This window comes from Pagrus pagrus (assembly GCF_965226575.1).
Source record: "Pagrus pagrus genome assembly, chromosome: 6".
NCBI lineage: Eukaryota > Metazoa > Chordata > Actinopteri > Spariformes > Sparidae > Pagrus > Pagrus pagrus.
In genome coordinates, this window is record NC_140190.1 from 31,690,624 (window position 1) to 31,762,712 (window position 72,089).

At 39.3% G+C, this 72,089-nt stretch overlaps 3 protein-coding genes across 5 annotated transcripts; 1 reads left to right on the forward strand and 2 right to left on the reverse strand.

Moving 5' to 3' along the window:
* Nucleotides 1-5,010: 5,010 nt before the first annotated feature.
* Nucleotides 5,011-10,804, forward strand: atpaf1 (ATP synthase mitochondrial F1 complex assembly factor 1; the record flags this gene model as incomplete). Of its 2 annotated transcripts, none has more annotated exons than XM_084355182.1 (9): nucleotides 5,011-5,225; nucleotides 6,480-6,588; nucleotides 6,877-6,939; nucleotides 7,280-7,342; nucleotides 7,431-7,481; nucleotides 8,013-8,060; nucleotides 8,303-8,398; nucleotides 8,503-8,610; nucleotides 10,240-10,804. In XM_084355182.1, the coding sequence occupies 9 exons, from the start codon at nucleotides 5,011-5,013 to the stop codon at nucleotides 10,420-10,422; spliced, it is 936 nt and encodes a 311-aa protein (XP_084211308.1). In that variant the 3' UTR covers nucleotides 10,423-10,804. The 2 variants fall into 2 exon arrangements, with proteins under 2 accessions (XP_084211308.1, XP_084211307.1); XM_084355181.1 differs by having other exon boundaries at nucleotides 5,020-5,290.
* Nucleotides 10,805-11,604: 800 nt separating this feature from the next.
* rhpn1 (rhophilin, Rho GTPase binding protein 1) lies at nucleotides 11,605-32,237 on the reverse strand. Of its 2 annotated transcripts, none has more exons than XM_084355177.1 (16): nucleotides 32,016-32,237; nucleotides 31,737-31,830; nucleotides 28,920-29,035; nucleotides 22,128-22,256; nucleotides 20,307-20,382; nucleotides 18,670-18,747; nucleotides 18,379-18,503; nucleotides 17,619-17,785; nucleotides 16,991-17,178; nucleotides 16,746-16,902; nucleotides 15,289-15,417; nucleotides 14,947-15,141; nucleotides 14,790-14,866; nucleotides 14,566-14,712; nucleotides 13,387-13,539; nucleotides 11,605-13,255 (listed from the first exon to the last, which is right to left on the reverse strand). In XM_084355177.1, the coding sequence occupies exons 1-16, from the start codon at nucleotides 32,033-32,035 to the stop codon at nucleotides 13,046-13,048; spliced, it is 2,061 nt and encodes a 686-aa protein (XP_084211303.1). In that variant the 5' UTR covers nucleotides 32,036-32,237; the 3' UTR covers nucleotides 11,605-13,045. The 2 variants fall into 2 exon arrangements, with proteins under 2 accessions (XP_084211303.1, XP_084211302.1); XM_084355176.1 differs by having other exon boundaries at nucleotides 11,605-13,258.
* Nucleotides 32,238-40,696: 8,459 nt separating this feature from the next.
* Nucleotides 40,697-60,689, reverse strand: LOC311259006 (desmoglein-2.1-like). The gene is made up of 14 exons (XM_084355792.1): nucleotides 60,581-60,689; nucleotides 56,689-56,784; nucleotides 54,127-54,285; nucleotides 53,777-53,918; nucleotides 53,109-53,269; nucleotides 51,311-51,445; nucleotides 50,954-51,139; nucleotides 49,636-50,087; nucleotides 49,389-49,531; nucleotides 47,757-47,978; nucleotides 46,360-46,602; nucleotides 45,357-45,487; nucleotides 44,852-45,169; nucleotides 40,697-43,180 (listed from the first exon to the last, which is right to left on the reverse strand). Exons 1-14 carry the CDS (start codon nucleotides 60,623-60,625, stop codon nucleotides 42,089-42,091), a joined length of 3,525 nt encoding a protein of 1,174 aa, XP_084211918.1. The 5' UTR covers nucleotides 60,626-60,689; the 3' UTR covers nucleotides 40,697-42,088.
* Nucleotides 60,690-72,089: the final 11,400 nt, after the last annotated feature.

A 72,089-nucleotide genomic window follows, 5' to 3' on the forward strand; every position in this document is an offset into this window, starting at 1 on the left:
ACTGAGGGGTTGAAGACTTTAAGATAAGGTTCTCTGGATTTGATAAAAAAGAAATAAAAGTCAATTACGTTTTTCAAATAATTGCTTAATCTTTCCATATATATAAAATGTCAAATAATATTGAAAACCACCAGGGTTGTTGCCAGGATTATAGAAATACTGAGTCCAATCCTGCCAAGCACAGTACAATGAATTTTTGACTCCACCAACCAAACTCTGTACAATTTGGGGGCATTTAAAAACAAACAAAAAATCCCATTTAACTATTCAAACATTTTTATGAACTTTATTGCTTTGCATCATGCTCTGAATGTCATTTCAAAGCCTTCTCTACCAGATGTTATTATGGTGGAGAACACAGTATAATCCCTTTTATTTTAATGCATTCAGTTTTAGCCACAAAATGTAAAATTGCAATATCTTTAGTCTAAAAAAGCATTAGAATCAGTCCTAAAGTGTATGATGTATCATTTAATCTCCCCAAATCCCAGACATATTACAGAGGACATGACCTCAGTGTCCTCAAAATTAGCTGCGACTCCCCATCACAGCTTCCCAGAGCTCGATTTGATGGTTAACATATTCAGTTTACAGTTAGTACGCAGAAAAATCTGCAAGTCCTCGCATTAGAGAAACGGGGACAAGAGGGTGTTTGGTATTTTCAGTTGATAAATGACTTTATAACAATTAATCTCTCATTAAAATTAATTTTATATCATAGCAGCTCTACCTGGCTGCAGTTTGTGATGATGTATCCACATTTTGAAATGTCTGCTCTGTCAACTTCTTATTTTTAAAAGATATTTGTACTTTTGCTTTGAAAAACTTTCTTACACATCTATTGTTCTGAGGCTAAAAAGGGATGCATTATGTGTGTGAGTGTGATTTTGTGAAATGCTTTTGGAGAAGCCGATTGAATAAAAAATGAAATGATAAAGCAGCTGTTCCATATTTATTACATGGTGGGCACTTAAAGGCTGAACACAGGAAATCTGTGCGTGTGTGTCGGCTGCTGCGTTACATGTCTGAGCACGAAGGAGCAGCAGTGAACCAAATGTTTGTGGTTTTTGCTTTTGCTTTATTTATTTATTCATTTATTTATTTGTTCTCTGGTGAGCGGGATTACCTCTGAATTATGGAACAGTCCCCTTTCTCTCCTTAAGTAAAAAATAACATCTGTCCGGCAAATGGAGAGCTTAGTGTTTCTCTATAATTAATGGTAAAAGCCTCCAGAGTCGCACATAAAATATACATCCTCCATGCAGGACCCCCATAACAAAGAGAGCAAGAGAATGCAGAGAGAGAGAGGAGAGAGGAGGAGGAGGAGGAGGAGGAGGAAGAGGAGGAAGAGGAGGGCAGCAGGTCAGTAAGAGAAGAGGTAGAAGAAACAAAAGCAGAGAGCAGATTAAAGAAAGCGGCCGGCGTCTGACAGCACAGAGGAGGGAGATGTGAGTTTAGAGTCGCAGCAGAATACAAGAAAATAATAGTGAATTTGTTCTGGTAAGAATCTCACATAATGGTTGTTTTTCTGATGTTTTTCTGATTTTATTATGATCAGTACAGATTTTATTATGATCAGTACATTTCTTGTAAAATCTCCTGTGTTGTATCCATTTTGAAAAGTCAAATTCTGACAGATCTGATCTTATAAAACAATTCTTTTATTCTTTAACCCACAGATAGGGTGAATTAGGCAAATGTGGCACACTACCTCAGCTCCGGTGGATGGAGGTCTTCCTCAAACAAATTAAAGTCAATAAAACTATTTATTGTTACTTTATTAAAACCACATGACTTCTCAAATGTCCAATCATAGGTCATCAAACTGGAGGCCCCCCATGTGAAGATGAAGGTCAGTGACGTGGTGTTTAGACGATCTTAATCATATGTAGCTTTACATTTGTCATGAATAAAACAATCCTTCTAGTTGTCAGGATGTGTTCATGATGTGTTTGTTATCATAAACATTGTGTGTGTGTGTGTATATATATATATATATACACACACACACACACATATATATATATATATATATATATATACATATATATATATACATGTATACTTAAGAGTCCTGAAAGCCAAAACAACCAGTTTGATCAGTCACATAGTGTCAATAACCCTGTAACACTAAAACACCCACTTTACAAATTATAAATGATATATTTACAGTTTGAAATAGAAACTGTGCTTCAACACGCATCATCAATTATTGTCAAAAAATATACATCCTGCTGTATTAAACTGTATTAAGAAGTATTAGTAATCTATTACATACCCATTCAATATTTTTGTCCGTTTTACTATTCATATTTGTTTATTATTTCCATAAAGATTTGCCTTGTATACATGTCGCCAAGTGCTTGCTCATGGGGGATGTTTGGTGTCTGTAAATTAAAGAGTATGGTCCAGACCTGCTTTAATTCAAAAAGTGTCATGAGCTAAAGTATGGTGTGATTTTGAAGCAATATAATATATTTAGATTATCATTTGATCACAGCCATTCTGTCATATTCTACCATTTTTTCAGTTTTACAGAGACTCACTGTGACCATCATGTGCTGCAACATCAACTCAGCCATGACCGCTTTAGGTGAGATATAACCTTTAATCCAAATGTAAGTAAAAGGGTTGCCAAAGCACCAGAAATCCAAACACAAGATTTGCAACTCACTGTCACTAACAACTAAATCTGATTATTGATGCTTTCTTATGTATGGATTAGTCCAATAATAAATAAATGGCACATTTTCAGCTACAACTAAAACTCTTCAAATATGGATGGAAAAAAACTCAAATTTATATTTGAAATATTTGGAAGTTCAGAAAAGATAAAACTACAACAAACCTTAGATAGGACAATGTGAAATAATCCTCTCGAGGAATCACACACAATTGCAAAACACATCACATTTTTAAGAACATAAACATTCCTGCTTCTGTGTGTATATCGTGTGATGGGCTTGTTGTATGGAACATCTCAGTTATCTAGACTTAAATATTCTTGTTCTAATCCATTTTTTAATTACTTTTAGAAAAAACAATTATCATGATTTATGATTCTGCAGTTTCACAAAAGCAAATTACATTTTTTTAAAAATGCAGTTGACACCCACACCAGAAAACTACACACACAAATCACACGACTGCTGTTTTAAAATGTATTTCTCATTCACATAAAGACATATGCATTAGTCAGCATCATCATCTGCTGGGTCCCAGATGTGCGTTGAACTGCTCCCATGCTGCTTTGTGTATTGATTAGTGTTTGGAAAAATGATTGGCTGTGGAAAGTAAACACAGAAGCACTCAGACGGTCATCAGGGAAACACATGCCATTAAATTTACAGCCAGCTGCAAACACACACACACACACACACACACACACACACACACACACACACACACACGGAAAGATGACAACATCAATGACTCTGGAGAGTTTGAGCTGATTGTTTACTTACTTTATCTCCTCATGTATTTGTTTGTAAATCTTAGCTGTGTCTGTGAGGCTGCAACGATTCTCCGTGTTCTGATAACAGTGAGGACTCATTAATGCATGTAAATATACCCAGGTGGTTCTCAATGAAGAGAGATAGTGACCTCCAGTGGTGTCAATGTGTCAGGACAACAACAACAGCTGTGGAGGATTTCAAATGTTCATTATTCACTAAGAGTTTTTGTATACATACAAAAATACTGTTGAAATCCCACAAAACTAACATGAAAAGGCAAGAGTATGCAGACAAGTGTTTTGTGTGCTTTTCTTGTAGGTCTAACTTTACTGTTTTTTTTTTTTTGTTCTAATGAAGGAGAATCCTGATCCTACAGCTGATAGTTATATCTTTTACAAAATTAATGAAGGCTCTCAGTCATCCAGGTCATGGTAATTCTACGTGCTGTTTGTTGAAGACGGTTCACCTCTCATCCAAGAGGCTTCTTCAGTTCTAACTAACTGGAGGGGAGTTCCAGGCTTTTAAACTCTGTGCTGGAGTGTCCTTACAGAGTCGTTAGGGACACGTGTGAGCTCTGAGTTTCAGAGTCGTTAGGGCCACTTGTGGGTCGTTGATCCAACCGGCCTTCATGTGGGTTGCTAGGGCTAGGTGAGCCAGGGTGTGAATGGCTGTTAAGCTGTCTGGGGAGAGAACTCAGTACTGCATTGTAGGTGGGTGGTAAGTAATGTCTGGGCCACCTCCTCTGTTCAAAGACGATCGTTCCAGTTTGACATAGATGGATTATTTTACTCCTCTTTCAAACCATCTGTCTTCTCTGGACAAGACGTTTACATTGTTGTCCTCAAAGGAATGATTTGTCTCCTTCAGATGTAAGTGGACAGCAGAGTCTTGACCTGAGGAGTTATAAACTACATTACTCTGTTTATGCCTGGTGTTTTGTCCTTAGGATGGACAAGTTTCTGCCTCAGCGTGTTGGTAGGTTTGAAGTGAACTGGGATATGATGTTTATCAAAGATCCTCCTGAGAAGAGTAAAAAAAATGATGTATTTGTATTTCAAATCCAAGCAAAAATTCACACAAACACATTGTAATCCTCACAAACCTTCAATGTATTATGTTACCATGACATTATAAGTCACGAAGACTAAAGTTATACTTATTATTAAGTAAGCCTATTTTTTTTTTATTGATCATAATAATTTGGGGATTCCAAACCATTTCTTTTCTTTTTTTTTCTTGTCTTTTCTTGTCTTTTCTAGCATAGTTGAGGCACAAGAAATAAAACGTTTCAAAACATTATAGAAATAATACAAATTAAAAATATAATATAAATATGTCATAAAATGTAAAACTTTTCGTCGTATTTTATGTTACTAATGTAATAGTACTTGCGTATTATACACATTTTTTATTATTATTCTATATATTTTTTTTATTGATCTTTAGCTTCTCCTTTGGTTTAACAAAATATTGAGCGTACTAACAAAATGCAATATCTACAATAATTTCTCTCGGAACCAATGTATGAAAGCTGCTCCCCGTCGGAACATTATAGATGCTGGACGGGAGCGATGGAAAGATGGCGGCGGCCATGGTACAAATGTCATGTTTGTACCGGGGGATGTTAGCGGTCAGGGCCACCGGCATCAGGACGTTTATCCCGGGGTTGGTACCGGCGCAGTTCCGAGCCTTCTCCGTGAGGAAGGAGCCGGAGCTGGAGGAGAACCCGTACTTCAGCAAGTACCAGGACAAGATCCAGAAGCTGCGCAGGTCAGCGGGCTAATGCGGCTAGCAGCAACAACGTTCTCCGCGATATCCGGATCCCTGTTAGAAAAGTCTGTTATTTAAAAAGTCACCTTCTCTTTGATCAGTTTAAATGCTATTCAGACTCTTCTTATCGAATCGAAATTCTGATTAATTAATGTTATATTCGGATTACATTCAGACCATCAAGCTGTTGATCCATGTCTGAAATCTTTAACATTTTCAGCTGGCTCACTCCTCAACTCATTAATTTATCGAACGTACTAGTTGAGTACGCTCATCATGAGCTGATGAGTCCAAAAAACATGAAGTTGATTCATACAAATGTAGTTTTATGCTGAACGTAGTAACGTGATTGAGTGTTGTGGCTGAAGGGGCTGTGTCTCTTCTGTTACACACCTGGGATTTAAAGAGGAGCGATAGAGAATTGTTTGCTGGTGTTTGAGCACAGCCGATACTACAATTTTGGGGCTGATGTCGATATTAGTAGGTAAAAAATGAAGACATATTGGCCGACATTCATAAAACTGTGGCTCAAATATGGTGATCAAAAACCTAATATGGTATGTTACAGGGGCTGGATATTTTACAGTTTATCTACTAACTTTAATGTATAAAATGACATTAGTGCGCTGAAACTAACACATTTCACTGGGAACTTAATAATTATAAATTACAACGATGATTCCTAAAGAAAGAAAGAAAACAGTTTCAGTGTTGACACACTGAACAACATGTAAACCGAGCAAACATTTCATTATAACTAAATCTTTGTTTTAGTATCTTGGCAAATCATTTTCAGCTGTTCAGTAGTAAAAAGTGTCACATGTTCCTTTTGTCTGAGCACAAAACAAAATCTTCACTTTTGCGATTTTTTTTTTCCCCTTAATAAAAAATGTCAGGCCACTTTTCTGTTGGATGAAGCTCAAACTTTGGACCTGAACCGTCAATAAAAGTGACACCTTTTTTTACACTGCTGTGAAAATGTGGAACAATATCACATGATGACTTTTATTCACAGTGTACTGAAAATAATGTAAGTAAGTAACTGTCAGGGAGGATGGAAATTACTCAATAAATGGTTAGCATAGACAACTATTATTTAATGAGGTGACACATGCAAAATACTGTGAATTAGTTACAGTGCAGGCTGAGGAATGTGGTAGGTGGAGGTGGACAGGGCAGGTTGAGGCACATTTGCCAGAACTATAAATTATTGCTTGCTTTGTTTGGTGTTTCACTGATTTGTCTTGTTTTCAGTGCCAAACCACAGGAGTTCAAGGCCCGGCTGGAGAAAAGGAATGAGTCCAAGAATGAAGTGCTCGGACACTCGAAGCAGGCGGAGTTCGTCAGGCTCATGGAGCAAGAGGTGGAGAATCACAACACCTTGAAAATATTCATTGAGAGACGGGAAATATTAAACCTGAAGTCAGAAAATGAAACACAGGCACACATCTTTAGTTTAAACTGGTGACGGTGTGCGTTGAAATGTCCTCAGTAATTTCACGAAGCAATACTCTCGTCAGCATGTGTTCAATATGGACATAATGGAGAATGATTAGACAATATTTTTCTCTAGTTTTAGTTCTTCCTTTGTCTGTGCTAGTTCCTGAGCAAATTGTATTAATGTGAACTTTTGTTGTTGGAATCTTTGCAGTTGGAGAAAAGGGACAAGATGGCTGCTGAAGACGGAGCGTCAGGAGGTTTCACAAAGAACAAGGTGAGATGAGAGTGGAGGGACAGTTTAATCTGCCTCATCCTGCATAATATTTATTTTACTTCACTCTAAAATGGGTCTGTTTCTGTGGTTATATGTAAAAATCCTCTTGATTTGAAGAAAAAAAATAATAATAATAATAATTGATGAAAACAAAGAGGAGCACCAAATGTTCACATCTGAAAATCTGCAATCAGAAAACTTTTGCATTTCATGACAGAAATGAAGACTAAACTGTTTTCTTTGTGGATTTCACAATGTGAAAGAAAAAGTTGATGATGATGATGATGATGATGATGATGATGTGTGCACCTGTAAGTGACTGTAACGTGTTGTCCTTCAGACGCTGGGCTCCATTCTCAACATGGAGATGATCCGGGTCAAGACGAGGGAGGAAATAGCAGAGGTGAGGGGGGTTCTGTGTTTGTCACCTGAACATTTGAGTCACATCGTCTCCTGTTGCAGTTAAACAACTTCTGTGTTCTCTTTCTCAGCTTTGGATGGGATATTATTCGACCAAGGACACAGTCAGCGCCGTCATCCCAGTGAGTTTAACACCAGGAAACAACATTTAAATTGATTTAAGTCATTTATGTCTCTTATTTTTTATTCCATGATTGAACTGAATTAACAAAATCAGGTTCGTGCCTCAAACAATTTTTCTGTGTGTCTGATTTTTAGCCTTGTTGCAGAACACAGTTATGTTTTCTGTTCCTCTGTGTTTATTTTTGTCTGTAAATCTTTTTATATGACATGACATCTGATATCTATAGTGGACGGTCACACTATGAGTTCTGGAACATGGGATTTATTTCTGTTGTTAATCCAGATCCAATGGCACACCCAGATATAATCTCTTTATCTTTTTGCTTCAAAATCCTGAACCCTGAGGTGTTGAAGCTTTCTTCTATCTGGAGTTTAAAATGAATCATGTCCATTTCCGCCTTGTTTTTGGTGTTGTACAAAGGACTGATGATGATAAACAGACAGTTTCAAAGATCTAACAACGAGGAACAATGTTGACACTGGCTCATGTGTAGTGATGATGTAATAACCTGTCTTCTCTTACATTACAGGCTCAGATCTACGAGTTGATTTTCAGCAGATCACAGTCCTGCCAGACGGTACGATCACTGCTGATCACTGAGACATAATGATGAAACACTGCTGAAATTGAACTGGAGTACACGACCCACCAGTCTGTCATCATAACCAAAAATAGTGGTTCATTTTGTGTTCAGGTTTTGGCTAAATGGCTGCAAAGCACCAGATTATGAATACTTGAAATCATTATGAATAATCTGATTAGGCAGAATATGCATCACATATTTCCTCCCTCTTTTTCTGTGGTTTCCTTCCCCCTCAGTTCCTCTACGCGTTGCCTCAGCAGGAGGGTTATGAGTTCTTCTTGGGTCAGTGGTCGGGACACGAGCTGCACTTCACCTCCCTCATCAACGTGCAGGTGAACACTGCACTCGCTGCTATAAATATATTTCTTCTTCTCAGTATGAGGACTTTTACCTTGGTGTGTTAACTGCTGTTTTTTTTCTTCTCCTTGTTGTCCAGACGATGGGCGAGAACGCTCCCAGTCAGTTGATCCTCTACCACTACCCAGAGCTGAGGGAGGAGAAGGGCGTGGTCCTGATGACGGCTGAGATGGACCCCAAGTTTATAGTAAGTCATAGTTCACCTGTGTGGACTCATTCTCTTTAATTATTTAGATTATTTCAAAGTTGACTCATTGTTTAACTAATAAATGAGACATTGTTATTTGCTGTGGCTGCAGGCTACACCTGTATCGGTGGACCTTACTGCCCTTTTTCCTCATCTTTAACAATTATTTACGGATAACATACGTTATATGGCCAAAATTATGTGGACACCTTTCCCCACATTATTTTTCCACTAATCTTCCACTTTTTGATCATCTTGTGGAAGCTGTTATAGCAGCAGATAAATGCTCATGGTTTTGGAAGAATTTTTTTAAACCATGTTCATGTCTAAATATTAGACCTAAAAGTCATTAAATAGTGTCAAATTTGAATTTGTGAGTTTAATTGTGAAAAACATTTTTTTTTCTAATTTAATGTATCTGTCTTTTAATTTGTTTATTTCAAAATGTTTCAAGCTTTTCTGTGTAAAAGTCCACATTTCTGATGAACCTACCACCTAGGGCTGGGTGATATGGCCAAAACTGTTATCACGATATGTTTTTTTATATTGATCGATGTCGATAATTATCACGATATACAGTATATTTCACAATAATAATGTTGAATTGACAGTTTAATACACTTTAATGCCTCCTGTTCTGTCAGACCTGATGTGGTTCGGACGTGCGACCAGACCACAGATCAGCGGTGATCTCTGAGCTGCTCCTCCAACTGTGCATATAGGCATCATATGTTTATCGATACAGTACGTAACTGCGCTGGTTCTGTCTTTGTGTCGCTTCGGTTTCTTCTCATATGGGGTAATGGCTGAAAAAGCAGCGGCACCTGTTGGCTGAACTGAAGTTTGACTAGTAGCAGCAGTGGGGCTGGGCTGTTGGCTACTAGAGGGGAGGCTGACGCTAGCATGATAGCGCTAACTCATACTTTCGGAGTACTGTTTGGGACGGTACCTTTAGAGATGATGGAAGAGGTTGGTGGTGTTTCCAGTTCTGCTGAGGACTGGCCGCAGACACATTTTGCACCTAATGGTGGTCTGTGCTTTGTCAGACTTCAGGTAGCCGAACTATTTCCAAATAACCGAAATGGTATGACCTTTCTTCGGTACAATTTCTTCGTCTTTCACAGTTTCCTCGCACTCGGTTTCGAGTGGACACACAGGTGGTCACCGTCATTCTGAGTAGTTGTAAGTGGGAGGGGCCGGAAACATGTATCAACCACATGCATCTGTTTCTCTGCTGTGTGATTGGCTGTTGATGTAGTGTTTTCTAGGTAAAGGAAAACAGACTCAAAAATAACTATCATAAATTTATCATCGTTATCGTGGAAAACTTTATCATGACAATGATCGAGATTGTTTCATCGCCCAGCCCTACTACCACCTAATTTAAGACTGTCTTTTCACTTGCAGATTAACCTTACTCACTGTAATGACCATATTCCTACATAAAACCTTCCTCTGCATGAGACCACATATGCACTACATACCTTTATAGTTGCCTACAGCGCTTGAATGAGAAAAAAGATGAATTGTCCAAAAATCATTCTTTAATTTGGTTAAAATTGTTTGGAAAGGTCTTAAAACCGTTGAATGGAGTGTTCGATAAATACCGTCTGTCCCTCCTCCTCACAGACTGTCCACCAGGCTCAGTGCTTGGCCAATCAAGTGCAGCTGTTCTACGGCACGCAGAGGCAGGAGACGTACCGACTGGTGGAGACGTTTAACCACCACCCTACAGACTTCAAACACATGTTGGTGATCGCGGAGCTGGAGCAGAGTGGCCTGGGTTCAGCAGTCTCGCCTGGAGGATCGTAGGGAGACCAGAGACGGACTGAAGCTGGATTATGAGGAACTGTTGGTCTTCATTTAATATGTGCTCCTTCGCTCAGCATTTTTTCCACAGGGATGCATCTGTCTACAGATTGTATGTAAAGTTTGCAGCAGCGGCTGTGATTTGGGTGAAAGAATTTAAAAGAGCATCAGGAGCTTCTTATGAACTGACTGTGACTGGATCATCTCAAGACGTCTCCTCCACATCTTTTCATTGTGTACAACCACAGGAGAATAATGTGGTATTGATTTGTTCGGTAATACATACTTGTATCCTTCCCTCCACAAAGACTGTTAGCTCAACAACTACCCCAGAAAACCCATACAGCGTTAAATAAATCATCTAAGAAAGCCTAAAATCTTTTAATCTGACTGCTTTTATGCCTCTATTTCTTCTTCTCACACTTGGTGTGTCATTGGAGGACTACTTGGATTGTTATGAAGTATGCAGTGGCCAGGGGGACATAAGGGGACACGTATTTCACTTAAATGTCACCCATAAGTAACACAATTATAACATTTTTTTTACTATTTTGGTCATTGGTTTCAGAAACCGTTTGTAATAAAAGATTTAAAAGCAAAATTCTTATCAGACAGGGACCCTGGGATAAAAAAATTCTCTAAGTATTTTTGTAATACCTATTTTGGCCACAAGAGGTCTGCAGCATGTTACCTGTAAAGTAACCAAAGTTATCAATAATCAATAAATGTAGTGGAGTAGAAGTATAAAGTAGCAGAAAATAAGTACAGGTACCTCAAAATTATACTTAAGTTCAGTATTTGGGTACATTTACTTAGTTACATTATCATTGGTAATCTGTAATATCTAATTAAAGCCAACAACCTCGTAAAAATGTAAACGTTGGCTCCTACTACCACTAGTAACCCAAAACTTGAAGTAGTAGTGTGAATGAACTGCATCTGAATCAATGACGTGATTTCAAATTGTGATTAAAAAACGTTTTTGGATAAAAAAAATAAGACCTGGTGTTAACGTGTGTAATACAAATGTCAGTGCTGTGGATGAATGCAGGCAGGAAACATCATCAGAGCTGTAAATTATTTAAGAGTCCTCGTCTGTAGGTAAATTTACTGTATGCTATCATTTTAAGCTAGAGTGACGTGCTTGTCGCAGCATGTCAAGAACATTCAAAGAGTTGAAGCTGATAATAATTCACTTTTACTTTATTTACACATGAAAAAATACTGTGCAAATCCCCAGATGCAGTCGTTGAGGGATGTTCAGATATTCAGTCACAAACACAAAGAAAAAAATATTCCTCCTGACAAACATTTACTTACTCACACACAGAGTACAGAGAACTGAGGAGGGCGTCATAAGAAGATTTGTCTGTCACTTTGTTGTCACAACATGACGAGTTTGTTTTCTTCAAATCGGAAATTACTGTCATGATTATCTTGCTATTTTGCAATCATGGCATAAATTCTCAACCCTAGCTTTTGTAATTATTATTTTTTTTAAATCAATACAGAAAACCAAAACAAAGATTGTGAGAAACAACTGTGTTTGTCTCCTCTGACTTTCCATACTCATCACTGTGGATCACAAATGGCACAAACAAAATAAAAACAGACAGCAGTAAGTTTTAGCTGGATCAAACAATAATGTGCTACAATTCTCAGAATTCTAGTCGTATCAAAATCTTACAAAAAGTTCATACAATGTTAATTACAATAAACATTTTTCTCACTAACATCTTCATCCATTGTTCCTAATATTGGCTGACTGTAACTCACAGTACAGTGGCTGGACTTCAACCCCCGTTCTCACAAACAACCTGTCAATGTATGTCATGTTCATTATTGTAATGCCAAGTCACAACCACATTGTTAACAAGAGATTTGTCCTTTTCAATATTCACAGTGTTTAAAAATACCAAACTACAAAAAAACCTCTGAAGTGCTTTTAATCATCTAAAAATGAGAAAACTAAACACAATAATATTCTCCAAAATACTGATCTGAGGACGAGTCCAACATCATACTTCTTGGTGAAGTATCAGAGGATAAACTGAACATAATCAATAAGTTTCAGATGGTTTGTGGGGCACTTCAGTGGTTCAACAGGTGACCATTTCAGGATAACATAAGACACAAGAAATTTGGTGCACGCTCGTTAATTCTGCTTTGCCCTCTCAATATTTTAGTTAAGTTACATTAATTTCAATACGCATTTTGTGTAAAGTTGAGTAGAAGGAGAGTTCAGTAAAGTCTCTCTAAATTTTCACTACAGATTGTGCCTGCTGTGTCTGGTGTCATTGTGTCATGACAGGCGTCATTATATGGACAGAAATAATCGAGGTGCATTAGCCGATACAGAATGTGATTACTAAGCTCCTCTTGTACCGTACTTTGAGGTTGTTCTACCTGGTATGTGTGCCTCCATGACAAAGTTGCCAGATACATTGGACCATGCTGTAGCACATTTTAACTTGGCTACGCTTGTGCTCTCATATCAGAGCACTCTGCTGCAGCAGCGGCTGCTGGTGTTTCCTGGTGCAGCACTGCAGCTGGTCTGAACGTGGTCCCAATCATACCGTGTGCTTCACTGCTGTGATTCCCTGAGTGGTTCCTGTGCAGTCCTGTCTCAGTACATGGCCTCTGCGTCTCTGATGCTTCCAAACGACAAACTGAAAGTGCTTCCTAGTCTCTTGGTGACACCGCTGCCTTCCCTCTTCTTCTTCCTGTTCCAGTTCAACAAAGAGGCGGAGCTCTGGCCCTTACCTCCACCTAGCAGACGCTGCCGAGTGTTTTCTTTGTCGCTGCCGTGGGACAGCATGATGGCTCTCCTCTCCACCTGCTAACACACACAGGTAAAGTATTGGTCACTACACAGGTAAGCACACATATTGAAACAGCAGCCACTGTACACACACACACACACACACACACACACACACACACACACACACACACAAAATTACTTACCTGTGATTCATGTGAGTGTAGTGTGACCACACTGAGCTCCACTCCTCTGTCGCTGCAGCTCTGCAGCATGTTGACCACCTCGCCATGTTTGGCCCATTTACAGTCCTGTCCGTCCACTGCTACTATGTAGTCTCCTTCCCTCAGTCCCGCCTCCTGCAAACCCACAAACATCATGTGTCAATCACTAAAACGTGAGATATTTCCAACCAATCATCATCCATCTGCTGTGTTAAAGTTTGTCTGAACCACAGATAGACTGTATGACTGTCCTCACTCAGGCTGCACAGTTTAAACAGTAGTTTAAGAGTTACTATAGAAATGTGTTTTGGTGTCTTCTTTATGAAAGCCTGAGAACTTCGAATCTGGGAGCTCAAGTTTCATTTGTTATGGCAGACAGATTCACATTTGTGAACTTGTCTAGAGAGTCTGCCTTTATGTATGGAAGCCCTGATGGGCAAGTGAAGAAATTAATTTTTTTTGGTGAAATGTTTGTATTAAATTGTTTCTGTAATACTCATTTCGACCACAAGAGGCCGAAGTCCTCCACTCTACCCCATGTTTCACACTTTTTTTTTTCTCCTGGGAAAAAAAGAAAATTTTAAGGTGAAAAAAAAGGTCTTCTGAATATTTTTGGGCTGAATTTTCTTTTCATGTTTACATATGATTATTAAACATTCTCAAAGAAAAAAAAAAATCCACTCAGTTCATGTTTTACACCTGAAAAACAAATCTCCTGAGTGAGAAACCAAGTTTTTTTTTTCAACCAATTGGTTTCACAAGTCTCCTGGAAAAACAATGTCCACTCTGTTTTCATGTCTTTTCACAGATGGGGAAAAAATAACTTTAAAAGATTATCCTGGTAAAACTTTTTTCCCCCACCAAGTCATAAACACAGCAGAGAAAACAATTTAGAGTCGTACCTGAGAGACAGACAAGAAGGAATCAAATTACTTAATCTTAATGCATCCTTTTTTAAAATACAACTATGATCTTGACGTTAAAGTGCATAATTTTAGATTGAGGGCCAATTTAGAATGTTTGCATCATCACTTTCATACTCATGTACATACACATAGTCCCCCAAATTAGATTTGGATCACCAGAAAAAAAGGGCTTCGGTACTTCCAAACACTGAGCTGACTACTGTAACTGATGCAGATGAAGTCTGGATTTTCTTACCGCTGCACAGCCTCCAGGCACCACTCCAGCCACCAGGACAGGGGAGTCCCCTCTGAGTGTGAGTCCCAGGCCACCCTCTCCCCTCTGCAGGCAGATCACTCGTATGGGGCCCCAGCGAGCCCGAGCACAGAACACTGACAGAGGCCCCTGCAGCACAGCAACATTTCATCTTCAAATCAAGTACCAGGACTACAATTTGCAATTGGAATATGAACATGTCTTACCAGTTTTTGGAAGATATCAGTGACTTGGACTGTAGAGAAGTTTGGTGGAGTGATGTCTGGTTTTTGATGGGTGTGAGCTGACAAGAGAAGACACTACAATCATTTCCTGCCATTTAACCATTGCATATTATTGATAAGACATGAGCCAGATACTTACACTGTATCTCTGGCGCCTCTGCGGTTTCATCAAAGTCGTCCTCTCTGTCCAGCTCCGAGTACTTGTCCAAAGAGCGTTTGTGCGTGAGAGACAGCACGTCCTGCAGGATGTCCATCTTCCTCAGGATCTTACACAGACTGTGGACACGCATGGCCTCCTCATGTCTGATGACTGCACGCCGCAGGTGAGCTTTACCTGAAGACAGTGTTTTTAAAAATAACGTCCCTGATGTTTGCACAAAGGTTAACTCCATAGAACTGCAACTCACAGCAGCTACCTGACGTCTCCACTGCTGTGAATTTGGACTAAATATGAACATATTCTTAGTGCACGTGAACTTACCAAGCTTTCTTCTTTTTTCAGGGTCTTGCAAAACTTGGCTGAGTTGTGGCCCTGCAGGAACGTTGATGTAAAACTGGAGGAAAGCCTTCTCTGCTTCTTCGCCACCCTCCTCCTCCTCCTCTGCAGACACTACACGACAACGCATTCAAAGTTCATGTGTGTAGATACAGAACACAAAGAAATGTTTTGGGTAAGAATTATCAAAGGTGAAGTTAGTGTGTAAGGAAACAAGACGCTTCTGAAAACCCCAAAATTCAAGTCATATTTCTAATTTCTTTTAGTAAAAAGTAATTCAAATTCCTAATCAACAATTACTAAAGATACTTTTTGTTTATAAGAAGCCACATGTTAAAGTCATGGCACACCAATCAAACATTCTTCTTCTTCTTCTTCAAACATTCAAATGCAGGTCTGTCTGTCCTTGTTTGGAGAGGTTTAGTCAGATTTGACAGGGTTAGGGTTAAAAAACAGATCTTCGTTTTCCAGCCTACGACAAAGATGAAAAGCGCCCTTGCATTGTCTTCTTAATAACCATGACCTGCTCCAGATATTTAAAAAAAAAAAAATTTCTAGCATTTTTGAAGATGTCTTGCCATTTTTAGACATAATAGTACAAGTATCTAAATTACAGTAGATATACTCTTAACTCCCCATTTTGAGGTCATTTTTGAAGTCAACTGTTTGACTTGTTGAGTTTAGTCTGTTTTGTTATGAAATGTTTTGTTTGATCAATGTGACATGAGCAGTTAGTTTTAAAAACACATTCTCAGGCCCTGATCACATCGAGGCGCATTGCTACAGTTGGGGCCACTTCAAAACCACCTTGGAAAAGCACGTTGGGAAAAACAGCTGCACCACTGCAAAAGGGCTGTGTGTGCTACAGGGCAATGAAATGTAGCTGAAAGTTAGGCATTTAAACTTTTATGCATCTCTAAAAAACGCTAAAAAAACATGACGGGCAACACAAGAGAGAGAGGAATGAACACCGGGCCAGATGAAAACAATGGTTTTGGTGGCAGTGCATTGCGTTTCTAGCGATGTGTCTCAGTGTGATCGGCCACTAAGAAAACTGCCAACATAAGAATGTTCCCTATGGTTGGGAATGTTTGATAAGTGTGACACGGGCTTTCGGCTATTTTACATGAGAGGGGGCAGAATTATACTTTTCTTAGGGAGCTAGTTGTTTGACTGCTGTCCCACCATGAGATCCATCGCTGCAAAATATATTTTGTTTATCTTGCTATTCTTTTTTTTTAAGCTGTACATGTACAGTATGTGTGTAGGTGTGTTTTTTGTATGTTAATGTGAAAGTCTTCTTGTATTTTTTTTATGTGCAAACAAAGACTGTTAAAATTTAAACAACCAAATGTCGATTGGGAAATAGTTGGATACAACAGTGTGAACACCCCCCTGCATATATCAAAGTGAAATGCTCAGAGTGGTGTGGTGTGACTTACACGTGTGGTCGCAGTGTGCAACAGCAGCGTAGTAGTGTGAGAGGGCACGGAAGTGCTCAGATTTGACCTGAACCATGGACGCCCAAGAAAACGGCACATAGTCCTTCATCAGAGGCTGCGTCATGGTCTGCTGCACCAACAAGTACACGTCTGACACCTACATGAGACACACACATATATACAGCATGAAAATCACTATATATCAGCAGGAACAACAAAACACAACCAGAGACGTGTTCACTCACCCGTGCAGCCTCTTGTGCCAGACGCAGTTGAGACATGAAGTTTGTGTCCTGCGTGGTGAGTGTGACACGTTCAAACACACACTCCTGCACCTGGGCAACCATCAGCCGTACCAGCATGCAGAGTGATGGACTACTCATGTCCAGGCTTGGAGCATTAGAGAAATTCTCCTTCAGGTAATTAAATGCACCTAAACACACACAAGGAAATGGACATAAACACAGAAATATGAATAATTTTGTTCCAAAACAATAAGTTAGTCATAGTCAATTTACAACAATTTTGAGAGTCAGTTTTTCATTTAAGTAATTTGTCAAGCAAAAAATGCCAAAAATGAATTGGTCCCAGTTTTTGATATTTGAGGATGTACTGCTTTTCTCTGTGTTACATCATATTAAACAATGATGAAAACAATAATTAGCTGGTGCTCTACGTAAATGTTAGGATAATTATGAAGTATCAAAAAAAGAAAAATGGATAAAATGTGGATACAAACTGAACTACAGTATACTTTGGCAAATAAGGTGAAACAGACTTGGGTGTTTTTGTGTAAAACAATGTTGCCTTCGTGTTTGACATCCTGACAAAAGGCTGATGGAGCATTCAGGTGAGTATGTTTGGTTTCAGTACCTGCAGCTCTCTGAAAGGCATCTATAGCTTTGTCTATTCCAGCTGTTGCAGAGCGGTCCTGCCGTGCTCCAATCTGTGTGTACAGAGCACCGATATTGAACAACACACTTCCTTTTTCGAAGGCCAACGTACGCTGACAGGACGGGACGCCTGTCAGAGAGTCGTACCTGAGAGACAGACCAGAAGGAATCAAATTACTTAATCTTAATGCATCCTTTTTTAAAATACAACTATGATCTTGACGTTAAAGTGCATAATTTTAGATTGAGGGCCAATTTAGAATGTTTGCATCATCATCACTTTCATACTCATGTACATACACATAGTCCCCCAAATTTTTAAGACAATGCACCAGGACAATGACACTACAAACAGAGACGAGGCCAGCAGAGCTGCAACGATTGTTCGATTAGTTGTCAACTATGAAATTAATTGCCAACTGTTTTGATGATCGATTAATCAGTTTGAGTAATTTAAGAAAAAAAAGTCTACATTTTCTGATTCAAGCTTCTTAAATGGGAATATTTTCGCAGTCACATGACCCCAATTCAACGGATCATGTGTTTCACCTGTGAAAGACCAGAAAGACCCCAAATCATAAAAAAGCATAAAGTGAAGATGGCTGCAGTACAGGCTTGTCAGAGCATGGATGACATTTCAAACAGACTAATCACAGAACTCATTGTCATAACTATGTAACTAAAGTACTTTTAGCACAGGATTCAATAAACTTTTCCATTAGAAAGTACTGGTATCCTACCAGTGGAAGTGCACACCCAGGTTCCTGTGTAGGGGGAAGAAGCGCTGGTCCAGATAGTACATCTGATTGTAGTACTCCATCAGTAGCTCCAGACCAGCCTGGTTACGACTGGGTGTACGCATGGCCTGGCCCAAACAACATAGATATACATGTTATATTATAGACAGATAGTTTTCCTCTCATCCTTACAAGATGATATTCCTGATATTCTACAACCCCCTTAAATGAAAACCGGTCTTCATACTTAACTAAATCACCGCTCATTTTAGGTGTATGAGAGTATTTATTAACCTGTCTGAGCTCCATAAGCTCCTTGATTTCCTTGTCGTAGAGCGAGCTGTCCTCTCCGTAGTGCTCACAGATGAAGTCCTGTGAGGGGAGACAGACCGACGGTCACATGAAGACAAATCTGTTGAAGCTCAAGTATTCTCTAATATTTAAACAAACTGCAGGAGACTTGACTGAGCTTTTAGTACCCCTCAATAATCCTGAAACAAATATAAGACCAAAGATTCCCAAATTAAAAAAAGACTTGTTTTATCAGACATGAAATCAATTTAATTGACACTCCAGCATTTTTCTTAAGTTGGAAAATCAGGCTTTGACATACAGTATATTTAAGTAATGTTTAAAATTTGTGATTAAATGCAACTTCTCACAACTTTTCACAAAAAGAAAAGCCCTTTTTACACAGACTTGAAAGCCATTTCTCTGCCTTTGTTTGTTCATACTGAACCAAGCAGCGTTGGTATAAAGCCGCACCATTTCATACAGCAGCACGCCGGTGCTGCAGAACCAAAAGAGGCGTGACGGTACACATCATGACGTTGACGTCTGTGTGTGTTTTTTTACGTGTTTCCTCCAGTTTCCACCTGTTAATCTAAACAGGTATCCACCAACCATTTATAATCATATGGATGCAGTTATAATGTATTGTGATTGAGATCCTGACCCATCATGCATCATGGAAAGTGACAGTTGTGTTTTTTGTCTAAATTACATAAGTACATAGTCACCATCAGTAAACAGCAGACCCTGTCTGGCTTTCACTCGTGGGGAGGGATGCTGTTTTCTGGGGGAAAGTTCAGTATCAGTCAGGAGGGCTGACCGTCGCAGTGACTTTTTTCAATACAAATTGCTAGAGACAGTAAACTACAATAACACAATAGTGGAAGGAGACAAACGTCACATAATCCCCACCATTCAACTGCGGTTAGCGCCTGGCTCTGCTGCCGGGTATGGACGCTGTTTTTCAGGTAGAAATGTGACGAAGAGTCGGTAGGACAGACAGGATGACAGACACTTTTCCACGTATAACTGCAGTATTTTTTTCCTCATTTAAGTTGCCAAAGACACTACCAGTGACCATGTAATGGTAACAGTAATGTTACCATTACAAAAGTAATGTTACCACATTACTGTTTGGTCCTGTTGCTTTGTGGGTTGAAGTGTGGGACATTTCTCTTTTATTTGATGAGTGAAGGATCTGTTTAGTTGTCAGACTGTGAACACCATTAGACCGACACACCCCTGATCTGCGTCTCCAGCTATTCCATCCACACAGACGCTGGCTCGCCTCTGCTGCGGCTCTGATACTACCTCCGGAGGCAGATCAGAGTCGCAGTGAAACTGTCCCCCCTCTCTGCATCTGTAACTTTCACAGAGATGGCGATGCGGAGAATCGGCGCATGATTCCCGCACTGAAGGGCAGTGTTATTGGGGCTAAAGAGATGCATTAATAGTTTATGGGATGTGACCTTAATTTGGTATTTATCACAACAAGTAAGCTGAAACACTGTGACACACTTGTGAAATAAGGAAATTGATGTTAAATACAAGATTCACGTTTTTTCTCCCATAGAAAAGAAAATTCTCTAATTGAGATAAATCAATGGGATAAAATATGAATAGATGGATGCCATCTTCACCTGGATAGAAACTGTGAAGTCCACCTCTTTGGTTTCTTTTAATCCCAGTGGGATCATGGGAACATTGATGGCCTCGCTGTGAAAATAAATAAAAAACAGTGTGTGTTGGTTTGTGTCTGAACTTTCACAGGTTCCACTATGCTATGCAACACCAACATGTAAATACAGAGTTGTAAATACACAATCACAGTCAGGTCAGCACTACCATCTGCTCATCTTCACCCGAACCCAGCAGGCTCACTGCTCACGGCTTCATCCTGCTAATAAGCAAAGCTAAATCCAAGTATTAACCCTTACAGCCCCGACACCCCCCACAGTCACCCCCTCCCATTCACAATGAACATAAACACGCACACACACCAGGGGGTCATTAATGACACTGTAATCAGGGGATTTATCTCTCCCATGACCCCGAGCTGCACAGGGAAAAAAAATCTCCTTGCTGGGAAGGACTGCACGCATGCACGCAACGGACACGCACGCACGCATGCACGCACGCACGCACGCACACACGCACACACACACACACACACACACGTGTGTGTGTATGAGAACCCTCACTGACATAATTTCCTGGCCTCTTACAACAACTCTGACTGAAACCTAATTCTAACCTAAACTAAGTCTTAACCCCCAAAAAGCCTTTAACGAACTAAGTACAGGACATTAAGGGTAAATCTGGTATATTACTAGATCTTCTTAAAATGCTTGTTTTTGCCATTGTATTCTAAATGTCTGACAACATTATGGAAAGGATCCCAACAGTGATAGACTTCGTTGTTAAAGAGTAAAATCCCATTTTGTTTATCTGGAAACTGCTGCTACATCATTCTCGCTAAATCCACCAGACTCAATTTACAGAAACAGTAATTTCATTATCATAAAACACTTCATACTTCAACTCACAAACAGATGTCAAATTTTCCCCGTAAGTTTTCACATCTAACACAGTGAATTTTACTGCTTTACCAAATAGATAGAAGCTTCAAGCTTCATTCATAACATCAACATTGAAATTTCAAAATCTTTGATTGCTGCGCAGGGTTTTTCTCTTATTTCTGCATCACAGTTGATTGAGGAGTCTCATTCTCAGGTTGTCATATACCGACACTGAAAATGCCATCAGTACTTCATTTAATCTGATGAATCACTTTATATAATTGAGGAAAACCCTCAATTACATAAAGTGATTAAATTATGACTGCAGACAACTTTAATTTATTTTCTGTCAAGTTTGCTTGTAGTGAGTTTTACAATGATAAAATTACTGTTTCTGTAAATGGAGTCTGGTGAATTTTGCGAGAGCAATGTACAGTAGCAGCTGTTTGTGGTTAAACAAAAAGGATTTTACTCTTTGACAAAGAGGTCTCTTTGTGGGATCCTTTTTGTAATATTGTCAGACACAAAAACAGGCACTTTTAGAGGACTTACTTTGACTGTTGACATTACCCACAAAGATCATGTTGCAGCCTGTGTCACGGCTGAGGTGGTCTACTGGAACGTTCCAAAACCATTTGTACCCATCAGTCATTTACGCACCAAAATATATTAACATACGGCCCAGGTTAAAAAATACCTAAAATCCCCTTTAGAAAAATGTCAAGCTCTAAAACATGATTAGGTTCCCACAAAGATAGAAGTACACAAGCACATACACACAGTGCACCGTGTGAATACAACAATATAATGGATGCTTGTTGTCACTAATTATAATTGTCATTAGGCTAATGAGAGTGATCTGGAATTCAGGAAACAAATAATAAATGGGCCTTGTTTCGGCGCGCGTGTGTGTGTATGCGCGCGCATCAGTCAGCCGTCTACCTGTCTGTCTGATAGACCTCCATGTTGCTGTTGAGTTCCTCCAGCTCCTCTTTTAGCAGCTGCAGGTTGGAGTTGACAAAGCTGAGCTCCAGAGCCACCGTCTCCTTCACCTTGTTGTTTGTTGTTGCCCTGTACACACACACACACACACACACACACACACACACACACACACACACACACACACACACACACACACACACACACACACACACACACAATGCAACAGGAGAAAAAAAGGTTCATTTAGAATTTACTCTAAGTCAACATGCCAAAACTTCAAAAGGTAAATCAGTTATTGCCACTGAGCAGGAGTAGGTTCAGGCACCAACATCACAGACACTCCCACCTCCTAAACTGCACAAGTTGTATTAAAATTGTATTAGGTTAGGGCCAGACATTGAGCTCTTATCAGAATGCAACGATTTGCTGCTTTCTTCTTTATCATTAGAAATGTAATAAAAAAATTATTTTGGCTGTTGATCAGACAGAAAAAACAGTTGAGGACTTCAACTTCTGCTCTGGGAAACTGATAAGCATTTTAAAGTATGTTCTAACATTTTATCCACTAGTTTCCTTGGTAGGTCACTGGGGAAAATATTACGGGTGATACTTCCGGTGCTCTGCAGAACTAGCAGAAGTAACATACTGACACACCAGCCGCATTTCCATGGCTTAAGAAGCATTAGCTTATGTGGGCTAAGCAATAATAATGTTGTTGTCGTTTTTGCACAATAAAGTTTCATCAATAAAAGATATGCCGTACCAACAGCTCTAAGAACAAGGATTGGTTTCCTGTTACCATTAAGTTACAGGATGAGCTGGAAGTCCTTCCATAATTTGGCCAAGGTATCCTGGGGGCTGGTAATAAAGTGGACAGACCAGTTGAATAATGTTCAGATCAATGGATGATAAAATGATCAGTAGTAGCATTTCTAAAGCTTAATTTAAAGCACCTTACTACTTCTAGATTATTTCAGTAACTAATTTATCAATTAAACATTTCTTTGTTCTGATGCTTTATAAAAAAATTGTCATGCATCCCTTCTTCATCCGTTGCTCATGCTACTGATCACTGTCATTTGAGAGTGCAACTAGCAATTATTTTCCTCATCGATTAGTCAGCTGATTATATACACGACTCATAGATTAATTGTTTATACTGTCAGGAAGCTGAAAAATGCTCATCACAATTGTCTAAAGCTGAAAGTGACGTATTCAGATTGCTTCTTTTGTCCAACCTGGAACCAGCAACTGTTTGACATTTATGTGTGAAAAAGACTGAAATGAAATCGATTCTTGCCAAATAACTTTCTTGCAATCGACTAATGAGTCATCGACTGTGTTACTGTGTGCCCTTCGCTTAGCATCACAAATAACACATTCCACCTCTAAAGCTGCCTTGAAGGAGAATCTGCATTCATGACACCATAAACACACCCAGTCATAGACTTTTCTCAGACAAAAAGCCTCTTTAATGTATGCAACTATCATCTCTCCACCCTCTCCTCCATCATCCTGTGTTTCATTCACTTCAAGACCCTCCACCCCTCCTCCAATCACAGGGGGAGGAGTAAAGCAAGCTCAAACTACTGTGTGGAGGCCTGAGGTCAATGACACACAATGTTCCTGGAAATCTGAGGCATCACTGGGTTGCCACGGTAACTGATGATAATCACTTAGTTGGAAATGTGGTCCAGGAAATCCCCCTATCCCCCTAACTATGTTATCATTAAAGTTAAAGCTGTGTGTGTCTAAGGGACGAACAGAGAATTTAAAAGATGAGTATGGGTGATGAACAGACTTCAGCTGAGCATTTTAAAGAAGAGGACAGCACAACTGCACTGAATCCACAAGATGAGTAATATTACGCACAAAAGTGAATGATTCTGGCAGACTTTTCAATAAATCTACACTTTTCCGATGCAGAGAAATAATAAATACAGATAAAGAGACACAATCCACTCATGGGCAGCCCTAATATATTCTACATAGGGAAACACTGTTAGATAGTTATCTTCATTTCAGAGTTTTACCCGGTAAAAACAAAGACTTAAAGGAAAAGTCTTGATGCTGAATGAGTCGTCAGATTACAGAAGCCCTGAAGGGCAAGTTTTTTCTGGTGTTCCATTTTCTAAGTCTACTAAATTGCTTTCTCTCCTGTGTTTATGACTCGAGAACTGGTGGGAAAAAAAGTTTTGCCAGGAAAATCTTTCAAATTTGCTTCACTTTTTTTTTTTGTATCTGTGAAAATGTCTTTAAAACCAAGAGATTTTTTTTTTTTTCAAAGAGGCAAAATGCTTTTATTTTTATTTGCAGAACCAAGCAGAAAAAAAACAATTCTGGAGAAAACACAATTTCCATGTGTGAAAGCGAGTGGCAAAAAGAAATTCAGGAGGAAAAAATATTCAGCAGAAAATAGTCCTACAGAAAACACCAGTAGTGCAGCTGTTGTTATGTTCATCAAAGATCCCTTGAAAGTGAATCCAGCAAGTCAATGCTTGTTCACTTCTGTCTCTCAAACAGATGCCTGTGTGCACATGAGTAAACACACCAACACACATGTGGCGCAGTCTGGTTCTGGTTCTGACTGTGACAGCAATATTCAAAAATCACTCATGTAGCAAATACAAACACTTTTTTTATTTTTGGGTTCACATTTGCTGCTTGCTATTCTCATTTTTGGCAAAAGTGGTTGAAGGGCCAAAAACTGGTTGTCAATTTCTCCAAATGGTTGCCAGTGGCAACTCTTACAGTCATGCCCTGTAACTCAAAAACACCTGAAACATGACTTGAGTAAATGTACTTGGTTACTTCCCACCACTGCATATGTATGTACAGTAAATATAAATAGACATGATAATTTGTACAGACCTTATAGGAGGCAGATGTTTAAAAACAGTATTTTCAATTGTTTTTTGTCATGAAAACCAGTGTCTAGTGTAGAAAGTGAAAGTTGTAATTCCAGGACACATGACCAAACTGGGCTCAAACATGCAGCTGAAGCTCACCTCTGAGCTACTGTAAGTAATGTTAATCTGTCCAGTTAGACCACTTTACCTTCACTTCTCTCTTCATCTGTCAGTCCCTCCCTCCCTCAGTCACACACACACACACACACACACACACACCTATATCTAGGATCAAGCCAAGGGCAATCTGATTAGTCAGCTTTAAATGGGCTGCCAAATATCCCCTTCAAACACACCCACTTGCACGCACACCATTACCACAGCTGTGGAGAGAAAAATTACTTTCTTCCTCTGAGTGTACGCACTGACTGAGGAGCTGAAAACTTCTCATATTTTTGTAATAACCAACCAAGTGACATGTAGACCAGGATTAAACTTGTTACTGCCCCTCAGCTGAATTCCCACTCTGCAACATGCATTACGTCTTCATCAGCCAATCACAAACCCTGATGAGTTACAACCCCTCTTTCATCTGTAATTAGCATCTTAACCCCCCAACCCCCCACCCTCCCTACCCACGACCCAGTTCCAGAACAGTTTCAGAGTGAGTGAGGTGAAAACGAAAGCGAGACGCTTTGTTACATTGTGTGTGTGTGTGTGTGTGTGTGTGTGTGTGTGTGTGTGTGTGTGTGTGTGTGTGTACTATTACAGTTCACCGGAAAAGAGGAGGACAGACAAAAAAAAAAGGTCTGACTGTGCCAGACAAATAAGTGGGGGATGAGCTTCTGGGGCTCTGTTGGGAATCTCTGCATGGGAACAGGACAGGAGGTGGACACAAAGCCGGCTGATTACAAGCCGACGGGCTGTGTGGGGGGGTCCTCTTTGTCTGTGTGACCTACCGTCCCAATAGAAAGGGCCGGAGTGCTTGTTTTATTTCCCCTAAACTGAGTCATCACCTTTTAGGATAACAGCCAGAATCCAGTCAATAGTGGAGAAAGATAGGAAAGAATAAAGAATTAGTCAAGTCTGCCTATTAGAGCTGATACAATTAGTTGAAGAAAAAACTATTCACAACTGATGATTCAAAATTGTTTTAGTCAATGGGTATTTCCAAATATTCACTGGTTCCAGCCTCCAACAGGTGGGGATTTGTTGCTCTTCTCTGTTTTACTCTGTTTACAGCCTGCCCTTGTCGATCACATCTGCCCCCAGTCGACTCATTCAAGTCTCAGCGCAAAACGTACCTTTACATACTGTATAAGCGATTGAACCCTCCTGATCTGTACAGGCTGCTTGTTTTGATGTGTTGGGTTTTTTCTGTGCTTTGTATATTTCTTGTGTTGATCTTTCTCTGTGACGTGTCGACAGATTTCGCTTTGGTCTGCGTTTTTTTTAATGTGCTTTAAAAAAACAAAACCTTAACCTAATGAGTATTTTTATTCATCTGTACTCTCGATAAACAGGTTCGTCTGTAAAATGTCAGAAATTTGTAAAAAAAATAAAAATAAGAATCATCACTTAACTAATGCTCAAAGTAATATCTTCAAATTATTTTGTTTTCCAGTGGACAGTCCAAAACACAAAAGGTATATAGTTTACCTTTACGTAAGACAAAGAGAGGCCATAAATCATCACATTTAAAAAGCTAGAATGAGGTCATCAGTGGGTGTTTTGCTTGAAAAATTATGATAAATAAATTATCAAAAAAGTTCATCATTTTAATTCTAGTTTTATATCCTTATTAAATTTATATTTTCAGGATTTTGACCACAAACACACCCATTTGAAGATGTCACCTTAAACACCGTGGGAGCATTTTTCACAATTCCTTTACATTTATAGAATGAAATAATAGACAGACTAAACAATAATTAAAATAATTAGAAGTAGTAGCTTTGCCATCTATTATCCATCCTTCGCTGAGAAATTTCTTTCGGAAACTTAATTAGTTATAGCCAAACAAGTCTTGAGTTGGTTGTCTTTTAATTAAAACACTGTTGTTCCTGTGCTGATGTAATTAGATTCTGACACAGCAACACTAAGGAGGCAGAAAGTAGCTCCTTGCTTTAATAAAGTGACTCCTCCTCCTCCTCCTCCTCCTCCTCCTACTCACAAGTTGAATCTTTATGAGTAAAGGAGTGGCAGTAAGTGTGTTTTTAGAGAGTTCTCCACAGTGGGCTATTCATGCTGTTCTCAAAAACTATGCACATATATTAAATGTATCTTTCAGCCTTTGGTAATCTACCAGAGGCTGAGAAATACTTGAGGAGAAAGAAAGATGGAGAGAAGCTGGAGGGGATAAAGATGACGCTAATGTTCTCCGAGAGAATACTTTGATGTCCTGCCACTGTTTCTTTTTTTATTTCCCTCAGTTCTTCACCAATAAAACTTTGATGTGCTCTGTGAATGACAGCTAACTGCTTTTAAACACAAACCCAGAACCATTTGGTTTGGTCTTTATTTTTGATTGTGTTTGAGTATCATTTTGTATGACTACAAAAAATATTAATATTAAAAAAGGTAGAAGAGACAAACAAGCAAGCAGACAGACGCATAAATGTGTGTCCACACACAGTGAACACAAACAGAGCCATAAAACTGGGTGGTGCTGGTGTGTGTGTGTTTTGGAGGAGAGTGATCTCTGACCTTTTCCCATCACAGGACATCACCACAAAAGTGACAGAGCCAACAAGTTAACAAAGAGCAACCAACGCAGAGGAAGAGAACAGCATTTTTCAGTATTATGGTAGAGAGGAGAAGCTGATCTGGGAGCATGTTTCAGATGAAAATGACTGCCATGAACAAGGAGTCAACCTTACTGCATTAGAAACCACTGATGAAGCAGACAAACACGTCACAAAAAGTAGAGCCCGACCGATATATCAGCTGGCGGATATTATCGGCCGATATTAGGCATTTTCCAAACTATCGGTATCGGCATTTATAATGGCCGATAAATGAATATTTAAAAAATGAAATAAAAATGGATGAAACACCCTTCAACCATGTTATGAGTGTTGGCGTTGCATAGTTTGTCCACCAGAGGACCCTCTACAACGTCCCTGTTGGCAACACTCGTGTTTAGAACGCCACAAACCCTACGACCAGCTGATCCAGCCGAGAAATACATTGCTTGAATAACAATTATAAGAACATCCCCATCAGTTCTCTTAACTCAAATAAGCATGACAAAATTTGTGACTACCATGTCCAGTTTTGTTGTTGTTACGTGTAAGCCGAGAGTGAAACGGAATTAGCTAGTAATTTTGATGTTCCTCTGTTCCGTTGTGAAAACAAACACGTTTATTTTTAAACTGCATTATCATATTATTTCAGCGAGGACTCATAAATAACTACAAATTACTAATGTTACGGAAATCTGTTGGATGTTTTGTTACGCGTTTCTGGATTATTTGTATATATATATATATATATATATATATATATATATCGGCCGATATATCGGAATATCGGATTTTTAAATCACCAAATATTTGTATTGGTATCGGCCTTAAAAATCCTTTATGGGTCGGGCTCTAACAAAAAGCATATCTTAACAGTTTCTTGTCATTGAATTCCATTTTCTTAAACTGCCATCACCATTGCGAATATTCGGTTATGGACATAATTTCACTTCTTTTAACTAATGTGGTGACATTATCTTTACCCTGGCTCAGAGATTAATTGAAGCACCTTATTTTCCATGAAGATAAAGTTGCTCAACAGCTGAAACTACAAAAACCCAAGGCTGGGCTGGGAACATGTTCAAAACTAACTTTGACTTTACAAAATACTGTAATGTGCCATATTATCCCCCCAAATGTAGATTATCAGAGCAGTATAGAGAAAAACAGCCGTATGACTCATCCCAGCACCTCACCTGAACAGGTTCTCTGCTCCGGCTCTCATGCGCATCTCCTTGTTGATCTGCTGGTTGATTCGAGCTCGCCGGTGCTGTAGTTTACTGCGCTGAGTCTGGGCGAAAGGATCACAGCCCTGCAGAGAAAATACAGATGAAGAGAAGATAAAAGAAGTGATGGAATAATGAATGATAAATTGAAGCAGCAAATCTGACTATTGTAAGTGCTGAAGTATGTATGACATATGCCAGACGGAGAGGTTTTGAGTGAGGACATACTAGTCTCACATAAATGATCTTATTTCAACATTTTGCAAGGAGCACACTCGACTGCATCTCCCAGTCAGCAGTGATGAAGTTACAGGTAGTTGAGAAGTTAGCTTTCATTTATGAGAGCTGTTCAGCGGTCATTTGTCAGAGCTACCATTAGCCTATCTACCCTGGCTAGCTTGACTTTTAGCTCATCATTCTCTTTCTCAAAATGCTTTTCCATTGTTTTGGTCACAGTAGCTGTCGATGACATAAAGTTTCCAGGGTTGAGGTTACAACAAACGCAAGTACTTTAAATCCCTTGCCCTTTACCAAACTGATTGGCATGATATCTGCTTTGACCGGCACATCACACTTTCTCATCCAGACTATCAGCACCATTATCTTTGTGTAAAAGCGAGGACATTTTTTACCAGACGGCAGGCCGTTTTTCAGCCATGTTTGTGGCAATAGAGCTTAGTACTTTATGCCAAACCTGATCTTTTCCAAACCCTAACCAAGTGGTTTTGTGCCTAAACCATACCTGACCATAAACACAGTGTTATTACAACATAAGAAAGCCTTCCTGATAGATTTCACATGCTTACTTTGACTTTATCAGTAACCTATAATATGTTTTTGTTAGAGCTTATTTGTTGAAGTACAGTGCAGCTTTGACAAAAAGCTGCCTGAGAGGCTTGAGAGTCCATGCTGGACGGGACAGCATGACGATTGGTGTGTCAAAGGGTGTGTCAGAGCTGTGGGGAAACTGAGAGCTCAGGAGGGAAGAGCATGAGGATGCTAAACATGGTAATAACCTGTCATGGTCCAGCAGGAGGAGAATATGTTTAATAGAGGAGGGATCAGGTGATATGTCGGAACTGCATATGTGTCTGAAAATGTAAAGGCCTCTTGACTCTCTCTTCAGCAGGCACTCTGCCAGCAACACCAGTGCAGTTTCTCCACAGCTGATTGTTAAATGTCTGCCCACTAAAATCAGTAATCTTTCAAACAATGCACCACTGTTTCATACTTTAAAAGGTAAACACATGTACAGTAGGATGACAGATGGAGCAGCTGTACTGTAAATATACTGCACACTCCCTTTCCTTATCCCTGTGTCTTTTCTCATAGCAAACTCGCAGTTTCTCATTTTCTCACAGTCTTTCTCGCTTTATCTTTCTGGTTCCCTCTCACCCAGTTAAGGTGTTTGTTGAGCATGCGCACGTCAAGTAATCCTCAGAGTGCCTGCATGGATTAGACTTCTGGCCGAGCTCCCACCTCTGCTCTACCATCGGGGGCAGGAGGATGGAGGCAGCTCGACATCTGTGCAGATAAGGTCTGAAAGCCGCAGTTAGAAACCAGCGACGTCCAGGTGACTTTCTCTGAGCTCATGTCTTGTTTTTTAGCAACACAGATACAACCACGTAATCTGTAAACTGCTGCTGCGATTGCAGTCTTCTACCAACCAAAGGAGTGCGTTGCTTAAAGGCACCATGTCAAATCATTAATTTTCTTTATCCCTGTTTAACTCTACTGTATTGTGATTACGGCTTAGCAATATATCGTTATTACATCATTAAAGGGATAAGAGACTATACATCATTTTCGACTGTGGATATTGTAAAGTGATGTTTTTTAACCTCCCAAACTGTTCTACTTCTTCCAATTTGCAATATTGATATTTAGGTATTTGGTCAAACATATTGTGATATTTGATTTTGTCACCCAGTTCTAGCATTTATGAGGTGCTTTTGAGGAGATTTAAAAAATAGCAAGATGTAAGTCATGTATCACGAACAACCCTTCAAATATCACAATAGGCCTGGGCTCCAAATCTGGTCATACCACTCAGCCCTAACTGAGATGGTACCACTGATAACACTACCATAATTAGATGCAATCAGATGTAAGTGAGGAAATATGCTGGGTTTTTTTCCACAACTTGGGTGAGGTGGTTTTAAAGACTATGAAACTCACATTAATGCTGTCTTTTCTAATTTTCTTCTTTCTATACGATAATGCTTAAGGTAACAAAAGCAACAAAATACTTTGGTGGAAGTCACACTTGACAATAAAGACGTCAACTTTTGGGGTTCTTTTATGTCTTTTATGTTACTGATTCCAAATATCGACACAGCTCTTTTTATGAGACTTTGGCTAAGGAGCCTCATGTGGAGAGATCATATTTTGTTTTTCGAATGAATCTTATTATCTGACCTATAGCAGCAACAATTAGTCAATCAAAAGAATTGCCAACTATTTTAATAACCGATGAATAATTTCATTTGTTCAAGCAAAAAAATCTCATCTCCGCAAACATTTGCTGGTTCCAGCTTCTTTAATGTGAGGATTTGCTGCATTATTTGGTCATTTATGACAGTAAATGAAGAGTCTTTTGTTTTTGAAGCATTTGTTGGACAAAATATGTAATCTGAAGAAGTCAATGTGAGCTCTGGGAAATTGTGAGGAGCATTTTTCACATTTTTTTTTAAAATGAGAGTGTCTGAGAGTATGTGTGTGTGTGTGTGTGTGTGTGTGTGTGTGTGTGTGTGTGTGAGTGTGTGTGTGTGTGTGTAGGTGTGTCACCTTTCGGATGCTCCCACTGTGGCTGTCCTCAGACGGTAACGTTAAGGGCATATCGTCGTCCGAGGCACCGTCTGACAGGGACATCTCAAACTCTCTGTGGAGTAATGTCAGTATTCTTTTACTCAAGTGTAACTATTGGAGATATTTACTAAACATCGCCCTGTACTTAAAACACAACGCTCAGCTTTAGAATATGCGTGAACAAACACCTTACAAGCCAACAATGATGAACTTAAAACGGTTTGTTGAGTTAGCTAACGTTGACGAGTTACCACTTGCCTTGTCGCAGGTTCTTCCATCGTGAAGTGACGACAAATGCGGCCGAAAAGTACCTACATTTCTCAAAAGTGTGTACAATTCCCAGTTCAGTCACAACTCCGCGGTTCAACCAACAGGAGATTAAAATAAACAACTTTTTACTCCTGAAAACAGCCCAGCTTTAACTCATTACATTGTGATAGCACCTCCTCCGCTCGCTTTTTTCTGACTGTGTGCAGCTGCTACAGCTTATTCAAAGAGGCGGGCCGCTAGTGTAGAAACTAGCCAATCATATTTGAGTATTTAAGAACGACAGTGCAAATGACAAATCAGAGCGAGGATTATGACCGAACGACAGCCTGATTTGACCAATTACAAGTCGCTCGAGGCGTCCCCCTGCTCGGCGGGCCGTTGCTACGGCAACGTCAGGGCTGTGGCTTGTGTGTGGGCTCCGAAAAGATTGTACAGGCTCTCCGTGGGGCTCAAAACGTGAATGTAAATGATTATAACTTCATTTTATTGTATTTTCTACGGAGTCCCCGAAGGTACACGATGGTATTTTTTATTCAGAATCACCTTATTCTGAATTGTTCCGTCACAATAAGTTTTGTATTCTCTCAGATACATATTAGTGCAATCAGTTACAAACCAGGAAAATGTATGTGCCAGACATTTACAAAAACCTTTTATTTTTAAGCTTTTGCTATTGACAAATCTTATAACACACGCAAACACAACAGTAAAACTAAAAACAATGCTTATCAATATACTTTTTGAATTTTTCTGTAAGTCTGATCTAAATCGCTATTTTTCTTCTGTGTTTGTGACTTGAGAACTGCTGGAAAAAAAGGTTTACCAGAATCATCTTTCTAAGTTCCTAATTTGTTGCCGTCTCTCAAAAACCTGTGAAAAAAAAAAACAAATTCAGGAGGGAATGTTCATGTGTGGAACTGAGTAAATGTTTTATATTTTTTTTCCCCAGGAGCAATAGCCTATATTACATTTGTTTGTACAATCCTTTGGTGTTTTCTTATGTTTTATCCTCAACTGCTCATTATAACACCAGCAGTTGTAGGGACCAGAGGGCTCCAGCAGAGGGAGCGTTCAATTGTTGAGCTGGGCTGGGGGAACATGGCTTTATCCTTACAGTCCTTACACACATGATCAGAGGAAAGTTTGCGTCACATAGATGTATCTTGTGTTTAGGGTGCAAGGAGAAATTAAAACTCCTCTGAAGAAAAAATGAATGCTCTTAGTCCTATTTAGAACATGGGGTCATGGTGCAATTTCAGTCTCTTGTGGTCAAAATGAGTATTATAAAAACAAAAACTGAGGAAATGAGCCTTACAATTTTTTTTTCCTCCAGCCCAAAATGTTCTTTTCTGTTGTACATTGACAACAAAAAAAAGAAAAAAAAATCACTTTGTTTCACTTCCCAAAAAAACCCCCCCTGAATTCTTTCTTCTTCTTTTTTTTTTACACGGTTATACACATGAAACATTTTTTGTTGCATGTTTTCACAGATGGAAAAAAAAAGGAACTCAGAAAGATTATCTTGGCAAACTTTTTTCCCCACCAGTTCTCAAAACATAAACAGGAGAGGAAAAAATTTAGATCAGACTTAGAAAATGGATCACCAGAAAAAAAAATCTTCAATTGACCCTCAGGGCTTCTGTCATATTAGCTTAAGAAATCAAGCAAAAAATTGATATCTGAAAAATGTACATGCATTTCAGAATATCATTGTGTTTGTTGGTCCCCCTTTTAAAGACAGCATCCACTTGAGCTGGCATGGACTCCACAAGCTGAGCAAAACCTGATGGCTCATGTTATCCCAGCAGGGAGAGTTTCCCTCCAGTCTGGCCATAATAAAAACCTCTGTATAATGTAATTCTTACTCCTGGACAATCGGAAATCTCACATACTTTTTTTTCACTTTTGTCCTCTGTGTCTAGATGATTGTCATCATTATTGTCTGTTTCCTTCCTCACAATGTCACCATTTTGCAGCAGTAAGACACAGCATTCTTGTCCACCAATTTGTCCAGATTCAATTTACTTTAGTATGGTGACTTTAGACACAGCTAGATTGTTTTAGGGTGGTGTAGACATAATGAAATGAACTGACCTCAGCCACTCTTTCTGTGCATTGTCGGTCTCTGACAGAGACTGGCGCTCAACCTCAGTGCTTCTCAGTTAATCTGGCCACTTCTCCATATGACAGGTCCTCCTGTCCTGGTCCCTGGCCAACCAGTTCATTAACTCGTTCCCAGAAATCCATGACTTTGTCCTCAAAGGCAGCTGGACAGTTCAGAGGTGAAGTCTTTGACCATAACAGTATTGGGCTGTACCCTTGGACTAAGACCACTTAACAACAAGAGTTTTGTTGGGGCAAAGGCTCTCTATGAGGAGATTCATTTGCTGTGGGATATGGTGTTTGAGGGAGTATCTGGATTTCAGGTGAAAATGAAGGAAAAATGAGACTTGAATGAGTATCAGAGAAAATAATGACAGAAGATGACAGAATGATTTTGTTGTTGATTTTGTTTCATATAAAATAATGTATTTTTGTGTTTCAGTATTATATTTTATACTATATAATATCATATCTGACCAAGGCACATCATTATTATTTATTTTTTCTGGTGATCCATTTTCTAAATCTGATCCATATGTTTTCTCTCCTGTGTTTATGACTTTTTTTCATTTTCTTTTTTACATACTGTATGAGTTGTATTGCCAATAACAGCATCACTGTAATTGTTGTGCACATTACACACAATATTTATTTATGTTTATATTTATTTAAATCTTTAACAAAGAACTTGAGACTTGAAACATTTTTTTTTTGTGAATGTCAAGTTGCTTTCTGTGTGTATTCTGTTGTTTGGCCACTTTAACCCTTTTTTTAACCAAGTAAATACACACACTGTGTTTCTATAGTGTGTTTAAATACATTGATGTACACTTTGAGTGCATGTTTAATGTTTCAACATGTTTGAAATGCTACATTTACACTGTCGAGAAATTATTACCAAACCTAAACTGTAGCATAAACATATCTTAACTGATAATTTTGCTTCCTCCTTATAAAACTGAACAACGCATTTCCCTGAGCAGAATGAAGCTTTCATCCTCAGTTTTATCATTTTTTTCAGATTGTGCTGTGGAGGTCACAACAGAGTGAAAGTCAGATTTGAATCAAAACTGATCATGTTCTCACAAACTACTGTGATGAATCATGTAAACCTGTAAAAATAAATATCAAAGTTATGACATTCCCTACATTTGAATTCAGAGTCAAACTTTTTGCTGCTCACTCTGACACACTGCCCCGCCAGCATAGGAGACTGTGTGACATTTTGAAACAATCAATAATTTAGAGTGGTTTGTTCTCTTTAAGCACAAACAATGAGGAGGACCTGCTGTTACAGTGAAGATGTCTCTGTTTAGTTAAAGCTCCCCTCAAAGTCAAGTGAGAACAATTAACATTGTATGAGGCTATAAAGGGATAAAGAATAGAACAGAATAGATTTTCATTTAATGATTTTACTCACAAAGTACAGAAAATGAACATGGATTTGCACATTCTGATAATTTAGTCCATATAGATTCAATAACACCTTGCTAGACACACAATTATTTTTAATTGACATTATATGTATGTTCTAACAACAAAAAGGTGTTGTTTCTGACATACCACCAGGATGTCAATAATCCATCAAACATGTAAAGCAGATTTGATCTGTGAGCAGCTTCCACCTGGTTGACACAAACTTCCATCCCTTCTCTTTGACATTTGTATCACAGATGTTAAAGTTTAAATCCCACACATGCCGTCAGCTTCCCCGAACACAGCTGTGAGCTCAGAGCTAATGATATAGCTTCTGTGAAATCGGGACAAATCTGCGCAACTTCATGGATTGTCACATAAACAGAGTGAAAGTCAGTCATTGCAGTGGATAGTGAATGAGATGTAGTGCCCCCGCTGGTCATCGGCTCAACAAAGCCATTCATTAGATCTTTCAAAACTGCATGAAAACTAGACCATCATTTCAATCAAAATTAGGGACTGAATGCTGTAATCATAATATTTTGGCTTTATTTCAACAATTTCAAACTTTTTCCTCAATAAAAAGTTGGATTATGTTTTGTCCTTGTGGTGACAAAGATAACTGATGATGATGCATCATTATCTGGGGGTCTGCTGCTCAAGATCATATCAATTTCCAGTCCCAGCAAAACCAGCGTAGTCAGCCTGTCGTCATCTGATAAACGACCCCAAACCAAGATTTCTTTTTAAATCTAACCAAGTAGAATTAGTGCCTACACCTAAACAAACTGTGACCATAAGACACAGCTCTGGTACGCCTGTTGCTGGTATGATGCAATAGTCGTGTTCTGGGAGTCATTAGCAATCGACCTATTCAATCATTTAGGCATGACGATGTGTTGTGATGTGTTGAATTGTTTAACTCTAGACTGAGCCAGGCAAGCAGTTTCCCTCTGCTTTCAGTCTTCATGCTAAGCAAGGTATTTACATCCTGATTCCAGCTCTCTATTTAAAGGGGCTCTAGGTGACAATTTGTATATGAGAAATGAGACCGTCCCCGTCTCTCTCGGTTGTCTATACAAGCCTGTGGATGGTTTGTTGAAGGTGTTTAATGCTGCTGGACCGTGGATTTCTTTATGAAGGATTTGGGTCTGATGTGACTATGCATGTTTAGTGGCTCGTCTCAGGGCCTCTCTCCACTCCGCTAACAGACAGTAGCTAACGTTTAGAAATGGTGTTTGCTGATATGGAATAACAACCAACTTCCAGTAGAACACATAAGTTCAACAGAGCCCCTTCAAACAAATTAGATTTTTAGCTTCTCTCAAAAGAAACCAAATAAGTTTACTCACCAAATATGTTGAACAATTTGTCTTGTAAGATTTAACACACTGACACTGACACACACACACACAAAAAAAATGCTGCTTTGCTGCAACAAAGTGAGTGAATGATACTGTATATTCCCACAGTTATACAGACTGACCCTGTTGGATGCTGAGCTCCTGTCTGCTTGTGGAGGCTGGAGGTGCTCAGTGATTAGCAGGACTAGTCGAGCAGGGTGACAGCTCTTGGGACGAAGCTGCTGAGGCGACACGAGGTCTCTGTGAGCAAGCGGGAGGAAGGCTTTTGGAACAGATGGTTACCTGGGTGGGCAGGGCCGCTGGCAACCCTCACTGCTGTTTTATTAGCTCCTGTGTCATTCACTTCTTTAACTGAAGGGGAAGCTGACTGTAACACGCTGGAGTTTGTCCATCAGAATAAAGGAAGGCAGAAACACTTCAGACTGAGCTTTAAGGTGATGGTAAATTTAAACAGGGGCTGTGAGGTGAGTGCTGTCAAATTAAATACATCTTTTTGTTGACGCTTTCCTTTTTGCAGGAGGCATTTTGTTCTGTTTGCTCATTTTGGAGATGTACAGAGCACTGAATCTGGTGACATCCCTACTGAGATGCAAATTGTCCAGTCAGGCTGTGTCAGAATCTGATAATTATTCCTGTTTTAAATGTTTCATGGCTGTCATCAAAATAAAAATGACATGATTAACAGTCACTACAGATTAAACTTGGCATACTGTATTTTTCAGGCCCAGCTTAAACAAATATTTTGATATTTGGTAAACAAGATGACTTCCAACTGCCACATGATTATTATTTTAATTTCTATATGAGGGCTAGACAGATTATCGTTATCAGTGTTTTTTTTAAATGTAGTACTTTGGCTCTGATGCAGCATCGTGTCTGTGTTAGGGGTCACCACTCTGTGGTCTCACTGTCCACAACACTATCTGATGTCACGAGTCTGCTTGCTAAAGTTATCAAATAAATAAAGTGAAGTGAAAGTGCTAAGTAGCAGAAAATGGAAATACTGATGCAAAGTACCTCCAAATTGTACATACAGTACTTAAGTAAATTGTAGTTGCATTGCATGTTATTCTCGACTCTGAGACGAAGATTTGTGTTTCTTCTGTAAAATTATAATCGGTTACAATTACCTGTTATCGTTCTGCTAGATTATTAATAATCAGTATCAGAACTGAAAAAGCAATCTTGGTTTACACCTATTATTTACTTCATCCAATTTACATTTCAGTATTCATATTATCTGTTTATTTATGGTGGAAAGCACAGCACTAGGGGTAGGCCAATTATCATGCCTATATTCAGCTTTCTCCCGATTATCTGTGATGTATCTGTCAGATTGCTGATAAAATGAACTAATTCAAAAATGTGCTACTTTGGCACTGATGAAACAGCTTCTCACACACTCTCCCACCCACAACACTATCTGATTGGTAACATGTAACTGTTAATAGCCTATAAACACTGAGTAATCTGAATCTGCAAAGTAACTACATAGTAAAGTTGTCATTTAAATGTAGTAGGGTGGAAGTATAAAGTAGCAGAAAATGAAAATACTCAAGTTAATGTTAGTCCACTGGACAACAAGAGGGAGGGAGATCAGTGCCCAGATCTCTTGCAAACACCACTGTAATTCACTGTGATCCTATCACAGCCACAGCTTTAGTATGTAAAGCAGTTTATAACAGTGTGAAGACAGGTTCTTTGAAGGCTATGACAAGTGACAAGGATTACAAAGTGCCATGTAATCCCAATGTCACTGGTTTGATTCCGGCTGACAACCTCTGGAGCCTCCAGTGATGTGTATTGTGGATAATGTAGGTGCCAGGTTTTGAAAAGCATTCCTGTGATCTCGCATTGCAGCCCTCCTTGCATAACACTGCTGGACTCATTATAGACAGTTCAAAACAAATGATCAAAATCAATCATTCCATTCTTTTTTCTTTTCAAAACCTGGCGCCTACATTACCCAACATGCATCTTCTTCTGGAGCCAAAAAATGGCTTTTAACTTCTTTTTTCACATATGCAGTAGTCCTCCCCAAGACCAATAAAGAAACTTAATAAAATAAATAAATAAAATTGGTGGAGTAACCCTTTGATGGCTTGAACATCAGCAGTCAAATTTCAAGTCAGTGTGTGACCTGACTGGGAGGCAGTGTAAGTTGGCTGGGATAATATGCTGGGATAATCATTGCTTCAGGGTGTATTTTTCCTGTGAAAGACCAAAATCAAGTTACCAAACCAAGTACTGGCCAAAATAAAATGCTTGTTATATACAGTAATTTATTATCAACCAGGAAATAACTGGGTGGCTGGGTTGTGCCCTGCTGCCATCAATGTAAAATACAGAACACTGATATTGCCGGGCGGTAGTAGCGGTCACAACAGCTCTCAAATCTACAGTCATACAGTACTGTGTAAATTTACTTATACACAGTAATGTTTTGAGCTTAATACTCACCATTTTAGTTTAGCGTATTAGCGTTTGAACGCTAAAAACTAAACCCAAAAAACAGCTTAGGCTGATGGGAATGCATACCTGCCACCATTAGGCTGTGAAAAAGAGGGAGATTTTCTGGAGTGACACAAATCAGACAGGGTTGTTTACCGATGCTCCTCTCTGCCTCTGGGTTGGGTTGCCAGGTACCACTACACACATCCCACAAGAAACTGAGACACTCATTTGATTTGTATCAAAATGAAATCAGGAGGTTAACAGAAGAAATTACCAATGGGAAGCACAGTGGGAGAGGTTTAAACATAGGGAGACTCCCGTAAAACTGGATGTTCACAGGCAGGGAATAACATTGATCATCTCATTACACTCATACTCTTCTTCTTCTTCTTCTTCTTCTTCTTCTTCTTCTTATTATTATTATTATTATTATCATCAGGGGAGGAGTGGCTCTCTTTTTCAGCCCGGGATGTTTGTGGCTCAGACCCACCCACTTTAGCTCAAAACCTATTATTACCTAGTATATACTGGAGATATATAATTACAGTCCGCTATACTATAGTGCACTATTCTCAGCATCAATATCATCATTTCCAATTCAGTGTAAATAAGTATATCTTCACAACTATAACTATAACTATAACTATAACACAACTATTTATTTTCACAAATATGAGAACACAATCCTGGTCTAGCCTGTACGTCTAGAGTTTGTTTTGATTTAAAAAGTTGTGACTTTGAGCTTGTAGAGCTTTCCTTTTTTCATTATGGCATTTCAGCATCCTCTTACTTTTTCCATCTTGTACTCTTTTGTCTTACTCGTATCTTTCACCACCATGTACTCCTCACTGAAGTGTATAATTCGGGGTGGACTCAAGGCTCAAATGTAATTACGTAATTGAAACTGCAGTGATGCGCTCAACTTTTGTCATCCTCAGAGACCTCCACTGATCTGAGCGGCCTCACAGGCCGTTTTATAAGCTCTCAGCAAACCAGACAAATATTTTGGCACACGGCCATCTAATGGCTTGAACATCAGCATCAGAATCTTATAATCAGTGCAGAACGAGACAGGGAGCCAATGAAAGTCAGCTGGGATAGTATGCAAATCTGTCTGAAATGAATTGCAACTCGAGAAGGTATGCTGTGTGCCTGCTCTTGCCTGATCTTCCTCATTCCTTTAGGTTGTGTTCTTATCATGACAAACCATAATCATGGCATGTTAGAGATCCAATTACTGCCAAAAAAAAAACAAAGGCTTGTCATACACAGTAACATAATATATTATTACAACACAAAAAGACATAAAACACTCATTGACCTAAATTGTTCCATAAAGAATTCAAGAATTTATTAAAGTAAGCAAGTGTGACATAAATGCATCCCATTAGACATCCCTGAGACAGACATTTTCTCCAAATGAATTCCAGTGCATAAGCATCTCTCTGCATAGTAATGAATGAACCCCATGTTTCACCATATGTATAACCATATATTTATACACACACGCACACACACACAATGTAATCCTATAAACGTAAGAACAAGCATGTTTAGATCAGTCGCACAAACCTTCACTTGCACACACACACACACACACACACACACACACACACACGGAGAGAGAGAGAGAGCAAACTCTATGTTATGCTTAAAAGTGCTTCTGCTTTAAAAGAAATTGCGGTAATAGCATTAGCTCGGCAGAGTAACAAGGGAGAATCATTAACTGTAACGTACAGTCCTCATAAACAAGGACCATTCCAAAGAGTTAACCTCAACCATATAACAACAATTCATGAAAACCAATAGTCTGACAAACCGCAGTGCTTTGATCCAGTGGTTGTGTTTTCTGATCTGGCTGTTGGTCAATTGTCTTTCGATGGTGTTGTTTTCATGCCACCACCTTAGCAGGAAAGAACATTACATCAATCTCCTGTGCAGTGGAGTCACGTGAGGGAACAAGCCTGCACAGTCATTACATTACAACAGAGGCACTTAACCCCGACTAACTTGCGAATATTACATACATAACCTTGAGACAAAGTACAGCCAAGGCTAACTCTCTTTTTGCAGATAATAAGTGATAAACCAGCATTGGACACATAAAAAAAACCTGATAATGATAATTAGAAAATTATTATACATTACTTTTATGCTGTATGCAGCCTGTATTTAAAACTGCATGATATTTGTTTTGCAAAAGTGGACTGAGCCAGCTCAAAGTGTGTGAAGACTGTAGAAGACTTTCTGGTAATGCTCCACTTGAAAACAGTGACACACTCCCAACATGAAGTGGCTAATAAGTGCAAATAATTTTAAACATTGACTTTCCCGTGATTAAATTAACTCCTGGCCATGCTGTGTGAGCCACAAGAAATAAAAGAAACACAGACAATCATCAGTGCAGAACATGTTGACAAAAATACTTGAATACTTGAAGCACATGAAAAACTGTGAATATAAATGGTCTGAGCATGGTCATTTTTTTAAATCAAAAATGCCAAGTAGGTATGCACTTTCATAGAGGTTTTTTAGAAGCATATTTTGGAATAAAGTAGAAGCTGTAGCATAAACATGCATAAACATGCAGCTTCATTCCATGTCAAACTGCTGCAGCACACCCTCCACCAATAAACTGACAAGCACACATGGAGTGTCTCTCCAACTTGAGATATTATCTAGTCAGAAGAAGTTTGAACCACATTAAAAAGTTTCTTCTCCACGTTACAATTCTGTGAACTTCTCCTGCACCACCACCTTGCTGTAGGTGGGCGTTGTGCCCACTGTGGTGGTAGATGAACCCAATAAGCTGCTCTGAGAGCCAGCAGATGTGTGGCCCTTGCTGTAGAGGACTCTTTGAGAGCCAGAGCTATCACTACTCTTGGACAGACCTCCTGCCTCTTGGACCAGCTGCCCTCCACTGCTTAATGGTCCTCCAACCACCAGGACTCTCTGAGATCCTGAAAGTCCTCCTGACTGTAGAGTGCCCCCTTGCACAAAGGAAGCCTGGCTCCCCTTCATCACTTTCACTGACCCTGCAGGGACCTTGCCCTCCACGACCATCATTGTCTGGGAGCCAGGGAGGTTGCCAGTGTGGATCATGTTGACACCGCCCCCCTGGACCCCACTCCTCTCCACCAGGACCATGCCGGGACCGTGGGCTTGTCCGGTGGACATCAGTGGCTGTCCCTGAATAACCATGCCTTGGGCAGGACCACTCTGAGTGCCGTTAACCAGTACCATGCCCTGCAGGTTGGTGGCCGGTGCCTCAGCCAGCAGCATGGTGTTCTGAACCTGTGGCTGGACTACGTAGTGCATTGGCTGCATCACAGGGGTGGTGGTGTAGTAGACAGGCTGCTGCTGCTGCAGCAGGAGCATCTGGCCTTGATTTACCATTTGTTGCTTTGCTGTGGTCATCCCTTGTCTCATCGTAGCTGTGTTTTCCTTCACCACCTGAGAGCTCTCAGATGTCTCCCTGACCACATTCTGAACTGTTTTGGCGATGGCTGGCTGCAGCTGGGGTGGAGGGGGCAGCTGCTGGGTAGTCACCACATTTGATACGGAGCTCATAGTATTCACAGAGGGAGTGGGTAGTGGAGTGAACACTTGTTTGACTTCCGTTGAGATCTTTTTGCCGCCACACACCTCAGCCAGGGTCTTGAACTTTGGCCCGAGGTCATCGAGGAACTGCAGGTCGTGGTCAGACTCCAGGAGGCTGCAGCAGCCCACTGAGCCAGCACAAGAGCTCTGACCCTCGTAGTCATAGACCAAAAGACCATCCTTTACTCCTTGGTTCTCACTGCCACTGTTCGCCTTCTGTTGAAAGAGCAAAGGAATCATCCCTAAGGTTAACTTTTTGTTAAGTGAGCACAGACTTTCAAAAAACTACAATTTCATTATTATTCTGTAGAAATACCAAGGGCTTTTATATGTTCACATACTGTAACGTTGCAACCTCATATCTGTCATCAAGTGCACTTATTGAGGTAGTTAGCTTCAAAAGCTCTTTAAAAAAGGTCCTCAGATGTAAAGGCCAAACTAAATGTTTTCTTTAACTAATAGGACACGATTTGGATTTAGTTTTTGAATTTGTAGTTGAGCTCATTCCAGCTATACCTCTTTTATCCAGTTTGATTTGTTTTCTGTGAAAGGTCTGGGAGGAAAGTGTGGAAAAAAGATCTGGTGATCTAGTTTCTAAATATGTTCTAAAATGTTTTCTCTTGTGGTTTATCAGTTATGACAGCTGAAAAAAAGGTTCTGCCAGGATAAAATGTAATAATAATAATAATAATAATAATAATAATACAATTCTTACATTCTTTTCATGTGGAACATGCCCTGATGGGCCCTGAGGGGCGAGTATATTTTTTTTTTCTGGTGATCTATTTTCTAAGTCCGATCTAAATTATGAAAACGTGTGAAACTGAGTGAATTTATTTTCACAAGATCATTGCTATATGTCCATGTGTTAAACCGAGTGTAAAAAAGAAATTCAAGAGGAAAGAAAGGGAAATTTTTCTCAGTGTAACCACAAAAAAGGATGGAAAAATAAAAGGAACTGCAGGATGCATCCTTGCATTCATCCATCAGACTTGGAAAATGGATCACCAGAAAATATGAAAGAAAAATGCACGTGCCCCTCAGAGCTTCTGTAGAAAAGGTGGGGGCAAAGAAAAGCTTTTTTTTCTCTCTAGGTGAAAACAAAAGTTTTCCCAAGATAATCTAGGGAGATAAAAAATAGATGGGCAAGAAAAGCTTAATTGAGAACTTTAGGCCACACTCAAATAATAAAAAAAAAAAAGCAAAGGTTGACAGTTGAAAGCAAAGCTCTGAAAACCGGGAGGAGGGGTGCAGGGTCATTTGAGAAAACAGGAGAAAAGAAGTTTTGGCAGTGTGTGTCTTTGTTGTACTCATTTTGGCCACGAGGGGCTGAAGTGCTCCACTTCACAACATCATGTTCTCAAGTTCTAAAATGATGTAGGTTTTCTCAAATGTTTTTTTTTAACACACATTGTTATGCTTGATCTGACTTGCTGAGAATACACATTATTTCATCCATCACACAAACAACAGATTAGCACCTTATAGTACATCCCTAGCCAAAAGAAAGACAGGACAGTACTGTTAATTATCTTGCTGTCATTTTTTTTCTCCCACTCTCACAGATGAAAACAAAATAACTTGATCATGGCAAAGAAAGTGTGTCTGTTTTTCCACCTTGCAAACTCTGTCCCCCACGTGTTTCACAAATGAAAAAAATTAAGGACTTTAGAAAGATTGTCCTGGCACAAACTTATTTTGACCCGTTCTTAAGTCATCGACACAAAAAAAGAAAACAATATAGATCAAATTTATAAAATGGATCACCCAACATTTTGTTTAAACTTGCCTCTCAGGGATTCCCAACATTTGAAAATCATCAACATAAATGGATGACAAAAGCCTGCTGTGGGTTACTGAAGACACATTGTAGAAATGAATCCTCACCTGAGAATAGTACTGTCCCAGAAAGTGGTCTGGCAGAGCCATGCCATCATAAAATCCTCCACCTACTCCTGATTCTCTACTCTCAAACTCAGAGTAGAAGCCACTGCCGCTCCTCTGGTTCATCCTCCCCATTGTCCCTTCTCTGTGGACACTTGAAAAACCTTCCGGGTAGATCGCCCCATTCATCCCATCCATTGAAGTGACAGATTTCTGGTAATCCAAAGTTCCCATGGGTGCCATTGCTGAAGTTCTGTTAGCCATGCCCGTTTCGAGCATCTGTCCATCCATTTGTGTTGGCATGGTCATTAGCGGCACCTCCTATTATGGGCCAGTGATCAAAATGTTAGAGCAGATACACAGTTATTCTGCTGCCTAGCAGTCAAACAGCACTTCATGCAGCTTTCAAGCAGACATCACCTCGGTAGCAGGTGACCAGTATGTATGGAAACATTCCTGTCCTCAACAGTATAGTCATGTGTTTTAAAGGTAAATATGTTGGTCTTACCGTATTCTCTCCCTGGCCCTCAGTGCGGTAGTTAATGAGGTGCGATTTGGTGTCAAAAGGCATCTCAGTAAAGTTCCCTGGCAGTCCCGCAGCCCCCCCACATTTACAGAAGAGCAGCAACAGAGGAATGACTGTAAAAACAACAACAACAAAGTTTTAGTCTAACGTGAAAGTTGTGATGTGGGGACTGCAGTGGTGGAGTGTCCTCCAACAAAGGAAGGGCAGTTTCAATTTCCTTGGCACAATACAATATGGTTATGTCTTCTTGTGATAAGCAACCATGTAGTTCTTTACTAGCAGCAACACATGTTGTTTCTATAACTCTTCTGATGCACGTAGCATGCTGTAATACATCTGACATTTTGTTATTGTCTGACTGTCTGGCCTCTTCAGTGTGGCGTCAGATTTGGCTGATTGCTACCTGCTGGTCAGACTCACAATCACATCTAAAACTAAAGAGATCAGAATTAACTCTGATCGATTTTCCCACCACAACTGCTGGTTCCTTGTGGCTGTTGGACTATTTTAAAGGACTTGAAAACATATTCATATCTCATTTTTTAAATCAAGATAAAAACACTGTTTTGTGCCAATGTAACAACCGTTGTGGTCATTTTTATACACAGCCTTGATGAAGATTTTGTTTTACTGTTGCTAATGACTCTGTAACATGTTTTATTTTCTTTAATTGATCTCTGTTTTAGAGAGTTATAGAGACATATTCCAGATTTAAAGCCAGGTTTTCATAGAGTTCTAGTGTCTGGGTAAATCCCTTTATCTCCCTTATCTCTATTATTTAATAGACTTCAATTGGCTTTACATTCATTATGTAACATCCAATGTATAGAGAATATTTTTTTAAATGTATTGGTGCCCCACATATTAATCTATAATTAACTTTAATTGGATTTAACCTACCTCAATCTTTCTTGGGATTGTCTTGAATTTAAAAAGCTGTTGATTACACAACCCTTCATTAGAAGGAGCATCACATTATACTTACGCAGTAAGAGCAGCAGGCCTAGGAGTAGCAGTCCAATGCCTGCAGGTCCTAACTCTGCTCCTTTGCTGGTCTGACCATTGGCACCTCGTTTTCCACATTGCTTTCCATCCTCACAGGTACAAACTTGGATGCTCACTTTTTGTGGTTCTGGACAGGCCTTCCCCTGCTCGTCCTTCACCACCAAGGTCACTTCGTAAATACCAGGCCATATGGACTCCTGGGCCCTCAGGATAGCTGCAGTTTCTGCCAGCAACAAGGAAAACATATGAAAAGTGTAAAAATGTATTTTTGTTTTATTCTCAAGTTAACAGTAATCTAGAATACAGAATCAAGCTTAAATTAGCCTTTTTCCAGATCCTACTTAAAAATAAGGTTTATAACATTCTGGTGAGCGGGGTTGTGAGGTTTACTTCAATAATGTATTCCGATACAGCTACTAACAATAATCTGTCGCAACCAAATAACATGGCCCTATTTTGATGTTTTCTGCATTAAAGACTAATAATGGTGAAATACCCTCCCATTTTTTTCTATTTTTCATTAAAGACAATTATGATGAAGCTGTAAGATTAGCTCTGGTTTCACGTGAGACCAGAGTGGTGTTGTGAGACTCATGAAGTGTTGTGATGTGCTCATATGCATGATAGTTTATCGTTCTTTATGTTAAAATGTATTCTCATGTATAAGATCATGGCTGCGCACACTTCAGTTTAGTTTGGAGTGTGATTCTGTATCAGTGAAGTTGTTGCATTTTATGAGTAGGCATTCTGCAGATTGATTACCCACCACAGGATCTGGGTCACAAAAGTCATGTCAAGTCAATAATCAAGGTCGATGATTAACAAGTTTGGTTGATCAGCATACCTGCCAACCTTCAGACATCATGGCCTAAATCAGTTTTATTTTTTAGAGTTTTATTAATTTATGATTTTTCCATAGGTATACTAATATAATAATATACATACTAATATAATAAGCCCTTATTGGGAATCGCTCGTAAGTTTCAGAGAGCAACAGAGACAACCCATAGTAATTCACTGTAACTCCTGCCTGCCGGTATGCACTGCAATGCAGAGGCTCAGTATGTCAGATTTCTTTTTCTGTTCAAAGTATTCTGTTACTCCCCAAGCCTGCTGCTGATCCACTAGTCTTATATGCATTAGTGTCCCAGTCAAAACAATCTTAATGCTATTTTACAGGACAAACCTGTGAATTTACTCTGTATTTGTGAAGCTTTAAGCACGTTTGTAGAATTGAGAAAGTCTTTTAACTTTGGAAACCCCTACTTGTGAAAAAAAACAAAAACAAAAAACATACTAAGCCATTTTAAACTTTGTAGCAACTGTATTTGTAAATGTTATCTACCATAACTTAATAATTGGCAGTGTTCTCCTCACCATTAAGATGCTCCACCTGCCATTTGCCCTTAGTGCCCTCTGGGACAATGGCAAAGTCAAAAGGTGCTCCATTAGGGTAAACATCCTCATCTTTTGCATTCACAATAACAGCATCATTCGTAGTACACATAGACTGGAGGTTACTGGTCAGCTCGGGGCAGTGGTCGTTAAAATCTTCCACCTGGATGGCTATGGTGCCGGTGGATGTCTTTCCATTTACATCTGAATTAGAAAAAGAGAAGTAAGAACATAAATTCAGCATTTCCTTTATTTCCATTCTTCAGAGACAAGTACATAGTCAAGCATTTCATCCCGGACATGAGGGAAAACAAGCTGAAGCAAGTTTTCTCTATATTCCATTATTTCCATAATTTTGTACTGTTTTGCAGTGTGTGACTATTCACCACAAACAGCAAGTGTACTAACTGTACCAGTTAGCGTTAGCATCGCTTACTAGCCATGAGTGGGTGTGCCTATGTATTTAATGACTTTACATAAGATTCATGGATTTCTATGGAGCTAGAACAGTGTATTTTGGCATAGAAAATAAAATTAACTGTCAAAAACATTGTCATTGAAACAACTGTATTTGAAAATGTTGTAAGTTATATTGAAAAATAAAACACAGACATTAAAAGTTATTTCATTATATTTTGATTATTTTGTGGGGGAAAAGGATGTGCTCTTTTAAGATGCCAGATTTCAGTTTCAATTTTCTCTCACCATTTTGGTGCCAAATACAAATGTTTCAATGACAATTTTTATTTTCTATGCCAAAATAAATAAATAATAATAAATTATTCTACATCCATGCTCCCAAAAGATAATATGTTGTTACTCTATGACAGTACCCCTAGGTCTTTAGCATGGGGTCTTTTACCCCGAGGGGATACCTACAGTTACTGCAGAGGGGTCGCAAAATTATTGTTGATAATATTTTGAAAGTGTTCAATTTTTCAAAAAATTTAGATTTATAAGAAAATACACATATGAATTCAACATTATCATAAAAGTTATAAGTGTATGCTAAATCACTGTGCGGCCTCTATACATAACAGTGAACAGGTCAGTTAACTAAGTATTATTGAAACAGCCAGTTATCTGTATTATTATCCCAAGTGGACAGACATTCTTGTGAGCCACAATAGATGGTTTTGTAACTTATACAACAAGAGACTCGAACCCTCTATCTCAGAATCCACCGAGAGAACTTGTAGAGGCTAACACGTCTTACATTAGCCATGCTACAACTGCTGACTACAACTTTATACATGACACTTTAGGTCACCCTAGACTTTATTGTAGGCCCAGTTTAATATGCAACAGCATTTTATACTATACATTTAGCTGGGGGTCCCTGCGCTGTCTCTCTATCAGCTAAGGGGTCCTTGGCCTGAAAAACATTGAAGACCTTATCTAGACTACAGCCATCCTTATGCCAAACTTTCTTTTTTAGCTCCAATATTGACTGTAAAAACAGCAAGTATTTTCAGTTTTTGTTTCATCTATCACTATCATATTGTGGATTGTGTGAGGTAAATACTTGAGTTTTAGTCACTTTTTACAGCTTCTTCACTAGTCTGACATGTAAAACATCTAGAGCTGTAGCAGACACACAGGTGAAGAGTGTACCTTCTGGAATGCTCAGCACTTGAGCATAATAGGTCCCATTGACCAGGAATGCAGATTCTCTGTCAGGCTTCTTGTTTAGTTTGATCTCAGCTGTCTTTGGATCAATGGTTAGCCAGTTGTCAGGGTCTGAGCCCTTGGCATACCTGCAGCAGAAATAAGTAGTGTCAGTTGTTATCATTGAGTAATAAAATTAGGATGACAATGTAGTTTTAGGCTTTTGTGTGTGTGTGTTTGAGTATGCACTGACCTGACATTCTCAGCTGGTTTCCCAGTGTCTCCATCTATTGCAGGGTAGCGGGCAATAATCTTACTAAAGTCGACTTCGTCTCCCTCTGAGATGGGAATAGATTTGACTTTGGGGTCAAAAGCTGCCCCCTCAGGCTGATTCTTGACATTGATTTTGATTGGATAGGTTTTGAATTTGGTCCCACTTTGCCATGATGATCCTCCAGACCAACTTCCACCACTAGTGGAACCACCTGCTCCGCCTCCCCCACCTGTTCCGCTTCCCCCACCTGTTCCGCTTCCCCCACCTGCACCGCCTCCCGCCCCAGCACCTGTTGGTCCGCCTCCCCCTCCTGCACCCCCTCCCAAACTTATACCAGCTCCAACATTTCCCCCAGATCCACTATGTGGTGGAGCCTTGTTCCTCACAGCTATTCCTAGGTCAAGGTCCTTCACGTCCTCAAAATCCACAGCCTGTGAAATGGCACACACAAACACAATAGACATAGAAGTTCATTAATATAACTATAAAAGATATTAACATTTGTCAATATAGACTCACTACATTGAATAAAATAAGGACTTTACTGCAGATGCTGTGTATTGGTTAAATCAGTGTTGTTAATGTAATGTTCAATCAATATGGGATAAAAAACACAGTTTGTGTTTAACACTTTGAGACAGCTAAAACTCAAAGGCAGCATTTGAGCATTAGGTGGTTCATATGTGCACCTGGTACTGGAACATCTAAAGTAAAAGACATTGAATGTTATGAAAAGAAAAGTTAACTGATCACCATCTGGTGTTGAGTTGGCACAGGCGGTAGGAAAGACTGCCAAACAGACCTGGTAAGACCAAACTTATAATGAGGGGGAGTGTTGGACTGACTTCTGCCTCCACAGAATTTATGCAGTGCAGAAAATTCTTGTTTATGAGTTATAACTTATAATTTATATTCCAGTTCTGTGTACACCTGCTCCCTTCATAATGGGCAGATTACCTTTTATAATTTGTCATCAAATTTAATCTGCAATTACCAGATTAATCCCACAAAAGATTGGAAGACCTAACAGTATTTTTCCTCTCAATTAGAATTGCAGAAACAAGGTGCTAAAGTAGCTCATTTGGTAGAGTATGCGCCCCATGTACAGAGGCTGTGTCCTCGCTGCAGGGTTCTGGCCGGGGTCCAAATCTTGCTTGTGGCCCTTTGCTGCATGTCATCTTCTCTCTAATCCCGTTACCTATCCATCTTCTGCTGTACTATTAACATAAAGCCAGGAAAAGGGCAAAAATAATAAAATAAAATTGCAGAAACACTTTTGTTGCTCATTCATCATTACCTTGTCAAGCATTAGGATGCCCTCGTTGGTCTTGGGGTCTGTTTTAATGCTGAAATATCCTGCCTCGTTGCCTTTGACAATGTCAAACACAGCCTCCCAGTTGTCTGTTCCTTTCACGTCCAGGTCCTCTGCTTTGAGTCTCATCACCTCAACTTTGTATGTGTTCTCCTCGATGCTGGCCTCATACTGCAAGTAAAAAACACATTATGATATGAAAGTAGAAAGGGTTCATTTTTCCTTTTTTCTTTCAACAACACAAAAGAAAACACTGAAATCATGCAGCTCATAACCATACAGTTATATGTACAGTTTATATATGAAAAGTAAACTACAGAAGAGTGTAAGAAAGAAAACTACCTTTTCTTTTTCCAGAGTGGGAAGGTTGTCATTCACATCTCGGACATTAATGGTAACAGTGGAGGTTGCAGAATTTCCCCCTGGTTCGCCATTCAAGTCTTGAGCTTTCACCGTCAGAGTGTACTGATCAGCTGTCTGAAATTAGAAAATGGCCATAAATTACTTTCAATGACTGTATCACATATTGCTGTGAAACAAAACTAATGTGTGAATTCTGAGAATTGAACTTGAACTATACTGTGTATAGTAATACACATAGGACATGTACGTTCTAAGTCAGTCTGGTCCAGTCAGTAGTCATCTACATTAAAGTGGGGAAACAGGAACTTATTGAATATTTTGATCAAATTGCCAATCCCCAAGAGGATTACAAGGCCATGTGTATGTGGATCATTCATAACTTGGTCTCTCTGAATTCATGTTATATGTCAGTCAGAGCCACTTGTTTCAAATTATCTAGGACCAATCAGTGCAACAATTGGTGTTGTATTACGATGTGTTGCCAGATATGGAAATGGTAAATCTATAAAACAATAAACTTTTTGAGGCAACAGGCATGCTGCAATTTCTCTACATAAGATGATGATGGAATGAAATAAGACTGAGCTGCTTTTGGTTTGAAGATGGAGAACACAAGTCCCATTTTCTTTTGTCGTTGTCCAATGGTGTCTACAATGATACTTCAAGGAGAACAGTTAAGCAAGTTACGTGTCAATGGAAACATTCTGCAATAATGTTTTGGTCACTCTGGGGCAAAGTAACAAGCTGTAAACACAACATTGAGGCATATGATGCATAATGTTGTTATGGTGTGCTGGCATACTATTCTCCATGAACACATCCTACAGACATGGAGCATGTCAGCAGTTATTTCGAGTTAGGGATGGGTCTAGCTCTGGTTTGGTCCCTAGTACTGACTCCTGAGAACAATATCTAGCTCTAGCTGCTAAATGCCCCACTATATTCATCAGCTAGTTCCCTACTTTGTCACTGTGGGAGCTGGTTCTGGGCAGGTAGTATACAGTGGGTTAGGGTTATTAGGGGTAATTTTTGTAATTTCCATGCGCCCACTGCTGCTGCTGGAAACAAGGTCCGTGAGAACAGATATGCAGGCCAGAAAACAAAAACAATGGGCTGAAAGAAGCTACAAAGTGCAGGCTCCAGAATTGGGTGACATTTCTCTTTTCAGCACCCACTTTCACTTTAGGGCCCTGATTTACCAGGCCAACAGTCAGCCGTCAGCCTATGTCGAGGCCTTTGGTGATGTGTGGCCCTACTTTTGTGGTGTTTGTATATCTGCTGTTCTGAGTCTTCTAGTTTTCCTTTTGGACAAATACAGACTACCTACCTAGTTGTATGGAAAGTTACTTCCTCTAATGTAGGCAAAGTCTTCGTTGTGTGTTCAAGCACAGGTTTTTGGGTAAGACACAGGCGACAAGAGGTTTCCCAACTTATGCAGCTTTTTGATGTTGTATTCGGACCCCTATGCTTAGTCATTTGATCAATGTTTGGTAAAATGGCTGCTTTGAGCAGTTTATAGTATGTATTTGTCATAAATCTTGTGTAGGCAGAATTAGCAATAGTAAAAGTCATGAGGGCGTGAAAAGACAGAAGTACACATTTTGTACAGTACATTGCCTCAGGAGAAGAACTCCACCTCGTTGTTACCATCTTGTCAACACCTTGAGTGAATGTGATTGGTGACTGGACTTGCTGACACTGATCAATTGATGGTGTGAAGGAATTATGTTCTCTGGAATTTACAGTAGCCCTTTGGATATGTTGGTGTTATCCATACTTCTCTATCCAAGGAAGGCTTGTTGACGTAGATGGTCCCATCCTTAGAAATGGTGAACATGTCACCAGGTGGATTCTGATCCAGTAAGGTGAAGGCAATCATAGAGTTCTTATTTCCTTTTTCATCAGCATCAGTTGCATTTATTTTCATAACTTTAGTTCCTGTAAATAACAGATAATGAAACGATCATTAAACTTAAATATGCCCTGAGTAGTTTTGTTGCAAACAAACAAATTGTGTTTACATTGTGTTTTTATTCATGCCCAGTGCCCACATTGTATAAATAATAGGGCTGTCAAAATATCATCTTAATGTCATTTAATCAATTAACAGAAAATGTATGCGTGAAATATATGTGTGGGACAAACAAAACCAGGACGCGCTCAAAAAGACACACTTCACACACATGTGGTTGTGGATAGTGCAGTACACATTCTTGAAATTGGTTGCATGGTTTAAAGCTGATCGAGAGGTGGCAGTGATGGGCCAAGAAAGATAAAGAATACTATGTATAAAACATGGATGCTAGCAATGCAAGATTTAAAACTCTTCTTTAAAACACAAAATCTGCTTTGCATGAAATACATTCAACATGTTTGATTTCAAATACATACAATGTATAGCGATAGCGATTTGTGAGAGCTGTATATCAAAACAGAAACACCAACCTTTAGGGCTGAGTTCATCCACTTCCCCGAGTTGAATTGCTTGAAACACTGGAGGGTTGTCGTTCACATCTACAACCTTGAATAGTATGCTAACATTTTCCTCTGCTAAAGTGCCATTTCTGTACTTAGCAACACCCTGAAGCTGAAACAGAAAAGTCAAATGTCTTTATCGTCTGACTTAAAAGGTGCATTTACAATAAGAAATGGCCTGTGGCAGTTTAACAAATTGCTGCCATTTTGTCGAATATTTAATGTGAAAAGCAGCAATTGGTTGATCTTAGTATGGGAAAAGTGACGTTAGAGTCAAAAAGTACAGTAGAATAGAAAAGAATCATTCAAGTGATACTCACATCATATTGATGAATGAACTCCCTGTCAAGCTTTTGTCGCACAGTAATTAGTCCATTGATAGGGTCAACCACAAACACATGATAGGGAGGCATGCTTGCACCAACACCTTCAAGAGAGTACACAATATTCTTGGTACCATCGTCAAAATCTGAGTGAATCTGAAATACAGAGAAGAAGAGCTGATTAGGATGAACACAGTCTAATTCATATTAGTTAAAGTGCACCAGAAGAAAACAACAAAAAAGGATTTGCACCAAGACTGAATAACTGCAATGTTTGTAAATGATTAATTTGATCAGAGAAAAACCCCAAAACTTCTAACCATCATTCATTGTTCAGTGCTTATCAATAAACATCTCAGTGCTGTCCCTCAAGTATTTAATGTCTCTCCAACTTGCTGGCTTCTTAAATGCTCCATTCAAGATCTCCTCCCTGCAGAATCAGTATAAGCTTGACTGTTTTAAAAGAGTGTTGTCTTTGTTGAGGATTCTGAAAATGTTGCTGTGGCTCCCTCTAGTGACTGATGGTGTTCTTTTTCTTTTTCAAAATGTATTCTTGCAAATCTCCAAATGTTAGTGAAACATACTATTGAAGCTTAGTGAAACTGAGGTTTGTGTTTTCATTTTGCTGAATGTACTGTAAGCATACTGTGTGTACAAATGGTGTGCTGACCATTTGTTTCTGGCAGCTGGGTATGAGAAAGATACAATTGGTTACTGACCAAAGTAAATACACTATAAAACATTTATATGCAAATAACTGTCTGAAATCACTGGATTTACTGTTCATCAAATTTGAAAATCCCAAATTGACACAGATGGACCCCACCTCTAATACTGTACATGGATTAACCCAATCCAAACCTTTAATTCTTAGCTCATTTTTGACTAAAAACTAATTTAGTAAGATAAGAATAAATGCATCAACCTTTGTGTTGACCGGTCTAAAGTCTTGAAATTTGGTACAGGCATACTCTGGGCAAGTATCTAGCCAAATGACTTAGGTAAAATGCAAAAATTGTGCCTATAAAATGGTTTCCATATGAAACAATTTTTTGCATTTACATTAATGCATTTACAGGAAGTATGTCTAATTCTTTTCAGCGGTAACAAGTTTGACACTAGGGATGTAGCACTTAACAGGTCACAGGTAAGTAAAGAGCCTTCTAGGGATATAGTTAGTGTGGGTTTGGAGTCTGTCAGCTGAGTTAATATGGCCAATGCATCCCTTCATCCTTACCGCATAGATCAACAAAACATGCTTTTAATAAAAGGTCCTGTTAACACATTATTTACCATAATCCCCACTGAACAACCTATGACTCAAAACAGCAGCTCCAATAAGCTTAAGACCCTCAAATGTGGCTTCATTAATATTAGATTCCATCCACTAAAGCCTTATGGATAAATGATTTGACTCAAAAGTCAATTTAGCATCTCTGGCCTGGTTCTCGCTTGGCTAAAGTTCTATCTATCAGAAAGAACACAATGCATTATCTTATAGCAAAATAAATATAATTGACTGATGTGACATATTGCATTCTGTTCTTGGCCCTTTGCTCTACTCTTTGTATATTTCACCTCTTGGCCATATAAGCAGATGATCATTCTCAAACTACACATTTTGGGACTTGCCTGTCTGTGGTGAAAAAACGGATGTCAGAGAATTGGTCACTGGCCCAGCTTGACAGAGACACCAATTTGATCAGGTGATGGTAAATCTTAACAACGGTGTTATTCCTCAAAGCTCAACTGTCAAGAATCTTGGTGTTACATTTGATTCTACCCTTTCTTTTTATCAGCACATTTAATAAATTACCATGGTCACACTTTACCACTTAAGCAACATAGCTAAAATTAGGTCTTCACATGAACAAGAACATATTATCATATTAAACCATATTAAACTCGGATATTAAACCAATCCTAGTCTTACTTAGTTGACACTTTAAGGACCACTAGGTGCCTTTCTTGGTGGGAACCTGGGCAAATGTGACAGGAATGTCGGCAGTACAGTATGTAAGGGTCGAGGAAAAAAAAACAGTACAATACCCACACACTGCTACCACTACATACAGTAGCTTAAAATCAGAATGGTCTTGTCAGAAGTTGATGTGTTGTCCTCTTTGCCCAGGTTCTTTCTTTAATTCCATGTTTCACAATGGTCATGTCAGCAACAGTATCCAGCAAATGAGCCAAATTCCTTTCCACTCCATTCCACTCCACTATCCCCAGCTTTGTCTCCATGCTCACAGCCAGACAGTGCAATGAACATTTCTGCCATCTCCACATCTTTAGATTGAACTTGATCTATAACCTGCGGCACATTGTAATTTTTCTTGTGAGCCCTCTTCTCTCCATCTATCCTCTGATCAGTTAGTTGAATTGTTCGCTTCAGTTAATGAAACCGAACTATTTCAAAGGCCCATGCTATAATGCCACTATTTTTTTTTATACAGTTATCAGCTAAACATCCCTTTCTACAGTTATTCATTCTGGTTGCTGAATATGTTCAGGATCAAAGGTAGCTGGTAGCATTACAGACAAAGACCAATGACTCACCTTGGCAATAGATGTGTCTTGAGTGTAGTCTTCATTTTCTATCAGTGGTTTCCTAGGGGGAATCCAGATAGCCTTCACCACAGCAACAGCACAGAGCTGCAACACAGTAGACATAATTACTTCACAATGACCTCGTACTTGACATATTTATCTGTCGTCCACACATGTAAAGTCTGCATATCACTTAAGGTTGGAATATCAGATATTCCAGCATATGATCAAATTGCATGAAAAAAACAAAGACAAAATGAAACTGTCAACAGAGACGACAATGACAAAGTCTTTCTAAACTCACAGACAACCTTATGGATTGAGTGTGTGCTGTCAGTTCTTTTACTGAAAGCAAAGGAGCTCAATCTCACAGCAAGAGCAAGATATCATACCTCCTTACACAGTGTGTCATTACGCTCCAGCGGAGTCAAACGTCTGTTGACTAAGTCAACTGAATCTGTTGTAGACTTAATAGAATCTGTTTTTAATAAACTCAGAGTAAAGCACTGCCACATCATTTGAGTCCCTCAGCTTTTAAAGGGAAAATACATTTGACAAGAATTTACATAGTAATTTGAGTTATTTGATAAACTTAATTTAATAATTGTCTCCCTGAGGTAGAAATCTGAGTTCAATTCATAATGTAACACTTTTTGTTTATTGATGTTGGATTAAAGGCATCACATTCAAATGTGCTTTGACGATGGTATGTTGTGAATCAGAGAATCCAACTACTTATGAAAGATCTTCCTTAACCTCTATTTTTAATAAAACATGAAAGATTACCAGTTGTGTCAACCTCGTCAACCCACATAGTTAAAATGGCAGCTCTATCCAGTTTGAAGATGGTGGAGCTATGCAGAAAAATAACAGTGGTCATGAAAAGAAAGAAAGACGTTCTGTTCTAACAAGAACAAAACACATGGAATAGTGTGCCAGATGTCAGTCAAGCACAGTCTGAACATGCCTACACAGAGGCTTCTTCCTGGGAAAAATTGCACTGTACTATTGTACTGAGCCCGCCTGGTGACATTTGAGGGGGGAAAAAGCGTGGCCATAATATTTTATAATTAATAACTTGTGGCAATGAGTTAATAAAGTCAGGGCCACGACTATATTTATGTGTAGGAACGAAATCATATGATTTCCAGATTGTTTTGGGATGTCGGGAGTGATGCTGTTTATTATGCAGTGAATACAATTTTAATTTGACATTTGAGATTATAAACCTATAATTTGACTAAGGCTAGGACTGTATCCATACTTTAAAGGCTGTGTGGCTATGACACTTCCCTCAGTGCCCTCCTGGCTTATATTAATAGTTTTAGGCTATTAACAATATTTTTAAATTGAAATAATGAGGGAAAGATAAAGAGGACAGTTGCTCCAAGAGGTCTTTGGTTTGATTCAGAGTGATGACTGATGATGTTTTCCACTTTATAAATTTAAATTTATAGCCACCCAGTTTTGTGTGAACTTCAGCAAGAGCCTGGTGCTAGTGGCTTATTATTATTATTATTATTATTATTATTATTATTATTATTATTATTATTATCCACTCTGGATAATATGTGGATAATATGTGCATAACTGCTCATTGCTTTGAAAATGAGCACCATTTCGTAGAATGAGATACCAGTCCTGCTGCATCAGATGGCCGTAGAAATGTAATTAATCACAAGAGAAGTCTGTCATACAGGCAGCTGTGGGGGGCAGATACTGGTAAACTAATCTAAGCCAGTACAGGCTCTAATTCAAATATTATTTTTGAGAATTTCGATGGATATTTTAGACATTTCTAGTGTGTGGAGAATACAGCATCTGTGTGGAACATGCACTCATAACACTCAAGAAGGCATTTGTGTAATCTTAGGGAGCTGTGTGCCATCAAATGGCAGGGCGCGCATACAACAGTGCACCAAAGCACATATCGCTTTCTCTATGCTTTTGGTGAAGGAGTGGTACCAAATTTCAAACTGACATGCACAACACACCCACCTGTGCTGGCAAGTTCAGGCAGCCTAAAAAGAACCCAAACCAGCAGAAACGCTTCAAAGCTCAGTTTACAAATGGAAATTGTAAGGAGCAGTGGAGTATCCAAGTTTTTATAGTGTGTCTATTTTGTTGTTGATACTAGTTTATCTTTCCTTCATTATTTTAATGAAAAATATCAATAATAGCCAAGCACAATTAAAATAAGCCAGAAGGGCACAGAGGGAAGTGTCAGAGCCACAGCCTTTAAAGTATGGATACAGCCCTGGACAAATTATAGGTTCATAATCTTGGATATCAAAGTTGATTTTTGAGCATGACTCCTGACAACCCACAAAAATTGTAAAAATGTAATTATCTTGTTCCCATGCATAAAGAAAGTAGAGGCCAAGACTTAATTACCTCTTGGCCACGCTTTATTAATTAGTTGCCATGGCTTAATGATCTGGTGACTACGCATTTATATTTTCTCAAATGTGACAGGCTCCATATTACTGCACTCCATTCATGTAAATAAATAAGGTGGAGAGATGCATTTACATCCTGTTGCAGAGCTCACCTCCTGCTGCTCCTTCTCTGTCCGGCCAAACTGAAATTTGACCTGCCAGCTGGAGAGTGAGGGTGGGACTGACCTGTTGTTCAGTGAGTACGGACTGTTGCTTTTTCTTATATCCACTCATGAACAAACTGAGTGGGTGATGTAGCTTCACTGTATATCATGTTCACACGTTTTAGTGGTCATACTGAATTTAATTAGCGCAGCATTTCAGCATCACGTTTACATTTCTTGACATTCCTATGCCAAATTGGGGATTATACCTGCCAGAATTGTATTTTAACTTGTTACAACTAGGAGATTGACGAGAATGTTTTTTTCTCTACTGGAATGCTCATAATCAGGTCCAAGTATTGTTAGGGCTTATGTGTAATAGGATCCACCTGTGAGGTTCTGTGTAGCTGCTTGTGCTTAGACAAAAGGCCGACACACCCTATGTACCACTCCCAGGAGTTTAAACTAATCCTCATCCATTAAGTCAAAGCCCGGGCATGTCAGGATAACAGAAAAGGTATCATGAGAAAATGAGAAGGGAGTGGCTTCACATCTTTAGTGAAAAGGGAGAACTCAGACTCACAAGGGACATCACGTGTATGAAAATCTGCTGAGCACACAGAACATACTGAATCAACACTAATGATGGGAACTATATGTCTTCACTATTCATCTGAGAAAATATCTCTATGGTCTTTGCAATCCTTCCATCAAATAAATAGCTATTTTGTATTATTTCACATTGTTTTCAGTCTGCAATCCGAACACTTGCAAGCAATAACATTTTATACATCGCCTCAATTGTTAACCTGGAAGGCCTTGGTTTATGTACACCACAACGGTGAAATAAGCAATATTGGTGGTCAGTCAAAGTACAGCTGGTTGAAGTCTCCCACTGATTTCCAGATGAGTTGTAATTGAGCTGGAACCAAAAGTTTTTTTCATCAATGTTGGAGAACATAGGATTCTTATAATAAATTATAGCCTGTACTTTGTTTTCGAATACATCTGGAAACTTTTCAACAGAACCACAGAAATAATGTACAGCAAATACTCAATGTATGATCCACAGAGTCAGAATATTGTACTTTAAGCTGTTTTCAGCACAAACATAGCTTACTGTGACATTTATTTATTTTTTTCTTTAGTCAAGCAACTTAATATCAAACCAGCAGCTATGGTTAGCCTAAATAACAAGCAGCCCACTGTTGTGCCATTTCACTTAACAGCTAACAGCTAACAAGTACAAAACAACAAAACAGAATGACATATTTTACTCCGGACTTCCATAAACACTACACAGTATCAGTAGAAAAACACAGCAGTTAAAAAAAGACAGGAAACTCCTTCTGTACTCACCGCAAACAGTGACAACACAAACACGGGTGAAGAAACCCGAAACATGACTGAAGAAAAGTCCTGGTATCTGTATCAAGTGAACCAATAGAGTCCAGATAGTCTGACAAAAGTCAGACAGAATGTGAGCTGTAACAGGAGAGGAGGAAGCTTTTGATGGAGGAGGAGGGGCGGCACTGGCACACACACACACACACACACACACACACACACACACACACACACACACCTTGTATGTAATGTTACATAACGGCAAAATAACCCTCCTAGCTATGAGCCCAAGTGTGTTGCACGTACATCCTGTCATATTATCTTAACCATTCTGACATACAGTGTCTTGCAAAAGTATTAACACCCCTTGAACTTTTCCACATTTTGTCACATTACAACCACAAACGTGAATGTATTTTATTGGGATTTTATGTGATAGACGAACACAAAGTGGCGCATAATTGTGAAGGAAAATGTTACATTTTTTACAAATAAAAAACAGAAAAGTGTGCCGTGCAAAAGTATTCAGCCCCCCTGAGTCAATACTTTGTAGAACCACCTTTCACTGCAATGACAGCTGCAAGTCTTTTGGGGTATGTTTCTACCAGCTTTGCACATCTAGAGACTGAAATGTTTGCCCATTCTTCCTTGCAAAATAGCTCAAGCTTGGTCAGATTGGATGGACAGCATCTGTGAACAGCAATTTTCAAGTCTTGCCAGAGATTCTCAGTTGGATTTAGGTCTGGACTTTGACCATTCTAACACATGAATATGCTTTGATCCAAACCATTCCATTGTAGCTCTGGTTGTTTGTTTAGGGTCATTGTCCTGCTGGAAGTTGAACCTCCGCCCATGTCTCAAGTCTCTGCAGACTCTAACAGGTTTTCTTCCAAGATTGCCCTGATTTGGCTCCATCCATCTTCCCATCAACTCTGACCAGCTTCCCTGTCCCTGCTGAAGAAAAGCATCCCCACAGCATGATGCTGCCACCACCATGTTTCATGGTGGGGATGGTGTGTTCAGGGTCACGTGCAGTGTTAATTTTTTCGCCACACATAGCGTTTTGCATTTAGGCCAAAAACTTCAATTTTGGTCTCATCTGACCAGAGCACCTTCCTCCACATGTTTGCTGCCCCCCACATGGCTTGTGGCAAACTGCAAACAGAACTTCTTATGGCTTTGTTTCAACAATGGCTTTCTTGTTGCCACTCTTCCATAAAGGCCCGATTTGTGGAGTGCACGACTAATAGTTGTCCTGTGGACATATTCTCTCACCTGAGCTGTGGATCTCTGCAGCTCCTCCAGAGTTACAATGGGCCTCTTGGCTGCTTCTCTGATCAATGCTCTCCTTGCCCGGCCTGTCAGTTTCGGTGGACGGCCATGTCTTGGTAGGTTTGCAGTTGTGCTATACTCTTTCCATTTTCGGATGATGGATTGAACAGTGCTCTGTGAGATGTTCAAAGTTTGGAATATTTTTTCATAAACTAACCCTGCTTTAAACTTCTCCACAACTTTATCCCTGACCTGTCTGGTGTGTTCCTTGGGCTTCATGATGCTATTTGTTCACTAATGTTCTCTAACAAACCTCTGAGGCCTTCACAGAACAGCTGTATTTATGCTGAGATTAGATTACACACAGGTGGACACCATTTACTAATTAGGTGACTTCTGAAGGCAATTGGTTGCACTGGATTTTATTTAGGGGTATCAGAGTAAAGGGGGCTGAATACTTTTGCATGGCACACTTTTCAGTTTTTTATTTGTACAAAAATTTGAAAACCATGTATCATTTTCCTTCCACTCCACAATTATGCACCACTTTGTGTTGGTCGATTACATAAAATCCCAATAAAATACATTTACGTTTGTGGTTGTAACGTGACAAAATGTGGAAAAGTTCAAGGGGTATGAATACTTTTGCAAGCCACTGTACAGTCAATAGTTTACATACACAATTTTTTCTGTGATGAATGAGTGGAACACAAACCAAAAGTTTGGTTCAATAATCAATTTATTATAGGTCCTCTGACAATGTGACCAAATCTGCTGGCTCAAAATACAGTTAATTCTAATATTTGGTTAAATGTCTCTTGGCCATTTTCACCTCAATAAGGCGCTCTTGATAGCCATCCACCAGCTTCTGGTTGTCCTCTGGCTGAATTTTTAGCCACTCCTCTTGACAGAATCAGTGAAGTTAAAATAAATCTGTGGTTTCCTGGCACAGACTCATTTCTTCAGCACAGTCCACATGTTCTCAATGGGGTTCAAGTCAGGACTTGGGAAGGTCATTCCAAAACCTCAATTCTAGCCTCATTGATTCATTCCTTTACTACTTCTGATGTGCTTTTGGGATCATTGTCCTGTTGGAACACCCAACTGCACCCAAGGCCTAATCTTCTGCTGATGATTTTAGGTTTTCCTGAAGAATTTGGAGATTATTCCATTTACTTTCTTTAGAGCAGCAGATCCACTGGCAGCAAAACAGCCCCACAGCATAATACTACCAGCACAATGCTGGACAGTAGGTATGGTGTTCTTGGGGTTAAAAGCCTCACATTCTTTCTTTCCTCCAAACATATTGCTGCTCATTGTGTTTTTTTCTTTGTCCATGTGATCAGCAGCAAACTTCAGTGGAGCTTTAAGGTGCTGCGTCTGGAGCAAGACCTTCTTTATCACAGGCAGCCTCTCAGCTCACGTTGATGAAAAACACACCTGACTGTGGACACTGACACCTGTCTTCCAGCAGCTTCTAATTCATCGCAGACATGGTGGTTTGGTTGACTCTTGACCATCCTGACCAGTTTTCTCTCAGCAGCAGGTGATAGTTTGTGTTTTCTCCCTGATGGTGTCAGTGACACAACTGTGCCATGCACTTTATACTTACAGTTGTTTGTACAGTTGATCTTGGGACCTGTAACTGCTTTGAAATGATTCCAAGTGACTTTCCTGACTTGTTCAAATCAATGATGTGCTCTTTCAGATCAATGCTGAGCTCCTTAGACTTTCCCATTGTAGTGTTTGTGGCTGAGTCTAACGGGTGTATCAAACAAGGCCTATTAAAATTGGCCCAGGAAAATCCTCCTGTTCTGTGTTGAGATCTGTCACTTGCAGTAACCCTCTAAAGCTAGTTACAACTAGTGTTTGTGTGGTAGACCTCCTATCCCCATGCTACAGGACCACAAGCAAAGACACATTTCTAACAAACAGGTCATCGCCAGTTCTTGGTTAGCCACAAGGCATAGCTGATATGTTTTTTACCATGGCACCATGGATCAGTCAGTGGACAGGGAAAGGACACCATCTCAGTGAACAGGAGTGATCAAGTCAATTAATTTTCAATTAATCTGCTAATTATTTCCTCAACTAATTTTTGGGTCTATAAAATCTCAGACAACTGTGAAAAATGCCCTAAGAACACCCCAAAGATGGTCTCTTGCAATCGTTCAACAGCTCAACCAACAGTTCAAAACCCAGTAGAGCCCGACAGACACTCGGAAAATTCCAATATCGATATATCAGTCAACATACACACATTATTTGCAATGATCTTTTAAATGTGGTTATCAAACACTCATGACAAATATATGTAACAGAGGCAGGATAAGTTAATTAAACAATAAACTTAGTCTAAAATGCAATTGGTGCACTGAAACAGTAAACTTTTCTGAAGTTTTCATATTGGCAAATATGGGAAAACATTTACACTGATACCAATAAATCTGTGATAGGCCAAATTGGCTGAATATATCAGCCAACCGATGAATTGGTCGGGCCCTAAAACACAGATATTCAGTTTACTATCACATGAGGAAAGCAGCAAACACTTAACATAAACTAAACACAATAACACAACTTGGATGCTGAAAGTGGTGGATTTGGTATTTTTGTTTGTAAAATGGCTCCAACAATTAATCATCTATCAATATAGAAGCTAATTAGTCTGAGTCTCTGAGTTTGCATAGTGTGGACCAGTTGAACTTCTGTTGACTTAATACTGTTGGGAGATATTTCAATGGCTGAGGGTAGTCATGGTAGTCCACCTAAGTGTAGGACTAATTGATACAGGTGCACTGTGAAGTTTTCCCATACTATTTGGTCACATGTGATTATGTTTGACCAGATGTACATGTGACTTAGCATGTGAAATTTACAACATAAAACCATGTGTGAAATAGTTGGGACATGTGTTTTGCTCAAGTGAAAGATACTTTTTTGACAGTGTCCCTTGCACACAGGGAGACCTGCCTCCAGGATGAAGAAAACAATTGGTTCATGTGGAATACCTGCTATCTTTCAACATGGATCTTCTAAATGTTGTTTATTTAACAGATAAGTGTTTACTCGTGTATTTCAATCAAATGATTAGGTTTGCTTTACGATGCTCGTGAGAAATTGCAGGATGTCCTGTCATGCAAGAATGTCAATCCTAAATCTGTGTTCAGCATTGCTTTCTGTTGACATCTTCATAATAATAGTGCTGACATAATCAGGAATGCACTGTTTGTACTTTGTTTATATGATTTAATCACTGGTGTGTGAATTGAGCTGGATTTTTTTTTCCCTGTTAAAAGGGCTTTTTTTTGGGGCAAGTTTTTCCTCACTCGAATCGAGGGTCGAAGGACAGAGGGTGTCGTCTCTGTACAGATTGTAAAGCCCTCTGAGGCAAACTGTGATTTGTGAATTTGGGCTATACAAATAAAATTTGATTTGATTTGATTTGATTTGATATGAAGAGTCCATGGTGCAAGATAATATAGCTAATGTTGGTTTAGAGATAAGGTGAAGCGTTCTCTGCTTCACCCCTCCTCCTCTATTCTTTATTGGGAGGTTGGACTGGATTGTATTTATATAGCACTTTTCCAGTCTTAGCAACCACTCAGCGCTTTACAACACAAGTCAACATTCACCAATTCAAACACACATTCATACACTGGTGGCAGAGGCTACCATGCAATGAGCCACCAGCTCATTAGAAGAAATAACCATTCACACATACTCATGCACCGATGGAAGAGCAACCAGGAGCAAACTGGGTTTCAGTATCTTGCCCAAGGACACTTCGACATGTAGACTGCAGGGGCTGGGGATTGTAGCATCCACCTCCTAACAGGTGGACAACTGCTCTACCTCCTGAGTCTTGTATAAAGCTCAGCAGCTAGTGCACAAAGCAGCCATAGCACTTAAGAGAGTTTGAGTTTTGAGAGTTTAAGCGCACACTTGTGTTCTATTCACTTAAAGCAAGTTTTGAGAATTTGTGAGCAGAAGTCAAGGTAGGCCCTGGCCCTCTCATGATTGGTGACTTACACATTCACACTTCATTGAACCTTGATCGATAGCTCCTGTAAACTCCATAAATCACTGAAAGGGAGAGCTGAGGGAAAGTTTAGGGAGAGCTGAGGACACCAGAGAGAAAACCAGAAAATAAAAATGCTCTTGCCTCTGCTATCACAAGGACAAATGGTTTGATCACATTTTCTACTTTCCATCCACATATTACAGGAGTTCTAACTAATTTGGATCTTGTTTTTTTGTTTCAGGTTAATGATGGCATGATGAGTTCCTCATTGTACAAAGGAGATCTTTCAATCCTATCCAAAACTATCCTACTTCTGATTTTGATCCTTTGCTGGAACAGTAGGATTGACACAAGATGTTCTGCAAACACTTTCTTTGATACTTATTTAGCCATGAGATTGCCACTTAATATCCGCGCAAAACAATTTTCGAAAAAGGGAAATATGATTTTCATGTATACAGCCCTAACTGCTTTTGTGTTTTGGAAAACAATGTATGTATGACTTGCCATCAGGTGTTGGGAGGAAAAAGCAACTCATGAAAAATCGTAACTTTTCCTTTACCTTGCCCCTTTTTGGGGTGTACTGTATATCTCAACATCTCTCCCACAGAAAACACTGCTCCTGCACTGCCTGAAACGCCTGGTTTGGAGTCAAGCCTTTACTTCTGTAATTTATGTGCAACACTATGTAATACGCGTTAAATATACCGCTGTACCGCAGCTATGTTTACCAGCTGTAGCAACGTTATTTTGGATCACACTACCTTTGCTCAGCATGACCACATTAAATGAGAAAAATACTGTGTTTTTTGAAAATTAAACTACAGTATGTAAACTTATTCTACTAGGACCCCCAATAAAATTATGGACCTGAAAATTAGCATAATATGACCTATTTAAACTTGTGTACACAATGCCAAACCGAGTGAATACACATGACACATTACGTTACACTCCACCGTGGCTTCAGTCATAGTCTGATTGCCAGCTTATATGATTGCTGTGTTTCTCCAAAAGTTGACTCCCTCTCAAATTTTTCGCTGCAGCCGGCTGCATTTTTTTGCGGAAACCCCTGCGGCCTGCACTTTCGCAGCCAAAATGGATGGAAAAACCTATGTTTTCGCTGCAACACTGGTTCCAATGTGAATCCAGCCTTGTGATGTTACAGTGCACACAGTTTCGAAGGGTGCAATGGCTTTCTGTTTAAACTACAATGGCACTTCATCTATACTCCTACATATAATTACATTTTTTGGCTATTGCCTAGCAGCTTGCGTTGATTTGTTTCATTTCAAATTTGCGGCAACTGTGGAGGATCAGAAAAAAAAAAAGAAATTTCACAGACATTGAAATAGGGGCCATAGCCAAGAGCCAATGCAAGGACACACTGTGTGCCAAGGAGTCCAACTTGATTTTTGATTTGATTGTGTATTGATAATGATAAGAAATAATTAATTATTTTAAAAAACAAGATCCAATTAAGATTAGATCACCTCAGGAGTACTATCCTTTAGGAACAGAAAAGATGACTGATTCATTGATTCAGTCTCTTAAGTTATACTAAACTATCAATTTGGACCTCTGATTAATGATCATGTTAATAACTGCAACCAAAGTTACCATATCAACAGCTAGTAAACTTTAGAGAGTTTTTAGTAAAGTAGAGTTTGGCATCAATCACTCTTGACAGCATGTACATTCAAAAGCATTTATTTAAAAAACAAACAAAAACAAAACACACAATAAGTCAAACTGAAGATGTAATTTATTCAGGTATGTGGATCTGTGTGCGATAAAGACAATTGTGGCTGGGATTCAGAATGGCAACTGTAGCCGCATGGATGGTTAGTTGCATGAGTCTCTGTATATAGCATCATCTGGGTTAAGGATAAACCTAACCTTAACTCTTGATCAGAAAGGTATCGAAATTTTCCCTGACAAATCATCCAGGATCAGGTCTGTCCAAATCAGAACAAAAATATTTTTTAAAACAAAAAAAAACAGGCAATCTAAATTTGAATTTATATGGCATTATGTGTTTCCAAAACTGTATTTTTAATGTCTTTTACAGACATCGACAAATAAGGGCCTGCTGTATTGTAGCTGTTTCAGTTGTGATACTGATGTGGTACTTGGGGTAGCCATTGTAGTCCACTTAATTGTAGGACTAATTGATACAGGTGGCGCACAGTGAGGGCTATGGTTTTTGGCCATGAGGCAATGTAAAGGTGTTTTTTTTTAGTTACAGAGTATCCAATGAGCCTATACTGGAAACGTGCCATGTAAACAATGTGTGTCAACAAACTCCCTAAATAGATCCTGCTCCAACAACCTCAGACCCTATTCTGACTTCCGGAAGTCCACAATGATTTACCAACGAGAGCTAAGAGTTTTCTTTATTTAACTATAAAGCAAGGATCTGTCTCTTTGTCTGTCTGTATGTTGTTAAGATATCTCGAGAATATCCAATCTACTTTACACTTGTTTGTTTAGGACCCAAGAAAGCACAGTGTTGTATTTAGTTTGGACATGCGACATTACCCTTAAATTCCACCAGATCAGTGTTTGGGCCGTCTCCGATCCGCCACGGTAGCAGAGCTGATAGGTTTCACTCTAGTCTAAAGAGACAAATCCAAGAAAGTCCACTGATGGCACGTGATTCTGTAATTACTGTGGGAACTCCTCGTTCTTGCCACACCAGCTGTCCGGCAGTGCTGCGCCATGCTGCACACTGAGCCGGTGGGTGTTGATGGTTGAGGGAGCATGGAGCAAAACTGTAGCGGAGCTGTTCTGCAACGCAAATCCAACCAGTGGAATTTCTGGGTAATAGATCTTCAATAAACAGCAGACACGGCTCTCTACAGCAGTGGAGGCGTGGTTTCAAGCGCTCTGGCTTCATGGTTCTTCAGACTGAGCTGAGCTCACACGTGATCCCTCTCACGTAATCTCATGGGGAAGCAGATGTAAACAAAATGTTTTTTGGTGTGTTGCAACAACTTGCTGTAGTAACACCTGAGAAAGAAAAAAAAAATAAAGCAGAAAGTTCAACGAGTCTGGATGAGTGGGGAGACGAGGTCAACACAGGTTATCAATTCTTGAGCGAGATTCAGAGGTGAGATTTTAAGTTTCTGTCAACAGTACTATGGGGAGGCAACCACCATTCCGACATAACGCCATTCTGACATTGGGCCCTAATTGTCGGACATTTTTTGCCTCCTAAGGTCGGAATGGTGGTATTTATTTCTTTTTTAAATGTCTCGCCATTCCGACACATCTTTTAAGAGGGTTAGGGTTAGGGTTAGGGTTATGGGTTGCGGATTATGGTTAAACTTTGTCGGAATGCCGGGACGTTCGCATGTCGGAATAGCGGTATGTCGGAATGGTGAATTGTCGGAATGACGGTATGTTGGACTTTTGGGATGTCGGAATTCTGGGATGTCGGAATGCCAGCATGTAACCAGTACTATGCTAGCTAACGTTAGCCTCAAGGGTGAGAATGTTTACCATTGCTTGGCAGCATTGTAAGCTGCTCTGGGATGGCTGTCATTTTGGTTGTTGTGATTTGGCTCAGAAAGTACTGATGAAATCATCCAGATTTTAAATCATAAAAATTATATATATAAACATGTCTGATATATTTTCTTGGCAGCCCTGATGAGTCTGTGAGCAGTTAAGGAGGTTTAAGACTGGATCTGTAAACCGCTGATATAACCAGATAATCTGTGCCTTCAGCGCGATTGGAACTCAAATTCTGTTAGTCTGCCACATGATATCATAACACTTACAACATTACCCACAAAATCCCTCTGCCAATTATATCCATTTTCTACTTTATGACTGTGATGGTAGAGTTAACTCAAGCAATTTATATACCTATTTTGATATTAATAACTTTGCTAATTGTTTGCAGTTCACTGCACAACATTACAGCTCTGTACTAAAGGTTGAGTGCCACTAGCCTAAGTAAAGCAACATCTGAAAATACACTGCTCACCAAACTCAGATTACTCTAACAGTGTAATCTGAGTTTCTGAGATTACTTAGACAGTGCTGATCAAATATGAATCAAGATTTTGTTACTGCATAGTAATGTTGCTATGAGGCATTTGTAGCTTCAAATGTTTTTTAAATCATATTTTAGTGTACTGTTTAACTGTCAACAGAATGTCAGACAGCCGCTTTGGGTGACGTGTAACTTCTTGGGTGTGTTGTTCAGGAGTGGATAATTGAAGTGTGGGCCCTAGGCAAATGTCTCTTCAAGGTGGAGCTTTAATTCTATGATTGAGTTTAATAATGATGATTAATAATGCATTATGCGTTATATTTTTGAACAGCATGTTTTGAAAGGGCACTTCGGTACATATGGCACACTATGTGAGTAGTGCATCTCAATCCTGTTGTTCAGTTGTTGTTTGTGTGACTTGTGTTAATGATTGACTATGTGAATCTCTCTTGTGTAAGCTTGAGCTGGATAGGAAGTGGCCTAGTTCTGGCTCTGAATCTTACATCCCAACACAGCTATTCTTCTGAATACAAATACTATTGGTGTTAGAGCTCTTATCAGGGCAACCAGTAAGAATTCCTTGTCATAAGGCTTTGAACCAGTCTCTTCGTTATTTTTATTTACCTCAATTTATCATTAATTTGCTTCAATTAACAAGGGAATCCGGCCTAGTAACTTCCCCACAGTTTATGATGTTTTAACCTCTCTGGGTCTGATCTGCTTCCATTTATCATATTAATCTGCTGTTGCTTCTACCTGGAGTTTATGTAAGTTAAACCAGGGGTGGATGTAAAAATAGATAAATAAATAAATAAATAACTCTGCAGCAGGTCCAGGTATAGAGGGGTGACCATGACTCTACTGAGCAGAACAGCACAGGGTCTGCTATATATATAATGCATTAACATTAGCAGTTAAAAACTAAAACTCTCCTAACATTTAAGAAAACTATGTTGTTCTTAGTGCCAAGTATTATTTAAATACCAGTAGTTTTACTTGTAATTAATAATATTTAAGTAATGTCGCTCTACTTGTACATGAGTACAGATTTTCAGTACTCTTTCCACCACTGAGTTTAACACATCCTCCATCAGTGATTCAGAGGTTAAGATCCCATCCCTCCCTTACATTGATAATCTGAATCTGAACATACTGTGAGTGTAGAGTTGTAAAAATGAATGTTGTGGAAATAACAATCCATGTGAGTCCTTATAGTACAGGTAGTGGTCTGGCCCTCCCTTCTTTTCCCCAGCCTTTTTTGTTCACACAGAGTTTGCAATACCATTGTTGGTCATTTACTGCGAAACCCAGCCTGGCCTGTTGGATCTTTTTCTGAGTGGGCATAGTGAATGGATAGACTATATATTCAGATGAAAAGTAGAAGCAAGAAGAAACAGAAAGTGAATCATCACATTCACAAAGTCCTCACTACAAGCCTCTGTGAACTGTAAACTGTTACTCATACATCAGGTTTCTGTTGTTTCAAGAAGCCTTTTCACTCATTGCCTCTTTCTTGTCTTTTTACCTTTGACAGCTTGTTATCATTGTGAGGATTGTCATGGTGATCGTCATATCTGTAAATATTCCCAAATGATTGTACAACCTAATGTCTCCCTAACATGATATGTTAAGTCATTTAAAATTATTTGAGCTAATGCTATTAGGTTAGCTAATACAATGCATTGACAACAGAGACAGTATGTGGAACTTTGTCATTACAGTGGTTGATAAAAATCAGACTGGCAGGGTGTGGCGTTACCAGCAGGTGTGTCTGTCTATGAGTCATGTGTCTGTGTGAGACGAGCTGTTATGGTAGAAAATAAAATGTGTTATGTGTCGGTGCTTGTCTGTTGATGCCTTCGGCCATGTGGCACATGCGCCCTCGCATGTGCCTGGATAGAAAGCAAATGCCAACTAGGTGGTGCATGTAGAAACCAGATATTTCTGGCTCGGCCAGGTTCATGTTGTGGTAGTGTTTTGGTAATCTAGAGAAGTTTTTCTAATCAAGCATATACGTATCAAACACATTTAAACCTTAAACTCCTGAGGACTCATTTTCGGCATGGGAGTTTCATGGCTCAGACCAGCCCACTTTAGTTCACAACCTAATTTATTGGAGATATATAATTATAGCCTTATCATTTAAGTCCACTATCCTCTAAAGTCTTGTCATTCAGTGTATTTTGGGAAAATATAATTTCCAACTCAGTGCAAATAAGTAC

Excerpts from the sequence above, each read along its gene's own strand:
- rhpn1 (XM_084355176.1), bottom strand. The coding sequence starts at position 32,035 with ATGGAAGAACCTGCGACAAG. Across the intron at positions 18,748-20,306 it reads ACTTCACAGTTTCTATCCAG|GACTTCATCTGTGAGCACTA; the intron begins GTGAAGATGGCA and ends CTCCCCTCACAG. Across the intron at positions 15,142-15,288 it reads TGAAAAAAGAAGAAAGCTTG|GTAAAGCTCACCTGCGGCGT; the intron begins GTAAGTTCACGT and ends CACTGTCTTCAG.
- LOC311259006 (XM_084355792.1), bottom strand. The coding sequence starts at position 60,625 with ATGTTTCGGGTTTCTTCACCCGTGTTTGTGTTGTCACTGTTTGCG. Across the intron at positions 46,603-47,756 it reads GCAGGTGGAGCATCTTAATG|AAACTGCAGCTATCCTGAGG; the intron begins GTGAGGAGAACA and ends TGTTGCTGGCAG. Across the intron at positions 45,488-46,359 it reads AGGCCTGCTGCTCTTACTGC|TCATTCCTCTGTTGCTGCTC; the intron begins GTAAGTATAATG and ends TTGTTTTTACAG.